This window comes from Entamoeba invadens (genome assembly GCF_000330505.1).
Source record: "Entamoeba invadens IP1 unplaced genomic scaffold scaff_1105074726325, whole genome shotgun sequence".
In the NCBI taxonomy this organism is placed as follows: Eukaryota; Evosea; order Mastigamoebida; family Endamoebidae; genus Entamoeba; species Entamoeba invadens.
The window spans coordinates 22,435-80,736 of NW_004443763.1; the positions used below are offsets into that span (position 1 = coordinate 22,435).

Genomic DNA, 58,302 nt, shown 5'->3' on the forward strand with positions numbered 1-58,302 from the left:
TATTTTTTGGAGTGTGTTTTATTATAATCAAATAATTTATTAAAATAATTATTTTTTGTTTATTTATTCAAAAAATAATAACTGTTATTTGAAAAGTCAAAAAATAAATATAAAAATTGTCAATATAATATCAAAATAAAGTTATAATGTTTTAATTTGTTATATTATAATTAACCTTAACATAAAATAACATTCCTATTACAAACCAATTTTTAAAATAACAAATTATTATAAATACCCTTTTTATAAAAATAGATCGTAAACAAACTAAATATTTTTTATACAGCCAGTATTTTCATTAATTACAGTGAAAATAACACAATAAAATAAGTCTTGAGACTGTATTTTTATTTTTGAATTCAACACCACAAGTTATTAAAATATTGAATCAAGTTTATTATTAGATAACATTGACAAATGAATATTTTTTGATGGTTGAAATTTATTTTTATCAATAAATTGATTTAAAATTGATTACAGTCAAAGGCGTCTATTTGTCGTAATTATAATTGTCGAACTTGTTAATTGTCGCACAACTGGCCAATCATTTTGGTGTACGACAATTAAATATTTTGTTCTCGAATCTGTAACTTTTGTTGAATTAAAAACTAAATTTTTTATAAAAAATAAATTCCAATATTAAATAGATTTTTCTACAAAATTCACTCATTTATGACAAATAGATATTTTTTTTTCTGCTGGATTTACGACAAATAGACGCCTTTGACTGTATTTTTTTTTAAAAAAAATGGTTATAATTTTATTATTTTTTATTATATACTTTTAATATATGTTGGTTGTTACACACTCTACTATTATCTATTAAAAGTTCTCAACAAAAAAATTAATGAATCAAGTTTTTAGTTTTTTAAGTTATTTTTTGAGTTACATCACAAATTCAATACATTTTAAATAATAATAATATATATAATAATCTTGGACGAATTTAGAATTTTTGGCATCAATATCTACTGTGCCTTTTTTATTTGAATCTTTATTTTTCAGTAAAATGTTGTAATTTAAAAACTCGGCCGTTTTCATAAAATTTTAGATGTAATGCTTTGATACGTTTCAAACAGTTTTACACTTTGTACATAGTTGTTGCAAACAAAAAGCCAAAAGAGATTTTAAATTAAATCTCTGATGTCATTTAGATAAGTATTTCAATACCCATTGTGAATGTCATGTTAATCATCAGCATATTATTATTATTTGCACTCACAAAATCAACTGATTATATATTCAAGTTTTTTTCAAAATTAAGTTAAATTATCTAAATATTGTCTGGCTTAATATATTTGTGTAATATCTTATTTTTATGAAGATACAAAATACCTTTTGATAAATTCTTAATTATTTTGATGAGAATTTCCATATTAATTTCATTATTTTTTGTTTTTATGTTATCTTGTAAATATCAAAAGTGTAATAATTAGGTGACCTTACATATGCTTATTTGTATTAACATAATATTATAAGAGTGAACGATATGGTCATTTTAAACTTGTCAAGCATTTCAACTTCTTTTCTAACTTAACAAGTCCACTTATATTGTTATTTAGTTTTATAATTACATAATTTGGTATTTTGATGTTTTTATACAAATTGATTTTGTTAATTGAAAATTGAAGTCATGGTTTCCATTAGTATATATTTCAAAATATATTTTTTTTAAAAAAATAAAGTTATATTGAGTGTCAAATATATACAGGGTGTCATTGCTTAATAAATAAAAATTCAATTGGTTGTTTTGATAAATTGGTTATATAATCAAGATTCATGTTCTTTTTAATTTTTAAATTGAAGAAGTTGGTTGTCAGAAAACCAAATTCTATTCTTCATGTTTTCAAAAAAACACCAAAACAAACAAAAACATAATTATTTTAAAAACGCAAGTCTTTATCACAACATCGACCAGAATTTTCCAGTCTTCTTCGCCTAGTCCAAGGTTCGTAAAATTTGGCGAAAAAAAGTCTGGACTCATCAACTACCATTTGTTATTTTGACAAAAGCTTCTATCAAACTAATCTATAATTATTAAAACCATTAACCAATGTGCTTAAACACATTGTTGTCAATTACTTTCAAACAAAAAAAATGATTATTAATTCATTCATTTGTGTTAATTAAATTATTTTACTTTATCATCAAATCAATGATTTAACTCAAAATTGATTCTTTGAGTGTGTTTTTTGATGCTCAAGTATAAAGTTGAACAAAAAACATTGAATTAATTTTTATTTAAACAATAAGTATTTTTTGTTTTTGTTTAATATTTAAACAATTCTTCATTTTATGAAAAAAAGTCTGACACCCAATAATTACGCTATTTGTATATTGCAAAATAAAGTTTATTAAAAACAAAAGTAAAAAGCTTTCATAACCCGTTTAACAAATTAGTTATTATAACTATTTTAGTTTTCACATAGTAAATGAGTTTATGTATTATTGGTATAAACATTAATTCAAATTTATTTTTTATTGTCGTTATTAACCCATTATTATCTCATAATTGTTTTAGATAATGTTGTAATTGATTTTATTTATATAATGAAAAATAAAAGCTATTTGATAAAGTTTTGACATTCATGTTGTAAGTTATATATTGATTTCCTTTGCAAATTTTAAAAACAAATTATGTTTTACTGTTTTATATTTTAACTGGAATTCATCTGTCACAATGTGAAAGAATTTATCCAATATTATTATTAATGTCTGTCCATTAACCTTTTTTATTTCTTTAGTCGTTTTAAGAATAAAAATGTTCCCAACTTAAAGGGAAAAGCATGCCTCGGAAAAATTTGCTTTTCAAGAAAAAAAGACTGAAGAGGCTGTTTTTTGCGGCAAAAAAATCGTCTTTGGTAAAGCCATTTTTAAAAATACGAAAATAAACGGGACATTAGGTTATATTGAATTGTGATTCCAGAAGATTCAATAATTTTTATCAAATTGTTTTTGATAAATTAACAATTTATAAATACTTATCGATTTTTTATGTTTTATTAGCACAATAAAAAAACATAATATAAATTAACGAAAAGATAAATTTAACATATGAATTTTATTAACATATTTTCTTGTATAATTAACACACCGAAATAATTAAATTAATTAACGAAAAAAATAATTAACAATTTAAAAATATTTATCGATTTTTATTGTCAAATTAACACAGCGAAAATTTACAAATAATTTAACTCAATCAAAATTAACATCTTACTATTATTAACGTTTTTACATGTTAAATTAACAAACTAAAATGTAAATAATTAACGATAATTCAATAAAAAATGTGTATTTCAAATAAATTACATTGTACAATATCTGTTTGTAATTACAAACATTTATTTGTAATTATTAATCAAATATTTTATTTGTTACAGAATCGACGGAGTAAAATATTTAAAACCACAATTAAACAAACATTATTTGATAATTAAACAATACTGTTTCATTGAAATTATATTTCAAAGAATGACTTGTTATAAATATTTATTTTATTATAAATTATAAACATAAAAAATGAATAAAATGATATCATGTGCATGATCAACATATAAGACTATGGTCATTTTTCAACATGGAATAAAATTTGCATCAAAATTAACAACATTTTTTATAATGATAAATCATTTGTGTTAGAAAAAAATTATTATTTTAAACTTTTCAATATATCTTTCAACCTGTTTATAATTTTGTTGATACTTATTAATGTACAACATAATTGTTTTAGTATTGTATATTTAATTCTGAATTATATTGTTAAAATAAATGTATTGTAAAATATATAGCATTGGTCATTCAACGTGCCAAACAATGACGATATAAGCAGTTGATTTGTCTGGAAAAAATACATTTTAACAAACAGTTAGTTAATAATGACATCAATAAAAAACATGATTATAACTTCTTTTGTATTTTAATGAACAACAAAAACACCAAATTGAAAAATATAAAACATTGTAACAGTCCATTTGTTTCAAATCATAAACCAATAGAAGTTTACGCTTTACTTTGTTTAAACATCAAAAACACAACAATAAATTTAATTTTCATTATATGGACATTAATATTTAAATAAGGTAAAACAATTTGTGTATAAATATATCATTTAAAACAGCTTATATTTTACATATATATACGTTGAAATCAATAAACACGAAATTGTGACTTTTATGTATTTTAACTTGATTTTTTTGTAAAAAAACATTTTGACATTTAAACAAAAGTGGGTAAATTCATTACTGATTCAACTTCAATACATATTTGTTGTTTAAAAACATTTCGTTGACAACATACCAACAACAATATTGAAATATGTTAACAAAAAATACACAACTATAGTTTTTAATTCATGTTAATTCTTAGACTACTAAAAAAGATTTTAATGTTTTATGTACACGTTTAAGTGAGTCGCAAGTAAAATCCTAAAATTTGTGTAAACTGTGATACTTTTTTAATTTTACTGTTATCTTTTAAACTTTTAGTTTTATGTTACATTTTTACACATCGTAAAGTTACCACTTTTAAAATTTTAGGCTGTTTTTAAATCACCAGTGTAGCAATAAACGGTAAAACCCAATACACCAACTGTTGTTATCAAATTAATGAAAATTACTAATTAATAAATGCTTCCATTTTAATTAATTATAATAGTTGTAGTATTATCAAAATATACATGTTCACTTTTTGTGTTGTAATATAAAAAATGATAAAAAGATTGTTAAAAAAATATTTGGATTAATATCTCGCTTGCACATGATTTTCAACAAAAAACTGTTGATATGAAAATTGAGGATATGGAAGTGATTGCACAATGAAATTATTAACAATTGTTTATGTTTGATTTTTCTTTGTATTAACAAATCGTCAAAGCAAACACATATAATTACAATTAATAATTGAAAATAACAATGTCATTAACAGTCATTATTCATTCAATAATTCAATTTTACAATTCAATTTGAATTAACAAATATGTATATCTATTATTAATATATTTAAACTTTTAATTGTGTTGATAACTTTGTTATGTGAATAATTGGAAAACACCTTTTACTAAAAGTTAATAAATGTATAATTATTCAAAATAAATTTTAATGATATCAAAATATAAATCAAAAAATAACAGAAATGGTCAATTGAAATATTTAATTTCGATTTGATTATAACTGTATATATTGTTAATCGTATGTGTATTAACGTAAAACAGACTATTTTAAAATTATATAAATATAAAACTTGCAAACTTTTTTGTTGTTAAAAGTTTGGCATCAAACATAAACTGTTAGATTCGAATATAATTAATATGATTTATTTTTACAACAAATTTTTATTATTGAAAATGTGTATATCTGTATTAATAAGTATATCATGTAAACTGAATACCTCGACTACTAATAGGTTATAAACCATTATTGATTAAATATTAATTATTGGATTTTAAAAAACAATAAAGAAAATATAAATGATGTGATTGTTTTGAAATTGATAATTGATATCTGATGTGCCTGTTTAATTTATTAATAAATCATTTTTTTGTTTATCAACTACAATAACTTTTAGATGTATGAAATTTTATAAAACTTGTAACAACTCGAATGTTTTAAAAAGAAAGAAAAAATGCAACCAACAGTCAAGAAATTACTTTTATTTTGTTATTTAATTTTATATATTACAACAACACTTGGAATTCAATTATGTTACGTCAAACTATTTAATCGGGCTTACATGATACCGAGAATTTACATTTCTGAACTGTCTCATCTTTTCTTTTTTGGTTTCATGTTATTGGTAATTCAGTTAGTGTTTATTTTCAGATTATGCCTTTTTGTAACTATATATTTAATACAATGTTTTTAATATATTTTTGACAGATATTCCAGAATATTACTTGTAAAAGAAGAGTAACATAATTGTTTGAATCAACAATAGTCATTAAGATTATAAGTTGTAAAAAATCACATATCAATTACAAGTGTATATTATTAAAAAAATACATCGACAGTTTTTAGTCTACAATATTATAAAGCAAATATTACTCTAAAATACCACATACAAATAATACAGCTACGACTATTGTGTTAATAACGGGTTATTAATAACAAATTTTTGTTGCATGTTTGATGAAATTTCAATTATTAAATTGATAACAAAATAATAATTTAATAAGTTATTATATATATTTTATTAAATAAAACTATAATAATTTTATAATAAATTATTATTCAATTAAACTATAAAAATATAAAATAGTTAATTATAACAATTATTGTTACAAACTTATAGTTAAGTTATTATTAATTTTAATAATAAATAAAAATATAATCCCATAATGTTATTTTAAAATAGTAATTCATTTAATAACACAATGAAAACACAGTAATAAAATAATTGAAGTGTTCTTAAGGTGTGTTTGGTTAAAAACGTTTTTCTTCATGTCAATAATTAATAATAAAAATTGTTAATAAAAAATATTATAATTTGTTATAAAATAAATATAATTACAGGTTAAATAAATAATATAATACATGTCAAGAATGTTCACATAAACTAAAGAATAAACAAAATTTAATTGTAATAATGGTAACTATAATAATTAAATAAATGGTTATAATTACTGTTTTATTAAACTATTTCGAATTTATTTAACACTATTTTATTTGAATTAAATATTATTTAATTATATCAAAATGATTCAATTTATTATACTTTTAGTTTTTTGTTAATTTTATTTAAAAATTTATGTTCAGAATGAATTTAAATTATTAAATTATAGATTAATAATAATTTATTATTAGTTTAATTTTTTTTAGGTTTATTTGTGACTTTATTTTACTATTAATATTTAGTTGTTATTAATTTCTTATATAGTTTTTATAAATGTATAAATTTGTTTTTAGAAAATGTTATTTAATTGTTTTTGACAAAATGTATTATTTCATAATATATTATTTATTACATAATATGATACATAAATTCATTGTCGTAAATTAAACATTAGTTAAGATATCGTTAATTATATTATATTGTTATAATAAATTTGTATAATTTATTATAACATGTATATACTATAACAATTAACCAGTTGTTAATAGTTTCAAAACTAATCGTATTTACTATCAAACTATTTTAATATTCTAAGGATGAGGTGAGTTTTATTTTAATTTGCCAAAAAATATTTTAGTGCAAAAAAACAAATTTTTCCGAGGCATGCATTGTGTGTTGAATATTAAAAACTGCTTTTATTCATTGAAATTTGTTCTGGTCACGTGAAAGAAAAATTTCTTCACGTTTTTCATTTCTGGTCTTTTGGAAACAATTCATTTTACAACAAAAAAATATATTTTACTATTTGAATCAGCGTTCCAAAGTTAAAATAATACATTTAAGTTTTTAGAAACAAAATAATAAAACATTTTTTCACAACGATATTCTTCACATTCTAATTATATTAAAATTTTTAATTTTTTATTTATATATACAGGGGTGAAACTGAAGGTATAAATTTGAAACAGGGCTCCCCAAATTTGGTTAAAAGGCGAGTTAAAAAATGATGATTTTTTATTGTTTCAAAAAGTAAATAACAAAATTAATTAAAAAACATTTATTTGATTTTGTTATTGGTTATAAAAAAAACACGAATCAAGACTAAAATTACATAAGAGAAAGCCTACTTTGCGTCATTTTAATAAATTTTGCAGACAAACGAATATCTGCAGTTTTTACTTTCATGTTTATTTTGTTAGCATAGCGATAAAAAGAAAACAAAGATTCCACACACGAAGATGTAGGAATAAGGCTAACTACAAGAAAAATAAGTTCTGAACATCTAAGAAAGTTTTCATGACCAAATAATTGTAGTGCATCCAGAAGGCTGAATTTACATATTTTGTTTTTTGAGTTAGTATCAATAAACTTTTTCACGTCTTCTATGTTTGAATCAATAAGTGTTTTTAAATTGTGAGTTCTATTTCTAAATAGTCTAAAGTGTTATTTACAAACATGGTGTCTTCGCGAATATATTTTTCAGGGAAATTGAAACAGTCCAAATATATATCCAAATTTTGATAAACCCCAAGTTCTGTTTTAACAGAGGAAAGTTTCTTTGAATCTGCTTTAAATTTTACACACGTAGAATTACAAAACCTGATGTTCAAAGCATTAATAAACTCTGAAATAATATTTTTACACGACGATGAAAAAACAATTGGAGCTTTAAACGGCAAAAAACGATTTACTGAATAGAAAGAGTCAAAACATCCATTCGAAGCATCAGACATTTTTACATTCAAATTGTTGATTAACTCAGTGACACGCAAATACTCTTCGTTTATTAATCCAAACTTTTCTTGCATTTTATCACAACAAACTTTTGTAATATTCAAAATATCATAATAAAATCCGGCGAAAGCAAGGAACATTGTATCTTTTACGTCAAAATAATTAATACGTCTCCCCAAAAACACGAAATAATTAATATCACTTTTTGCCTTTTCCAATTCTACGTTGTTGCACTTTGGAAGTCCTGCCTTGTATTGGTCAATAAGAATGGTATTAATTTTCTTATAAATGTCAAGTTCTCTAAAAAACAAATCGAAGTCTTTAAAGTTGTTGATCAATTTATCAACTATTAACTCGTGATAACACCATCTTGTGTTACTCATGGTGGGTACATGTACATGTTCAATGTAATCGTCTTTGCTTCACCAAAACGCGTTCCATTGAGTTATTGTAACATCGCTACATATCACTTTGAGAATTGCCAAAAGAACTCTTCCATCTGCTGTATTCCAAAGAAATTCCTCAGTCACGTTTAATCGATGGCAAAAACAGTAATGTGACATATAAGTATTAAGCGTTAATTCACTCGCCATTTCTTTGATACCATTTTCAATGTGTTCTTTTATAAGATTCCGTTTCGCAATACCAATAAGTGTAGAAACCCCTCCTTTCCAACCCACCATTTGAGTACATCCATCACTTGTACAAAACACACACTTTACAAGTGGAGCATCAAAAAGTTTTAGTGCGTCCAGTACCCATTTAGTGATATTTGCTGCTGTAGTTCTTTCGAATAGTTCACCCAAAACAAGCTTCTTTTGAGCAACAACAAAATTGTCAAAACTAAATCTACAGATAAGACCAATAATTTCAGAACCATTTTTGTGTGTTGTATCTATAGCAATCCCATAGCAAACACAATTTTTGAACATTTGAACAATTTCTTCCTTGTCTTCTTTTCCTAACAAAGTTACAACCTTAAGATTTGTTGTATGGCTAATATGGATTCTTGGAAAAAGTATGTTTTGATTTTTTTCATCTAGAAAAAGTGAAATAAATATATCAACAATTTAAGCAACAGCAACAGTCTGTTTTTGAGACATCCCAACTGCATTTTCTATTGTACCAACCATTAAAGTAAATATTTTGCTTCGAACAGAAAGAGCAGCAGAAGTTTCTTTACTTGTAATTGGGTTTGGAGGTACAAATTTATCAACCAAACTTTTGACTATTTCCAAAGTACACACATTTTCTGTTAAAAGTCTGTGAGTTTCTTTGGATATTTTTTCGTACAATTCCAACGACTTGGATTTAACCGACTTTATAGTTTCATTGTTATTTTGATTAGTTATAATTGAAGTGCACGTTGTAATAGAACTTTCTTTTAATTCACATTCTTGAGTCTGGTTTGCATTCTCTTTAAATGCATCTTCAATTTTTATTGGAGTTGTGTTTACACTTTCTGTTTCTCTATGTTCAAATAAAACAACATCACAACTGTTTTTATTAATAAAACAGTTTGAAATTTCACAATCCATTAAACAATTATGTGTTTGTTCATTATCTTTTTCAAACGTAGTGGGGTGTTCTTTATTTTCACAATTCATTGCTTCATTATCGTATTTTATATTTTCTATATCAATGTCACAATTCTTATCATCTTCAATCATTTTATCCAAATAATTAACATTGTTAGTATTACAACTTTTTAATTTCATACTTATTGTGTTACCCAAAGTGTTCATATAATTACAACCATCCAATTCAATAGAACACATTGAATGTGTCTTTTTAGGACGTTTGTGTACATTTTCAACCAAATAAATTTCCACTGCCTTTTGAGCCTCTTTCAAATAAAGTTCTCGTCTTATTTTAAAATCTTCTTCAAACACCTTTAATTTTGGTATACTAAATTCGGAACATGATTCAAAGTGTTTTAAATTGCAGTTTTTTCCAAAACAACGGGAACAAAAGGGACAATAATAAGTTGTTTTGAACCCGTTATAAATCGTAATCGTTTTGTATTTATGCAAATTATTTTTTGCGTTTTGAATGCGCCGATTTTTTGAATCTCGTTTTTGTCTGGGTGTTTTGTCCATTTATTTATTCAGTTTAGTTTGGTTTGTTTTTTTTAATTTTAATGTATTTTTTACATTTAAGAAATCAGGAAAAATATTTTTTTTGTTTGACATAATTTATATTTAATGATAAAAATGTTATAATTGTATCAATACAAATATTTTTTTTATGAATGAAGAAATGTATGTATTCACTCATATTTTTAAATACAACCAATAAAAAGTTTGAAAAAGAAAAAACATAATACAAGTAAAACAACCAAAATAGCGGGAAATTTTATACATGCAAAAAACATCTTTTTTTCTGATCAAATTGATAAAAAATTGGTTTTTATTACTTTTTTTCGACTAAAAACCTAAACTCGCCCTTTAGCGGATAAATTTGGGGAGCCCTGTTTGAAAGCGGATGTATTAATTTAGGGTTTTTGATGCCAAATTTGGCATTTTTCTAGGTTTTATGATTCGTAAATTAAGCCAACCCCTTTGATTTGAATTTGGCAATGAAAAACAATGCAAAAAAAATGAAAAGAATCAATAATTATGTTTTGTAACGATTCCAACTAATTAATATTTTAATAGTATTTTAATTATATCAATGGTTATATAATAATTCATCATGGATTTGTGTGTTTTTAATAATCAGCTAAAGTTAAAAAATGAATCAATGGTAATAATTGTTATAATTAAACCATTATAAACAGTTAACGATGTTTTATAGTTTTGTTATTATTCAAATGTATTTTCAGGGTTTAAGACAAAAGACAACCTGTTCACAACTTGATAAATATTTTAAGTGTGTTTAAACATGTGGGTGAGTATTGGCTTTATGGTTTGTTTGTTTATTTATTTATTATCAACGCAGTTATTACAAATTTGTTTTATTAACATATAGATTAATTAATGTGGCTCTATGAAGCACTTTGGTTTGTGTTTTTCATACTCAGGCCGGTCTTGAAGGACGTGAAACACAACCCAAAGTATCGTAAATCATTTTTATGTCGAGTGTTGTTTGAATAATAACAAAATAATGAAAAATTTATTATAAACATGAATAAAAAAATGTTTAGTAAATATTTGATATTGTTATAATTTCTTGAGTTGAAATTTATAATAAATTTTATAATTTTGTAACTATAATATTAACTATATTTTCCTTTTCCAAAAATCGTGACTGTGTTGGAAATAGTGGTTTTTGTCCAATTTTACTTGTTTTTTGTTGTAGTTATATTGATTTAAATGGCTCAAATTTAATGTTTTACATGTTAGTTAATTTTTAGTTAATAAATTGAAAGAAAATGAACCCTAAATTAATATATTCGCTTTCAAATTAATACCTTCATTTTCACCCCTGTACAAATCAATAAATATAATCCGAAATTTGAAGAAAAACAAAAAGGAAAATACAATAATCTTAAAAATATGTTTATATATGTCTATTAGAATATATTCAGCCTGTTAAATGTTAAAAAGAAGTTAGAAGCAATTGGCAAGTTGAAATCTTTAATTAAGTTCACAAGTGGTGACTCAGAGTTTACCACTAATAATGTTATAAAAGTGTGTGACGGGTTAATAGTGACGATTCAAACCTTAATTTGCAATATGAAAATAATGATAAAAAGATTAGCATTTATATCTCAAATTTGTCGTTTTGTAGAGCAAAAAGGCAATTGTTCAGACAATCAAAAAGGCTGTTTTTGAATATTTGATGTTCTACGCTGGTACTGAAAAAATGGAAATCAATGAGAAACGAACGAAGACAAACAATTCAAAAATTCTGGAATTAATTGTTACAATTGACTTGTGCAAAAACATTACAAGCAAATTAAAGTATATGTGCAAACTAACGTGTTCAAATCTACATTAACACACAAACAGTACCAAAATTTTCTAAGTTTCATTTATAGACTTTCTGATTACGCACAAGCAATTAATTATCTTATATTAAGACCACAAGTCTCGGTTGTTGGTAATGAAAGTGTTGGTAGATGTATGATGTTGATTCTTCAACAGCATACAAGAAGAAGAAAAGAAAAGATGAAGACAATAAAAAGGTGCCGGAGGATGTCCTCGGAAATTATGAAAACAGTAATACTGCATTGTACTCCAAATTAAAAGACGGTAATAAAGATGACACGCCTAAGAAATATTTTCAAACTAAAAAGAGCTTAGCACTGATGAATATATCGAAATTAAGAAAGAGGATGCAACGATTAAGTAGCATTTGTCATGAAGATGGAGTGGTATCATAGAAAGAAAATGAGATCACCAAAGACAAGGTGGAAACTCTTAGTCGAATGGTTGAAGCAAATGATGTTAAAATTGATTATAAAGAAAAGATGTTTCGACTTGAAGTTCGTTTAGAGTAAAAAGAAGTGTTTTTAAAAAACAATGATAGAAGTCGTACGTTAGCTGGACTCATAACAAATAACATTGATTCGAAGTGTGTGTTCTATAAGACATGTTTTCAGGTTCAATCTGTGTGTTATAATGCTGAAGTTATGGAGTTTTTATTAGTTGCCATGAAAAGGCGTTGAAAAGAAATATAAAGGGAGTAGCTTTAGTCCATGTCATCATTGAACACCCAATCAAAGGACTAGATGCTATCATCACTTATATAATAAATGGGACTGAAGTATCATTTAATAAAGCACTTCCAATGTGAATGTACAAGTTTTAGGTTGTTCCAGACAAAATTAACATCTCATGGATACTTGCATTCGCTGAACAACAACTAAAAAAGTTCTATCAACTTGCAACAAAAAGAATTGGAATAAATTACAAACCATCAATCAACTATTCAACTCAACGTCGAAATTTTTGTTCCAACAATCACTGTCCTACTCTTCTTTAATAACAAAGAGTAGCTGTTATTTTAGAGTGTGTTTTAGAGTTTTACTTGGTAATTTGCGAATTGATTCTGTTGGTGCGGCTGTTGGGCAAAGCTTCAAAGTGAAGTTAAAAGATGTTGATGCCTCTGTTTTTGGGTTTATTAGAAACCCAACACAACTGTTCTATGCAAATTGCATGTAATTTTTAAGTGGAAAATCAAATGTGAATGTTGGTATACCCGATTTGCATTTTGTCGACATCACTGCCATGTTCAAACTATTTGTGTGTAAAGTAGTAAAACAAAGATATATTTAGTTAAAAAGTGCATTGAGGATTTCTCAACTGGATAAGACCAAGTGATAATTGGGAAGAAAACAGAAGGCGAACTTTCACTTGATGACTTGGTGTTTATTAAACGACAGAATGAGTTGATCACTGATTTTATGAAAAAAAAACGGAGGATGAATCTTTCAGAGTGAATGCAGTTCTTGTAAAGTTTGAACTTGGTGTTGCACAAATAAATGACTCTGAGTAGAAACACGTGATACACAATTGATTGTCGAAAATTTTGGATTAATAGTTGGAGTGAAAACGAATTGCTCGTATGTCACTGTGAAGGTGGGAATATAGAGCTTGAAGATCATGTCAATCAAACTCCCAAAATAGTAAAAAATGCTTGTTCGATAAATTTCAACCCCAATTAAATAGATAAATTGATCACTAATTACGTGTTAATTATATTATTTATTCAAAATAAATTTTCAACTTTAAAAAATATACATTTGTCAATTTTATCTAAAAATAAAAAACAATTCAATCTATATATAATTTGTTGAATTTAAAATAAAAATACATTCCTGAGAATTACTTTGTTGTGTTACTTATTTTTAATAATTAATAAATACATGACTGTATAAAAAGAAATTGTTTTATTGTTTGTCTAATGTTTATTTTTGTACAACAAAAATATTAACCTTGTAATTGTTATAATAGGTTTGTGTTTAGGTATAAATTAATTGTTTCAATTAAGGAGAATATTAAAATAAATCGTACACTATTAGTTTGTCGTGTTTTTTAATAGATAATTTTATATTTATTTCTTGACTTTTCAAATATCAGTTACTTTTGAATTAAAGTAAAAAAATAAAATATTATTATAATTAAAATTTATCTAATATACAATTATAAATAAAAAGTAAAAAAAATCAAAAAAATTGCTTTAAAAACACTTTGAAAATCAATAAAATAAACCACCCTATTAAAACTACCATAAGATTAATAACATTTATTATTTTTAATTTAAAAAAAAACAAATACCTTTTGTTGACTTAAAAATATACACATGTATTTTTAATTTAAATGAATATCAATAAAACGACTGAATACTGATGAAAAAAGAGACAACAAAGTGTTGTATCGATTATTTTTAATTGAAAAAAGTCTACACAATTCTAATTCAGTATTAGTGCATTCTATTTTCATGAAAAAAACATTAATAAAACAAGTTGTTTGCGTTGAATACGATATTAAACCCTATAAGAAGTCAAAACATAGCATATAAAGATCCATGGTGCTGGTTATACAACACTATAAAAATAGTTTTCGGGTCATTTTTGATAAAAAATACGATAATTAAAAACAGAAAAATTAAACAATATTTAAAGCAAGAATTTGACAATCTAAAACATCAATTAGAATATGACAATCCAAGGCAATCACATGCCTTTAATCGTAAAAATGTGTATGACCAAATGGAGTAATCAGTATTTATCAAGCCCACATAAAAATAGCTTGAAAGAATTTATATATGCAAATATATATATAAATATGACATTGAATTAAATTTAATAGTGTTTACAAATGACAAAATTAACAACTCAAATTGAATACGATCAACAAATATGACAGGTAATAATTCTTGCAATATGGTAAGAATTAAACGACGTGTGTATTATGCATCATATTATTGAAACAATGACAAAATATAATAATATTATATTGTTTTATTATATAATACAACACGCAATTTCGAAGGCGCCTCAAAAAGAAACAAAAATTATACCAAAACCTTTTATATTCATCATCATTATAAAAAAGTGACGCGCCTTCCTCCTGGTGGCCGGATATTTGATTCCGGACAATTGATTCCTTTGTGTTTTATTTGGACAATTGATTCCTTGTGATTATTTGGTTATTAACAATGCTACAAATCGGGTTTTTATTTTTATATTAGTGTTTTTGATGGACATTTGATTCCAGAATAATAATATCAAAATGAAATAACGAATTGTTATTAAGTTAATTTTCATATAAATAATCGGGTTTGATTAACAATTTTGTTTTCTATGGACAATTAATTCCACGTGGATAATAATCATGTTATTAATTTAAAAAAATACAACTGATTTATAAAAATAAAATGATTACTTTTTTGATTTGATTAAGCTTTTTCTGTTTTTTCTCATAATTTCACGAACAACAACTGCTTGCTTGTATTGTTTTGATCGTTTTCTTGGTTTTTTATTTTCCTTTTCTTTTATGGCGGTTTGAGTTTTATTTTTAATTTATCAATTCTTTCTTTTGTTTTTAAAACCAATGGTATCATTGATTCATTGCAACAATCCATGACTTCACAATTTTTAATGCCTATATTTGTAACATCTTCGATCACATGTTTTATTTTTTCATTATCAATACAAACACGATTGTCTTTTTCAACGTCCAATTCTGTTGGTTGTGTAATTGGTGTTTTTATTAATTCATTAATCTTGTTTTCGTTTTGGGGAACCATTTCAAAATAAGAAGATCTCAACAAGTAATTAATGTTGCAAAGTTTCGATATTAATTGTTGAGTTGTAATTAATTTGTTGGCAAAGTTATATGTTAAATTTTCTATAAGTGTATTTCTTGATACATTTTGTGATCTCTTTCTTTTAAACACTCCATCAAGCATGTTTTTAAATTGTTCATTTTCTTTTGTTTCTATTTTAATAATTTTATCAAGCCATTCAACTTCACTTGGATGTTTGTGTTCTAATCGTTTTGCAAATACAGAGTGAAAACTTTCACATATATTGTTTGTTCTTGTTTTACAACAATATTGATTCCACATTTCTTTTGGAAAAAAATTCCCAAGCCAAGTTTGTTCGTAATAGTTGTAAACTTTGAGTAACTCCAACTCTGTGCAATCTTTTTTCATGTTCTCGAAAACGCCACTAACATCTTCAACTGGCAAAAAAGCCAAACACATAAGAGATTTAACAATATTATAAAATTGTTGATCTTCTTTAAAACGGCTCGAAAGTCCCAAAGTGTTGACTTTTCTCCAAAGAGATTGACACAAGTGAAAATAGCACCCCTTTGTAATACAGCCAAAGTATTCAAGTGCATTTTGAACTGCCTTTTCAAAATCAATCATCACAACAACACCATTTTTGAATAAAACATACCCATTGTTATTTTTCCAGTAATCATTAATACAATTAAACATTTTTTGTATAATAATTCTGTTTTTCCAACGAGTAAAGCATGAACCAAAGTAAAATGTTCTTCATTTTTCAACATACAGTGTATAGTGTACATTTGATAAAAATTTTTGGGTGCAGTGCTAAATGTACCATCCATGAACAACAATTCAAAATCATTAATTTTGTTAACTTTATTTTTATTTACAAATACGGCAAAAACTGGATCTTCCTTAATTAAATAATCATTGTATAATGGGTGTGATTTAAAGTCACAATTGGTAAACATTTTTTGTCTTAATCTTCTAAATTCCCTTATAATTGTACTTTCTCTTTTACTGTACATAGAAAAATCTTTATCTTCAAGTGCTTTTGAACTTGAAACATACCGCTTTTCAATTAGTGAAGCAGTTTCAATTAATCTTTCTTTTGCTTCTTTTTTTTTGCTTCTGCATCGTGAGATGGGTGTGAATGTATTTGATTGTATGAAGTGAAAATGTAAGATTTGAAATTTGTGATATTATTAATTGGACCATCAAATTCAACTATTTTAATTGATACATCACAATGAATATCTTTACACTTGTAATTTAAAAAAGAACGTCCAGTTCTATGAAACACAAAGTCATCAATTATTGGTAATTTTCTACCTGAAATTTTTGAATTCAACGATTTAATGTTTGTAAACAACTTTAGATTATTATTTGTATTTATATCATTTGTGACATTTTGTGTAAATGATGTAAGTGGAATATTAGTTAACTGAAGATGTTGCTCCGTTGATCCAATGTGTTGGTTTGGTAAATTGTAAAAATGTGGTTGATATGGATAAAGTTGCATAAATGGTAATTGTTGTTGATATTGTTGACAGATGGAATAATTGCATGGATATATTGGCATGAATGGTTGTTGAAATCTATAGCAAGGTAACATCAATAAATATATCAAATCAGTTGTATTTTTTTAAATTAATAACATGATTATTATCCACGTGGAATTAATTGTCCATAGAAAACAAAATTGTTAATCAAACCCGATTATTTATATGAAAATTAACTTAATAACAATTCGTTATTTCATTTTGATATTATTATTCTGGAATCAAATGTCCATCAAAAACACTAATATAAAAATAAAAACCCGATTTGTAGCATTGTTAAAAACCAAATAAAACACAAAGGAATCAATTGTCCGGAATCAAATATCCGGCCACCCTTCCTCCTTTGGTCAGTAAATTATTGTTAAAATAAAAACACGGGTTGTTTTTTTTGTCAAACATTAAACGTATTAACCATGTAGAATAATTGCATCCAATAATGGGCCGGCTCGTAATAAGTCGGCAAATCATGTATATGAAAATATGCATGATTTAATTTACCATCAAAACGTTAATCTTTACAACAAATCAAATCAAAGTGATGCAAAAATCCTTTGTTTATTTCAAATAACTGCGAACAAAATGGGAAAAGTTCAATAACTTTTCTATATCATGTTTATATTGTAACATTATCATTTAGATTTCCAAGTGTTGGCGTGGATTTGATTAACCATCAAATTGATTAATTGTGTTACACTTACTTATTGAGTGTCAATGTAAATGCTCGAATAAAATCGGAGTATCCAGAAACAGCTTGTGATTTTGGAAGTACACAAGTTGACTGTGACACAATCGATGCAAATTATGAGGTACAAGTTTATATATCAAAGACTACTTAACCCACTTTCTACATCTCCGCACAATTTATTTAAAATGTAACATCGAACACGTTTTTCTTCCCGTTCATATATGTGTTAGTCCAATTAATAACAGTAACTAACGATATTAGTTCAATTGCATGTTTATATGACTTTTTAAGTCACTTCCATTCAATTTTTATGCACGATGACACCAACAACACTATAAATAATTCCTTCACTGAACTCAAAATTCTCCACATTCATCAAATCATTCGTTTTACAACCGACTGTTCTTTCTGTTTCACTCGATTTTCAACCAAATCAATTGGTCTTCATCTCATATGATGCAGCAACAGCATTTATACACACAGGCAGTTCTTCATTAAAAACACAAAAATTGTTTCAATTAAGTTGAACGCAAAGAATATCAACGGTGACATAGCTTCAAAAGAGGTTATCATCGAACATCACTACAAACAAATCACGAATCAAGCCATCACCCTCTTTGCAAATTCTTCGTTTTGAAGAAATTATCGAGAACTAATTAAGGACATCTCAACTGGATGCCACGACTTCAACTATGAGCCAACACAGTATCTCACTATTTCTGTAAGTTTATTTGGGCATGTGATGGCAAGGGTGTCATATCTAGCTCAGAACACTACACACTGTGCCATGTTTTCCGTTTCTGGAATGTCGAAATCTTTTTCGTCCTTTGTTGCTTCAATAAGTTTTAATCATGCCTACATTTACAGGAGAAATGCAAACCGCTGTGAGAAAACGACAGGAGAAGGAATGAAAAGGGTGTTTGAGTCGTTTTCAAGTGAAAGGTTCAAAGGTCTTGCTGGGTTGGTGTTTCAGCCTGGTGTTGGTTCCTAGAAAGATGGCATTGGTGGATTCTTTGCTGGTGTAATAAAAGGAGTAGTTGGTGTATTTGATTTAGTTGGTAAGACTTCCGAAGGCATAGGCTCGAGTGCCAACACGAATAAGATTCTGAGGATCCAAGAACCAAGGAATGTCAATTACAAAGTCGTGATGAAGTCGTACGACAAAAACGAGTCTCTTTTACTCAATCTGGTGAGAAACACTAAATTGGAAGTGTACATCGGTTCTTACTTGTCACATGGGACATGTGCTTGGGTTTTTGGAGAAAAGCACTTTTACTATAATGTAAACAACGACATCAAAGTCTTTAAATACCCATCACTTGAAATTAACAGAACAGTTGATGGGCTTTAAGTCGGTTGTAAAGTAGTAAAGTGTACCCACTCTATCAGAGTTAAAGTTGACATTCTATAGCTTTTATGTAAAGAGCTCAAAACGTGATAAAATTTAATTAAATTCGTGTTTACTTCGTTTATAACTTTATAACTATTTTAACTTTATAAATAGTCAAACAATAATTTGTTGTGATTTATAACAAGAGTTTTTAATTAAGTTTCGCGTCGAAAGAACACATGACTTCAATTGGACCACGAAAGACCGCTGGAATGTTTAATTATGTCAGACTCATTTTCAATATTGACATTGAAGATAAGTGTGTAAACAGTTATATGTCATTAAAAACAAAAAAATAAAGGAAAAATACATTATTATTTATTTCTCACCTTTAATACTAAAAATACTTATTTTAAACTTTGTGGTATTTTTAATACAATTAGTATTTTTAAATCGATCAAATGAAAGAAGTAAAAAACAAAACACTTCACAATAAGGCGACAAAGATTATTAAATTTGCGTGAGCAAAATAATTATTTATTACATCATTGTTGTTGTTTGGTATTTGTTTTGGTACTTGGCTTATAATTTTTTTCTTTTTCGTTTTCTTCTGATAATCATTATCGTCACCAACATTACCAAAATTAAAAACATTTAAAAATTTCACTCAAGAAAACCAAAAAATGAAAATTTATTGATGTTATAAAAACATTCTGAGATGAGAAATATTTAACTCTGTTTTACTATTTGTTTATTTTAATATATGAGATCAACCTTACACATAGGAGACACCACTAAGTGTGAGTCGTCAAAGATAGCTATCGATGCCTCCGATAAGCGAGATCTCCCACTGGAAGTTATACCGGTGGCTGGATAGGGTCTTTTAAACCCTTAAGGTAATATACTAGGAAGAGTAATTCGAGATTTGTCACCTCAAATCTTCGCCGTTCTAGCAAGTGTTAACTCTGTGTTTCCATAGGCTTTGAAGGAAACGCTCTGAACTTAGAAAACCAGATTGTCTCTCCATTCTATTTTCAAAACGGATTCGTGCCATTTTGAATTGCACAGGACCGCTATTAAATATTGGTTTAAATAAAACCTGGTAATACCAGGGGTAAAGATGTGGGTTATAAATAATGACTCCTCGGCGCTATTTAGACTCTTTAAATGTTATAAGAATAAAACCTAATTAATTTCTTAATTTTTGTTTATTCTAATACAGTCATGCGAAAAAGCTGTCGCGTTTGGAAAAACCTGTCTTGAAAAAATATTTTATAGTAAATTTATAATTACTTACTATACAGTATAGCTTCTATTCGATTTATTTGCAGGGTCATTTCACAAAAATCGAATAAAAATATTCGGCATTTCCAAATAACATTTTCTATTTCAGATCATTTGTTTATAGTACTAGAATAGTTCATTACCACCCGAGACAGCTTTTTCGCATGACTGTATTTTCAGATAATCAAAAATATTTTTAAATAATTTCATTAAGTCTGTGAAATGATGTATAATTTCTTGAAGTTTGTCGAAGTATTTATATACATTTTCGATGCTTTGTGTAATCTCAAGCGATTTGTTATATTTTTAGTTATTATTAGCCTCTAAATATGAACATCTAAAACCACTTTATGTATTTGTTCAGGAATAAAAAATGTTCTTAATTCATATATTATTAATTATATTTAAGTTATTTGAAGTAACAATTCAAATACTACTTTTTATACATTCATATTTTATTCGAGTATTAAATAAAACTAATGTTTTAACTCTGTTTTCATTTTCTTTTTGTTTTTAATAAACAGTTATTGTATCTTTACAAGTAAATATCATCACATTTTAATATTGACGATAAATAATAAAGTGAAGCTGATAAATTATTGTGACATGCCAATAATCTCTTTAAGTGCATCTGGGCTTCCAGGCGCCTTCTTGACAACTTTCTGGTCTTGGAAGAAGACGAATGTAGGGAGTGATGTGACTTGGTACTCAGCAGCATACTCATTTGTTGTTGTTGCATCAACCTTGAAGAACTTGAGATTCTTGTGTTCTTCTGAGAGTTTCTCAAACATTGGAGCACTCGCCTTGCACTGTGCACATTCGGGAGAGTAAAAAACCACAAGAACATTCTTGTTATTTGCAATAGTCTATTTACTATAGAAACGTCGGTTGTGTAAGTCACTGGCATTGTCACTTTTGTGTATCGAATATTTTAAATTCGTTTTTATGCATTGAGAATTGTTCTGGTCACTTCTTTCACTTCTTTCATTTTTGGTCTTTTGGAAACAATTCACTTTACAACAAAAAAGTATAATTCACTATTTGTTTTACCTATATTAAAATAAGATATTTTTAGTTTTTTTGAAACAAAATAACAATATATATATAACTATATTCTACATATCGTAATTATATCATTATAATTCTTCGTTTATATATATAGACTGTTAAAGACACTGTTTCAATATTGTGTTAATTGTATTTTCAACAATCAAAAATAATTTTTATAATATTATCTTTTTAAACAATATATATATATATATATCTTTTTTACTTATTATGAAAGTCGTTATCTTAATATAATTTACATTAAATCAAATTGAGTATCATTAAAAATGTAATAATTATTGTTTATGTTTTGTAATTACATCAAATTTCAATTGTTCCTTAATTTAATTTTTATACAAATTTTGACTCTTATTTCAAACAGAAAAACATGAATTAATTGAATAATTACACACTTAAAACATATTTTTAAACCATGAACAACTTTCTTAATTTGTTTCTGAAAATTCAAAAATGTAAAAACACAAACACTTTCTTTTAATAACGAAACATATTATTTTAGATTGTTTCTAAATCTTTTAATTTTAAAGTCGATTAATTGTTCAATAAAAATAAATGTGTTTATTATAACAATTTATATTAATTACTAATAACAACTAAATAATTATAAATAAAATATGATTAAGTAGGTGATTGAATTGATTACAATACTACATAGCACAACATTATTACATTAACACAAAATATTCAATGTGGTCAATTAAGGGAATGAAACTGCATTAAAAGCACATGCCTCTTCACATGCATGACACTCAATGCAATCGTCTGGTCTTGCAACAAACGATTTGTTGTTTTGGAGCTCGAGGACGTTAGCAGGACATGCTGACACACAAGCGCCGCATCCAGTACAGTTGTCTACGTTGATTGTTGGTGGCATTTGGTGAATATCAGTTATTAATTTTTGTTTAAATATTCCAATTAATATTAAACAATATTCTCAAATAAAGTGATAAAAAACACTTCTGGTCATTTTATTTGTGAATAATTATATTTGCCATTATCATAATTGTTATTTGCGTGTGTCTAATTGAATCTGTAAATAAACATATAAACTTTACTTGTATTTCTATTATCATTATTGCATGGTCTAAAAATACAAAATGTAATTATAGTTGGTGGTTGATGCAAAATGTATATGAATAAATTTTAATTTTTGATCTTCTAATTATTATTATCATTAATTCGTCCAAAATTTGATCACTTTTTAATTATCAAAAAATATATATTCTGGAAATTTACAGAAAAAAATAACAACACGTGTGATATATGAAACAATTGTAAAAAACAAAGAATAAATCCATTTGTTTGTATGAGCAATTCAATGATAAATATTATATTATTTTTGATATTTAATCATATAGAATTAAATTATTCTTTTAATGATAATTGTTATGTTTATAAATACAATTTGTAACAACTATTAAATTACATCGTTAAATCCTGTTGTTTGAGTCAAACGCATGATCAAATATTTCAATCTTTTCACGATTATATGCTTGTATAGTAAACTGTAATCATTTTTCCGTTTATTCAAAACCCAATTATGTTTTGTTAAAACTTCAATTAACAAATTCAACAAAATGTCAAAATCACATTGGCCCACACCTAATGTATTCAATTTACTGAAAACGTCCGTTATTATTTAAATAAGCCAAATAGATTAAATTTAAAAATATAAAATGACCGAAAATATCATTTTGCAAGCTCTTCATTGTATCACGTCTGCAATCAACTTTCACAGACACGAATACTCACTTTCTCACATAAATTAAAAATGAACGATGGATGGTTAAAATAAAATCATGCTTCTCCTTTTTTGGCTATTTTAAGTGGAGATGATTATAGAATCACTCACACACGCCTTTAAGTATTACTCAAAATAACTTGTCATATTTTGTGTGACCGATTCAAGAAAACTCGAGGAATAACAATTAAATGATCACGAACCTACTTTTGGACTCCAACTTCAGACATCTTGTGTTTACTTTTAATTTTTTATGTGTGTTCCTTTACGTTAATTATTAACGATTTTAATTAACCTAACGATACTGTTACTATTTTAAATAAAACACAAATTTTATTTTTGTTAACTTGATATGATATACAAAAAATGAACTTGTGGCGACTCTTTTGAAATGCGAACAGTAAACAAACCAATCACTCAAACAATAATTTATAGGTTTTCCTTTTTTTCTTAAATTTTTAGATTTAAACACAAACGGTATTGGCGTTTTCATCAACAAAACATTTTTTCCAAAAAATGTTTAATAAAAGAAAAAAAATCTAAAAGTTAAGTAATGTACTATTATTGTTTACCTAGAAAATTATATATTTGTTGTTCTGAAATATAACGACTCCGATGCAAACATTATAAAGAAATGAGAATACAACTTAATGGGTAAACAAATACTTTAACAAACACAAAAAAGATGATTAGAAGTATAATAATTAATACATTTGTTTTGAAAACACACCTATCATTATTTTGTTTAACCTTGTCGTTTCAATTGCATTCACTGCACTTTTGATGTTTTGAATTGTACTACTTATAATTTGTTTTTCAATTTCATTTGACACTCGAAACATTTGATATATTAAACGTATTGATTATATATGAAGAACTAGTTTTATTTTATAACTACGCAATTAGCTCACAATTTATCACATTTTGTGCATTTATTATATTAGTATTTTTTGTTGGTACACATTGTAACACTCAGCACATTCGTACTCTGAAAACATCTCGCAAATGTCAAGGAAGTGTTAATTAAACATCTTTTGTTATAAATACCAAGTCTTTATTTTGGCTACATTTGACATTATATTTTAGACAATTTGAAAAAAATTAAACACAACTAAAAAAATTTCCCTTCGTATTTTAAGCAATCGATATTGATTGCTTCAAATGAAACACAGTCGGCACCACTGCAAACTTAGGTTTAAACAATTTGCATTTCAGCAGGTTTATTAACATTAATAAAATCATCATTCCTTGTATCAAAATTATACCCAAATCATATGTAACACAACTCCCTCCATTTCCATCTCAACTTAAGCACTTTTTGTCTTAATGAAAACAATCAATATAACTCAGATAATACCATCATAAAACCTGACACACCCAATGTTGCTGTTTTCTTTGTAGTTAACAGTCTTCACAAGATGGTTACAGGTAAAATCACATTCAAGATACTTTTTACAATTGGATTTGTGAATTGAAAACAATCGTTTGCTGATCAATTGCAAATGCATAGTTTCCATTAATACTCGTTTTAGTTTTCATTATTTTAAACTTTTCCTCACAAATTAAACATTTGGAGATAATGAGTAAATATTTTGTCAAAACACAGCAAACTTTTGAACACAATTTGTGTCAATGTTATGAATTCTTCTCATTGAGTGCATTGTACATCGTTGTTTGTTGTGATAATAGAATAATTGCAATGGTTGTTTTCTTGACATTATTCACCACTTTAAAAGATAATACTTATTTGAACACGGAGTGCATCAACTCTATATTGAAACCAAACAAATTGATAGTGAAACATGATTTTCACTAACAACAATCAACTTTTGATGTGTTTTGGCAATTAATAAAATTGAACAACTATAATGTAAATCAGTTTAAAAAATTAAGCATCTGACTTTTGTTATTAAAATTTTATTATTTTTTTATTTTAACACAAAATTTATTTTCTTTCAAAAGGCAATTTCAATCAAAAAAATGACTTGATAAGTTTAATTAATGATATCTGTAAAAACAAGAAAACACATTATATTTATTTTTAAAAATATCAATAAATTTCAAGTATTATGACGTCAATATCAATTGTTGTTTCCTTAAATATTACAATATTTTATTCATTTTATCCTTATGTTTTATAAGATTAGAAATCCAATAAAAATATAACAGTTAAACCGTTTTACTAAATAATAATTGTATTTTTCAAATTAATAATAATTATAAAAATCATACTAAAATAATACAAACAGGATAACAATAAACTGGTATTTAAAAGTCGATAGATAAAAATCTAAATTGGTCTATTTTAATGAAAAACATTGGGAAATACTCTATTATATTTATATTTCGTTATCGACCTTTGAATTCCAGTGAATAAGGAACTAAACAAAGGAAAAAACATTTACTTATTTAAGTAAATTTAAAACACTAATTAAATCAGTTAATGCCAGAGTTATTGAACTAAAGGTGGAAAAAATCAATAACGACTACATAACACCAAAAGCGTGAACTAAAATGAATGTGCAGTAGACCAACTGATGTTCAACAATTATTATTGTGAATATGAAATGGCTTTTGTTGGCTGTTTATTCCAATTTTATAGTTTGTTACTTTAATAAATTCTAACAATTGAAGGGAAATTATTTTCAAACGAAGTCCTAAATGGGTGTTCTGACAAGTGTTAAGATGGTCATTTCCACTATGATTCAAACACCACTTTACGAAAATTCAAGTAGTCTTAAGTAGAATGTCATGATTACATTGATGGGACTAAATGAATCTTTTAGACAACTAACAAATATCGTTTGAAAACATTGGAAATGTGTAGCAGCCACTGGACGTCATTTTGGCTAACACAAAGAACAAACAACAAGATGTGAGAAGAGCAAAATTCGGAAGCAATTGTTTGAAGTGTGGCACAGACTCAAAATGTTTCTCTTGATAAATTCAATTTGGTTAAGAAAGAACAACTTTTGCATGAAATACAATTGTTGTCTGTGGGAAATACAAATCAGTTATTGAATGTATCATGTGAACAACTGATAATCTCCACTCAGACAAAACTCACAAAAAAAGATTGTTCAGAAGCGTATTTTGCAAAGTAAAGGGGTTTAATACTTGTCTTGAGAATAACAAAACATGTGCAATGAAGAAATCAAGTGAACTGTTCGCAAAGACGATGCTTTGATTATTGAAGATACCAAAAGTTTTACAAATTTGACTGATTGTCAAGAGTATGTTGCACCAAAAATGATAGAAGAAGGAACCAAATGAAGCGTGTTAAAGTGTGAAATAGATTCTCCAATGTTAACAACACAAAATGCGATAAGTGTAAAGAGAATTTTTATTTCAAAAAACACTTACAATACGCCTTGAAAACAAGGTGACATTGGGTGTGAAGTTTGTATGAACAAAAGTGGGTTAATTGGAATTTTGGTTGTAGCTTTGGTATTTGTCTTGATGATCACATTTTAAGTAACTTTTTGGTTGATTTTGTGTTTAAATCCGTATTTAAAACAACAGATATATTGGTTACATATTTTTATTGTTCAAATGAGTTGTACTAATATAATTTGTTATTATTAAATTGATTTAGTTTAATTTATTAACATCTAATCAATACTTATCAAACAAATATTTATTATTTATTATGATAATTTTGTTAAATAATTATTAACTATTTGATTGATATTATATTTTATAGTAAATTAATTATTTAATATATATTTTTAAAATAAAACCCATAGATATATAGATATGGAAACTTTTATATAGATAAGGCAATGGATAAATGGGAATTAGACCGTACGACTAGGATCATTCTTAGAGTATGTCACTTTCTATTCAAAAAATAGAATTCACAAAATAGTATGAAGACTTTCATCACTTCAGTGTCAAAGGGAGATACACAGCAATGCACGATGAACTGCTTGTTGAGGGGTCGAGTGCGTGCACAACACTCTGAGATGAGAGGCACTGAAGTTTGTCTGATTATTTTTTGTTTATTTTAATTATATATTATTATAATTAAAAGTATATTTTTAAAAAAATTAAATATGATAAAATAACAATAACAATAAGAAACAATCAAATCAAATCGAATGACAATCAGATAAAAGCAAATTGTGAACGTATTTCAAAATGTGTTGGATTCTTTCCTTTTGGTTTCTTGTTCTTGAGATTTTGATATGACCATCGTTTCTGTCTCTTATCATCTTGCTTGTTCAGTGTGATGTATGTGACTGTTTTGACTGCCTTCTTATGTAAAGGCGTGTTGTGCTTTGTTGCAACGTATTCAAACATTTCCAAGTGGAACACCATGCTTGCTGATGACTGTTTTGACATCAGTTTCCTTTTATACAACGTGACACGTCAACACCTTCCATTTGTCAAGACTCAATTCAAATTTTGAGTCTTGACAACTGATATTAATACAACAATACTTCCATTTGAAAACATAATATATATTTATAATAATGTCAACATAAAAAAGAGGAAAAATCAGTGAATTAGTTTCTGCACCATTTTAAGAATCTCCTTAAGAAATTCAGAACTGCCAGGCGCCTTTTTCACGACGTTCTGGTTTTGGAAGGAGACTAATGTGGGAAATGATGCATTTGAGTATTCGGCAGCATAATCCATTGCTGTAGTCGCATCAACTTCAAAAAACTTGAGATTTGTGTGTTCATAAACAAGTTTGTCCATTATTGGCGCACTTGCACACTCTGGAATATAACAATAACTTTTTTGTTGTATTAATTGTTTCTTTAACTTCTGCAACATTGGTTGTGTAGGTCATTGGCATGTTTTGATTCTATGTAATGTATTTTAGTTTTTAAATATACATCAAAATTTTCAATACACAATTTTCAGTGACCAGATGTTGCAATAACTTTGTAGCTATTCAAATACGTTATTTATTAATTATAAAAACAAATTGTTTCTTTCTTTAATCATGCAGTTTCATTTGAAAAATATAATTTGTATGATTTTCAATAATATATCAACTAAAAATGTATTGAGAATAAGTTGTTTTCTTTGTATTCTATTCAAAACATTCACTTTATCAACAGCAAATTTAATTGAGTTTAATAAAAAATTAAGTATATCAAAATTGACACTAATATACCACAACTGAGTTTAACTCTTTTGAAAAAAAATAATTATAAAATATAATAAAAATGTCAAAAAGGTGCAAATAATCCATTTTAGATTTTGGAAAAAGAATCAAAAAAGTTTCAATCGTTTGTATGTTTATAAATTCATTATTTAAAGCCGTTGTCAGTCAATTCTACGAACTTTTGACTAATTTTGCTTTTTGGCCAAATAAATTTATTGATTCTATCCATCCAAAGACAATTTGTCTTGTTGTGCTTTTTTAAGTAAAAAAATATTTTTATTGTTAAAACACAACATTTACTAATTTCGAAATCCTTTTTTGAACCCCTTAAATACACAAACATTTATTTTTCATAAAGGTGAAATACAACACGAAAGGCATAAAACCACAACCATTAGGTATAAGGAATTAAAAAAATAAACATTTTTATGAACAAAATTGTCCAAAATTTTAATTTCATTTTCTACCCATTTTTTCATTATCTCAAAATCATTATAATCATTATAATCAATTGTTTTTATTATGTTTAAAAATTTGGGAACACTTTTCAGTTTAAGAAATACAACCAAAATAATGTACTTTCCACTTTTGGTAATTGTCATATTGATAAATATTCAACTTTTCTTCTTTGTACTTTGCAACAGATACATATTGATCCCTTTTATTATATTTAATGTAACAAAGGACGTATTAAAATTATATCCAATGTTGTCAATATACTCGATTTCAACAACTTCGATTTTATTGGAAATATTTTTAATTTACATCAAATTTTCTAAACGTTTTTTATATATTTTGATTTATGGTGATTTTTGATAAAAATGTGAGTTTATATTCAAAACGACATTCCAAATCTCTTGATTCCATAGACTTGTTTCTGCTATTCAAGTTCTTCAATAATAGATGTTTTTAACCAATCAAAATAAAAGGTATATTAAAAAACATATTTTTATCATTTTTATTGAAGGATTTTATATTTTATTTTCGATTGAATATACAAGTGAGAGGTTTTACTGTATATATGATGAATCTTAACAAGCTTTATTTAATTTCTTAATAATAAAGGTGTAAAATCTACTTTTAAAATTTAAGTCTTTACATGGAAAACGGTTATTAATATAAAAAATAACATTATCAAATATAAATTATTAATTTATGAAATTAAAAAAGTGCAACAAATAATTATAACAAGAAAAATAAAAAACATTAACTTGAAAACTAATCTCTGTATAATTCGTTGATTTGTTTTTGCATTTTTTCGGTTCTTTTTGTTGCAAAATCGTCAATTTTTTCTTGGCACACACCATCGTCTATTCCACTGTGTAAAGCAACTTCATCGTCTATTTTCACAACCAATTTTGTGACTTGATCGAAAGTTGGTCTTTCACTTCCTTCCTGTTTCCAACATGACTGGATGAGTCCTGCATAGTCAGTTGGTATGTTTTTGTCAAGAATTAATCTTTTCCCTTTCTCTACATGGTCTTTGATTTCAAATATTGATTTGAGTTCTTTGTAGGGCTCTTCTTGATAATAAATTTCCCACGCAGTAATTCCATATGAATAGACATCTCCAGAGTACGTGTATTCATCTCTGAATGTTTCTGGCGCAGCATAGACGGGAGTCCCAAGTCCTTTGTCTTCTCTCTTTTTCATTGTCTTTTTGACAAATCTTGAGGTACCAAAGTCCGTGATTTTGACTGAACACACTGAATGTGGGTCCAATGAATTGACCAACAAATTGTCTGGTTTTAAGTCCAAGTGCATAATTCTGTTTTCATGTAAAAATTGCATTCCCTTTGATGTATCAAACAACATGCGGACTTTTAACTTGTAAGGCAGTTTTAAATAGTCTTGTCTCTCCTTTCTGAGATATTCACCCAATGATCCCAGTACAAAGAATTGGATGACCATCGAGACTTGTGGTACGTAAGTCACTGCTCCCATGTAATTTGCAATAAACGGATTGCGTAGTTTACTCATGATATCACATTCAGACTCAACTTCCTTTTTCAGTTCTTTCATCTCTTCGTCAGACAGACTCTCCCATCTAAACTGTTTAATAGCGACGGGAACACTACGATAATTGCCGATATACACTTTACCCATCGCACCTTCTGCAATTGGAGTTTCAGACATATTCAATTCATCCATATCTAAATGGACTGTGTTCATTGCGTCTGTGGTTATCACAAAATTTTCGTAATGCCGTCTTTTCACGTTTTTACACAAAATAGCCATCTTCTTCTTGTCATCTTCAGTCCAATTATCAAAGCTTTTGTTCTTTAAAAGATCGGCGATGGAACTTAATGTACTTTTGGAATGTGCAAACCAGACTGAATATGGTATTCTTAAATCTCTGATTCTCGTTGTGCAATGGATTGTCATATAACAAGTCATGGTATATGTTGATGCCATTCGTGGGCGGATATACAGAACTTGTGGCTCAAAATAAAACGTGTATTTTGGAGAGTTAGTAGTGTGGAATATTACCATCATCCACTTGTTTTTCGATAAATTTTTAACATCAATTTTTTCGAATCTCGTGTCATTAATAGAAGTAAGTTTAGTCTCATTTCCAAAATCAAGTCGAGTTGGGTTGATATAATATCTCGAAAATTTACTTCCGGTTGATTTTGTTGCTCCGTTAATATAGAAGTGATAAATTGGTTGTTGTGTTTTGTATATATTGATATCGATTTTCTTGTACTTTAATAAGAAGATAACAACAAACAAAAGTACACCCAAAATAACAACAAATGCGACCGTGGAACCTAAGACAATCCCAATTATAGCCCCACTGCCCAAAACTTTCTTTCTACAACTCAATTCATCATCTGGATTTGTCTCATAACCTTCAGGACATTGACACGTGATATTGCAATTTACACCACCATCACACTCTTCTTTTCTGATAAATTTACCATTTGTATTATAGTAATCATCAATATTATTATTACCACAAAGATTACTTACACAGATTCCAGAATTAGATGTGTAATTCAGAGACTTTTGACAGGTACAACCACTATCGCAACCTTCACTGTTTCTTATACATTCATCCCCATTTCCGAGTTTACCTTTTGCACATTCAGAAGTCACACACAGATGATTAGAAGATGTTTTGCCATTATTACAGTTGCAATATTGGTCACAGTCTCTTGAGCCAAAGTAACATAAATTGGCATTATCTGTGATTTGCCACTTGTTTTGATAATAACACAACAAATGACAGTCATCACCTCCATAACCTTCCTTACAAACACATTTTCCCTCAGTTAGATCACACCTCCCAAAACCACTCTCCTCATTGCAATCATTTGGACATATTATCGATAACGTCATTGTTATTTCTGCTCTGTAATCTTCAGAAAGGAATGAAAAATATCTCTTTTTACCATCACCCTGAACTTTAATATATACTCCATTTGGTTGACCTACTTCCCCCTCCTTTTCTCTTTGTTCAATTGAAGTCAATTTCTTGCCAGAAATAAGTCTAACACAAGACCGCTTTGAGAATTCGCCATTTTCGTCATATTCAAGTTCTAATTCGTTCATGTAAACAATACGATTGTCATCCCTTGTATCAATAAAAACTGAACCCCTTCCTTCGTATTGTAAGGTGAACAAAACTGCTTTCATAAAAACATTTTGCATACAAGCTGAATTGGTGAAAAACCCAATTTGTTCAAAAGGAATTTCAATCTTTTTCTTCTTGGTCAAATCAATAGATAGTTCATTGAAATGTTCTTGAGTAATTGCAAAATTGGGTTCCATTTGAAGTCCGTCTATCTCTTCAATCAAAAGAGAAAATGTAAATTTCTTTGTAAACCCGGTGATATGTGCAAAGAAATAATAAATCTGTTTATCCTTTGCATCCAGTCCGTTATTCTTTCTAACTGGAAACATTCCCATGTTCTCCGTGACTGATTTATTCAAAAAGAAGTGAACGTAACAATAAGGAGTAAAAGAGTAATATGGAGAATTGGAACCATCAACATAGAGATCAACTGGAACTTCTGTATTGTCTGTCTTTTTTATTCTAATTCGAAAATGGTCTTTAGTCATCTCATTTGAGTCAAATTTAAACCATTTACCCATTCGATATTTTTGTCTGTAATAACAAAATGAATAATCAACAAGTCCTGTATCTTTTATAGTGTATGTAGTTGTCTCATTCAAATGAAGTATATCAAAAAATTCATCTGTCGGAAGCCATGTGGATAACGGATTCATAGCTACTTTTCTACCAAATTTGTGGCAATTCATGTCCTCGTCTATTATATAAACAGGACTAGAATCATCGTTCAAGTCAGTTGCACTACAATGAGCACATGTGTTATCATTATCATATGATTCTTCACAAGAAGTTTTACATGTGTAATTAGCAAGACATGAAGAAGAACATCCTGGAGAACACGACAATTGAGTAGAATTGGTTGTTCTAGCTATTAATACGATAATCAAGGTCAATAAGTGGTTGTTTAACATGTTTTGAATAATAAATAAGTTGGTGGGTTTAAATGAAGATAAAACATAGACTTCAATTGATTTTAATAATTCCAAAACAAAGAAAAAAACGTTAAGATAAGTGCCTACTGGGTTTAGGTTCTATTTTTCATAGACTTCGAGACTATATTAGGTATTTTTATAGATAAAAAACGTTTTTAGAGTATTTAACTTTTTTAAAAAAAATTGTTTTACTTGTTAAAACTTCGACGATTTAAGTTTAGTTCGTGAAAATTTTATTTATGGTGGTATAAAAACTGTGATTGTTTATTTATTAAACTTATTTTCATTATTTAAGCGTTAATTTTTTGAAAACATCTTATTTAAATGGTGTAAATACAACAATAAACGGTTAATCTATGTTTGACAACGAAAGTGTTGGATTAAACTGTATCGTATTTTTTTTAATAAAAACACATTTCAAAAAATAGATTTCCTTAATTTTAAAAACACAAAATTTTAGTGACTTTTGTATCAAATTTGAAATGTTTTTTGAACTAATAATTATATAATAATTACTTGATAATCCAATTCATTTTTCGGTATCCAAAATACAGAAATAGTATAACTTCCTCCAATTTTTTATTTAAAAATTATTTAAATGTAACTTGAAAAAGTTTCTGAATTTTTTTATAATAAATTAAATAATATATTATTTTATATTATTAACTTTTGTTTAAAGTAAATTGAGATAAATTTAAGAACTTGTATTTAGAACGGAAAGTATTTAAAAAATACTTTCCATTAAAAAATGGAAGTTATTAACCCCCAATAGTTTTACGCGTTGTCATTTTTTAATCAAATTGGAAACAAAATACTTATCAATATTTAATGGGTTTTTAATAATAATTCAAAATTCAAAATAAAATAATAAAATTGAAATTGTTTTATTATTAAAAATAAAAATAAAAATATTTTAAAAATGTTGTACGCTTTTATTTTTTTGATAATTCCCCACAAAAAATACAAAAGACATTTGCCGTTTTTTCATATGTTATAAATTTTTAAATTGAAATCATCCCCTACAAATTGTAATTGTAAGAAAATTATTAAAAGATTATTTTTAATTCAAATGTTAATTGTCAGTGTTTTTTATAGTTTTCATCAAACAAGTAATTTTTAATTATATGTTTTTCCTTTTAAATATTACAATTAAATAGTAAATAAAAATATTATTATACTATAAAACTGTAAACTTGCTACATACATACAAAACATATATTTGTTAGTTTCATCAAAACAATAATTATTGTTTTATGAAAAGTTTTATTGTTTTTTTTATAATTAAGTTTTTGTTATTTTAACTGAAATGTAATTTTCAAAGTAAACCAAAAAAATAATAGCAAAACGCTTTTGCAATTTCATTTTTTTTTAATTTGCCAACTTCATACTGATACTTTAAAAAGATTTATTCAAAAGAAATCGTAATAAAATTGATTTGAGTTATTTAAATGAACCCAGGTAATTAAAAAAATATCAAATACATTGTTATTGATTAAATTATTTAAATTGACAAAGTTTTACGTTTAAATAGCTTTTATATTTTTAAACCTTGACAATAAATCTATATTTCGAGTAAGCTCATTTGTTTGGTATTAAACGTTTTTAACAAAAAAATACCAAACCACTTCAACATAAGCAGTTTTTAATTTAACATTTAATAACTTTTAATATATACCTTTTTCCAATTTATTACAGTAGAAATTCTATCGGTGTGTGATTCCAACCGTGTGTGACTCTATCGGTGTGTGGTTTTGACCAATCAAAAGTGACCTACACACCGATGAAATATAACGATTTCCCACATATTTGGCACAAAAACCCGCAAAAATAATGTCAATTGCAAATTTGTTTTTATTTTAAAAGAGTAAAGACTTGGTAATAAAAACTTAAAAAGAGAAAAATTATCAAACAAAAATAAATTCAAAAAAGATAAGAAAAGAAAAGCAGAAAATGCTCCTCTCAAAATATTAAACTTTAAATGATAATAAAAAATGCACCGACTTTCACACCAATCACAAGAGCACGCTTGTGATTGGTGTGATGACAGAATTGATACCACAAAAACTTAACAATTTCAGCAAGGAAGTCACAGATATTTTCGACACATGCAGACAACCAGCATGGCGTGCTCATCCAAGTCTTTGAGGGCGAGGCATCTATGACATCACATTGCAACCTGCTTGGAAAGTTTGGGTTGTTTGGTATCTTATTAGCACCATGTGGAGTCTCACAGTTGAAATCGCATTCGACACAAATGCAAATGGGATTCTGAATGTGTCGGCTGAAAACGAGACAACAGGAAAGAAGACTCTCAAAGGAACAGGTGGACAAGATGGTTGCAGACGCAAAAGAGTTCAAGGCAAAGGACGACAAGATGATGACTTTTGAGGCTAAAAATCGACACTAACTTGCTACCGTGTAATAACACAGTGAACAAGCAAATTTTTTCAAGGTTATAACAAAAGACAATGCAGCAATCGAGGCTGATGTCAAAGACGTACTTGAGTTGTAAATTGACAAAAACCAATCCGCACCAAAAGTCCATGTGTTTATACAAAAACATGATGCGTTGTTCTTTTTCTAAACAATTAAACGATTTAAAAATTCACAATATTATTTTATGTTTACACGTGTCGCGTTTTTTATCAAAAAAACGAAAAATATATTTTGTCATTTTTCTTGATTGTGAATTGTTTTGCAAATTTCATTATTTTTTAGTTTTTTTGCCAGAAATTAAAAAAGAAAAGAAAAAAAAATTACACACCTTGGGAAAACCATTTTCATGACTCCACACACCGACAGAATTTTTACTGTATTCAACAATTGATAATTCATGATATACCATTATTTAAAATAATTAAATATCAACAATATAATTATGATAAATGATAAATTCAGTAATCAACGTGTGCAATATAATTAATTGTATGTATATTCATTAAATTAAAAGATATTAATTAAATACATTCATTTTTTTAAAACTAATTGTTAAATTATAAAAATTTTATATATACAGTCAAAGGCGTTTATTTGTCGTGAATCCAGCAGAAAAACGTATTTATTTGTTGTAAATGAGTGAATTTTGTAGAAAATTCTTTTTAATATTGAAATTTATTTTTTATAAAAAATTTTATTTTCAATTCATTTAAAGTTACAGGTTTGGGAATAAAATATTGAATTGTCGTACACCAAAATGATTGGCCAGTTGTGCGACAATTAAGCAAGTTCGACAATTACAATTACGACAAATAGACGCCTTTGACTGTATATTAATTAAAACCTTAACGATTAAAGTAAAAAATACAATAAAAGTTTTTGTCTGTATCATATCATAAAAAACTCTCAAATGCACACAAATTATGTTCTAAAAATTTTTTTTATTCTTATATTAAATTACTTTATTAAAAATATAATATTCGAAATTACTAATAATACAAGAACAAAAACATTAGTTCTATAAATACACCTTCTTATTTACTAATGAATAAGTCAAGCAATTCATCACATTTATGTGTTTTATTGTATTTAAAGATAGCCTCAATCTCTATAATCGATGGACGTTGAACTTGACTCATTAATTACACAACTTACAGCTTTTAAAGCCTCGCTATCTACACAATGGAAACCCTCTTATGAATATTATGTAGACAACACAACCCTTCCACGAAATCAAAGAATAGCTGCCGCAGAAAACTACATAAAATCGTCTTCATATATGGGGTTGTTTGCAGCACAAATTCAACAAGTTAAAAACAGTCTCAATCGATTTAATAGACTTCTTGACGCCTCAACATTTAATGACAAAGACCCCAAATATACTACTGTGGTCTATTTACTCAACAAATTGTACGACGAGGAATACAACGAAAGTGTTAGAAACCTTCAGCAAATGTTAATGTCACAACGGATCAATGGAATTCAGTACGACCAAAAGATGAAGGAAATCAGTGCTTATTTGTCTTCACGAAAAACATCCCTTTCAGATTTGTTTGTTACTAATAAGCCAAACACAATGTTTCCAATAAATGATGAGGAAATTGCTGTACTCGAAGAGTTTACAACACGCAAAATAAGTTCAGTTTTATTTGATAGTGATAAGGAAGACTGGAGTAAAAACTCGTCCATTTTCCACGACAAAATTTACAGAAACAACATGCTCTGTTTCCTCGTAGAAGATGACAGAAACAATAAATTTGGAGGAGTTATGTACGACACAGTGATCGACGGAAATGGGTGGACGAGAAGTTCCTCTGCTTTTATTTTTAGTCTTATTCGAAAAGGTATTTTAAAACCAAAAAAGTTTGTTATAAGACAAAGTAGAGGATTCGATTTTGAAGATAGAGATATACCTGAAGAAGGGGCTTTTGTTTTGCATCGACAACAACACGAATTCTTGTTTGGATTTGGTGGAGGGTGTGACTTTGAAGTCTCTAAAAAAGGAGAAAAGAGTAGTAGATGTATCCCTGGAACGTACATAGCACAACTTGGCGATTTAATGGATGACAAATATTTTAATACCAAAAGAGTGCTTGTCTTTAAATTGAATTAATTTTTTTAATTCAAAATTATTTGCATTTAAGTTTTTGGTGTTTTAATTTGTTTATTTGTATTAAAAATATTTTTATAAAATTTTTAATTAAAAAACAAAATTTTTAAATAATTTTAAACTTTTTTATAATACTATATATTATAGTTAATTTATTATTGTAATTATATATTAATTGTATTAATTATTGTTTTTACTATTTTAATAGTTTCAAATTAATTCAATAGAAATAATAATTATTAATAAATAAATAGTTATATAAATATATTATTGTAATTAATTAAAATCAAACCATAATTAAACTAATAATTATTAATAAAAATTGAACTCCTATTTGTATAATAAATATATATATAAATATATTAAAAGAATAGAACCTACTTGTTTTTATCTTTTCAATACTTTGAAGGTGATTTGAATGCTATTTTTCTTGTTCCAGATTTCTTAAATTAACAAATAGATAATGAGTATCGATCCATATGTTCTTCTCAAATCGGATGTTGCCGATTTCACAAATATATTCGAGTCTTTAGTCTCTGCTTTAGACGTCCACACCAAAACACCGAAACTTGTATTCCCAACTCAACAACAACACATCGAAACTACAAAAACCACTGATGAACTTATTTCACAGTTTTACGAACTAATAAAAACCGAAGAAATTTCAGAAACAAATTGTGTGAAATTTTCTCGAGCGATTAATCAAGCCATAGCGGCTTTAGATGACTTCAAAAGTCTATTAATTCTTTTAAAAAGGAAATGTGAAGATGACGGCAAAGAGATTTTGAATTTCAGAAACACGACTTTAGATCTGATCATCGAAAAAGAACGCCAGCGCTGTGAAGAAGAATCCAAAAAGAACACAACGCGAAAAGCTCGCCTACGCGACAAATTCGAAGACAAAGAATTTCAAATCAAAGCTTTAAAAAAGTCCTCGATCTTCCCAATCGTCTCGAATTCATCGAAAATTGAAAAAGTCGATAATTGCGACGACGAAGAAACTCTCGAGATCCCAAACGACGACACACAAATTGAAAAACTCGAAAATTCGACAATCTCAACTCAACCAACAAAGTCAAATTTAGTCAACCGACTGACGCGTTCAAATTCGACAAAATCGAAAATTGAAAAAGTCGAAATTCCAATCGTCTCACCTCAACCAACAAAGTCGGATGTCATCAACAAACTCACCCGTTCTAAATTGCCAAAATCGACAAAGTCTAAAATCGACAAAGTCGCAATTTTGAAACCCAAAGAATCACAACGAAAGTCAAATAGTTCAAAAGCTCCCGTTGTCGTCGAAGAGGTATCTGACAGCTCCGATATTGAAGTCACAGGCGATGAGTTGTCGTCCCAATTCAAAGAAAAAGACAAAATGAGACGAAAAAGAAGAATTGAACGCGATGAAAAGACTTCAAATAACACACAAACGGTTTCGTCAAATGTTTCAACGTCGTCGACTGATGACAATCCAAACGCCCAATCCGACGACTCCGAGACGGTTTCGGCGTCTTCGAAATTGAAAAAGTCGAAATTGAAAAAGTCGAGTCGAAATTTTGGAAAGTCGAAAAAGTCGAAATTGAAGAAAAAAGTTGAACAAGTCGAATTATTGGAAGACCGATTTGTCGAGTTACTCGCCGAAGAAGACAAAACTCAATTCACTGCTCTGACCGGTCTGAAGGTGTACGAGTGTCTGTACGACTACCCGAAATACGCGTCGTCTATTGTCTCACATAAATTCATCGACTCCATTCAACTGACGAACGGATTTGTCATCTTCGTGAAGGCGGAAAGTTCACTCTTTGGAGTCGCAGTCTTCGCAGACATCAACAAAACAAATGAGTACTGCGAAGACAAAGAAGCGTTCCTCTTCATGTTAAATAAACACGGGAAACACGAGCCAAGAATGTTCGAGGTCGACTTGAAGGAAAATGCGTTTTTGTTGGGGAGATTCCACGGGTTCAAGTTCTTCGAGGCTGGTGAAGGAGATTTGAAGGTCTGGAGAAAACGCCCGGGAAATGAAATGGTCGTCCAATGCATCAAAAACGCGTATCAGTATAACGAGGAAGATCTGTCGATCTTTGGGAATGAAGCGAAGGAAAGAATCCCTGTCGACCGATTTGCAGTGTATTCATTAATGTGATTGGGTTTTACATGTTTTTTTCAATGGTTCTAAATTTTAAATTACATTAAATCTTGAAGTAATCGTAATTAAAATGAGGATGGTATTGTTAATTTTTTCATAACAAAGTTATATAAATTAAAACATATTGTTGAATATTAATTATATTTTAAAATATAATCAAAATGATGCTTATTTAAATATATTTGAGATTTTTTTATTTAGTTGAATATTGACAATTCACTTTGTATGTTTGGATAATTGGTTGTATAACTATTAAATATTGATAATAAAAAAATATTACAAGAACATCTTCTTTTATTATATATATATATATAAATTAATAAAATTAAATTGTGTTTAAATTTATTAAATATAAAACTTAATTCAAGTGTCTGATAATTTTGTTTTTATCAAATTTATATTTTTTTATTTCGAGTTTATCAAAAAACGTTATTCTCTGTTTTTGGTAAAAATAAGTCAGATAAAATACCTGATGTTATTCATAATATAATCATTGTTTTATTATAATGCCCCAATTTTTATGGTTTCTATACACAATCTTGTTTTTTATATCATCATTTGGGTATATATCAATAAAAATAACAACATTAGCTTTTGGTTCGACCTTTTATGACAAACACTACATAAGTGTGATATTTTATAAACCATTGAATTTATCATTTATTACATTTTATAATATGTGAATATATCTTATTGTTCGAACATATTAATTAAAACAAAATATTGGATAACTCCGACCCCACCTCTCTGAGAGATGGGGAGATACAGTATTCACTTTCTAGGTGCACAAAATATAGAAATATTAAAGAAGACATTTCTCAAACATTTTATGTACATCTATTAGGTTTTTAATTTTAACTAATATAACGAATAAGTTTGAAATATAAAAATTATGGGTTTTAATATTTTATTTTTTATTATAAATAAATTAATATGTAATAGTATTGTATTTAATACATAATATATAAATTGACGCAACTACTTTTAATTGAATTTTATTGTTGATATAATTATTATTTTCAAATTGTTTGTAAATAACAAATAAAATAAAACAACACAAATTATTCAATTCGTATTTTACCAACTTCTATTGCTGGATTTCCTTCAACGATTGTATTTTCTGGTACATTTTTTGTCACAACACTACCTGCCTTTATTACTGAGTTTTTTCCGATAACAATACCTGGCAAAATGACCGAATTAGATTCTATAAGAACATTGTCATTAACAACAATTGGTAACGAATAAAGATAATAAGCTTTTCTAATCATTGGATCTGTTGGGTGGGAAGTCGCCATAATTGTGACATTTGATTCGATTATCACATGTTTACCAATTGTGACTATATTTCCATCGAGAATTGTGAAATTTGGACCTGCAGTTGTGTAATCTCCAATTTCAATGTATTTACCATAGTCGCAATAAAATGGTGGAATAAATGTGACATTCTCTCCACATTGTTTCAAAATTGTTTTCAATATTTCAACACGACGTTCTGAGTCGATAGTGGAATTGAAGGTCATTGTCTTTTTGTTACACGAATACATATCCTCAAGTAAATAAGGAGCTGAAGTGTCATAAAGTTTACACTGTCTCATATAATCACATTCATTTGGATGTGTCTCAGTCATTTTAACCAATTGAACACAGTTTATTGTTCAATTTATTCAAACACGTTTTTTGTTATGAAACCAAATAACAACTTCTAACACACAAAATCACTATTAAAATCTATAATAATTACATTTATTAATAATATAAATTTAAAAATAGTTATTGACATAAGGTAATAAATTTATTATCAAAAATAAGTCAAACTTCAATTGTCAAACTATTTTTTTAAGTACAAAGTTGTTTGATGTCATCAATTATTAAAATTCACAAAATTATAAGTTATTGTCAGACTCAAAATCAAATCAACATGTATGGATTTCTATAAAATGATTTGTCAAAGCATTGCAATTAATTAAAAAACATGTAAATAATTATTGAAAATATCCTCTGATTGGTATTTTCCTCTAATTAATACAATTGAAATCCAAATTGGAAAGAATTTATATATTATTGATATATAAAATAAAATTATTTTGACATCTCGGCGCAGGTCAAATCTAATCCGCCTCATTCCGTTTTCCTATCCATAAATGTCAACTTTACTCTACTCATCCAAACATTTAATTTGGCCGATTTATATCTAATACATCTCGGTGGCAATCTGAGTAACCTTTCAATTTGATATCTTCAAATAAACTTATTTGTTCAATATGACAAATTATGGGGTTTTATGTTCTATTTATTAATATTAAATAATTTATAATATAACTTTAATTATTTGTTATTATTCCGAAATATTAGTAAATTATCATAATTAAACAAGTTTGTAATTACAAAATTTTATATTATTTTAGTTATTTCAAAACTAATTACTTATTTTAAAAATGAATAAAAACAAAACAATTGTTACAAATTTATAGTATAACAATTATAATTATAATTTTAAATATCAAAATAACAACATTTAATATAATATATTAAAAAATTTGATTTGTCAGTATAATTTTTATTAACTAAATAATTATATAAAAATTATTAAATTACAAATCTAGCATTGTATTTAATAATAAATAGTTATTTATAAACATATAATATTATCAATTATAAATATAAAAATTTTTTCAATAATATAATTATATAATAAATATGATTAATATATATAATACTATCATAATATATTATTGAATTGTAAAATATTATAACTATTTATAATATATATAATATTATAAATATTCTTTATCACTTTTAACACATTTAATAAAACAATAACTATATAGTTATCATCATTTTTTTATTTTGCGAAATGACTTCATTGAAATGATCAAATTCTTCCTTGGTCATCTTTTTGTCATCAAGCATTTTCTTTGTCATTTGCTCGATTTCAACAAAATTGTTCAAAAGCCATTCTTTGTGTTTTCTGTCCCAAATTTGTTGAGCTTCGGGTTGTAAAATATCTTCAAGAACTCCCACCGACTTTTTAGAATTTTCATTTTTGTAATCTTTTGTTATTTTTAAGTTCTCTCGAAAAGTTTTAAGTTGGGTTTTGTAATTTCTTGGTGTGTTTTTGATCATTTCAATAAGTTTTTCAATCCAATCTGTATAATTTTCGACTCGCTTAATTTGTGGGTAGTTTGGTTTAATAAGACCATTTTGCTCGATGAATATAGAATCTTCATATTGTATTGAACTAATACGTTTATATTCAATATTGAGCAAATCAAAATTATATTTAATTTCCAGTAAACAAACATTTGATATGAGTATTCTAGCGTTAACACTTGTTCGAGTCACATAAGCATTGACTGTAAAGTTTTTTTCTAATGTATAGAACTCCGTTGGAAACATTTTAATTTTTTTACAACATGCATATTCTAGGTCAGATAAATTCATGCAAAATATAGTTCAAATTCAATTATTAGTCACATTAAACATCATTCAATCATTTTAATTTAAAATATCATTTTTGAACTATTAATTGTAGTTAACAAAACAACATAAACCAATTAGTTTTAGTTAACTGTAAATATTATTTAAACATAATATATAAATAAAATAAAAAAGAGAGTTATTTATTTTTAAATTTGTATTAATATCTTTTAATTAATCAAGTTTAAACTTTTTTAATTCAAAAAAATATATTATTTGATTGTTGTTGATAAAATTAAATCGGTTTAACAATATTATTTGTATAAAATAGTTATTTTATTGGAATGAAATGGTTTAATATTTATTTATTAATATAACTCTGGTTATAAATTAAATATTATTGATGTAATTAAATTTAAATGATTACCTTTATAATAGTGTTTTTGAATATATCAACTTAATTGAATTTTAAGAGTAGCATTAATGTTTATGAATTCTAAAATTATTAATTTGTCATTATAATATTTTTGATTTAAAAACAACAATAACTGCACAATTGATTAGGTTTGAAAATTATATTTAGTAATTTCTAAAAGTAAAAAACAATAAAAATATCATATTTCATATTTAATGATAATAATCGGTATATTATTAGATAAATTATTATTATTTTCAAAAAAACCACACTTTTTTTAAAACCCTCAAGACTGAACAGTAAAAACTTGGATGGGTACTTTTAAAGAAGATTTTTTGTATTATAAAATGTGATTACGAGAATTATGTCTCAAAGTATTAAATAAATCAATGCGGTGATTATTTTTAAATCGACAGTACTTATGTTTATTTTTTGAAAATAATATTGTTACTATGTTGATTATTAATAAAGATATCAATACCAAATTAAAACTTCTTATTTTTTTAAAATATTAAATTATAAAAATAATTCAACAACAAATCTTTTATTTATTTTATTTAAAATTATATAAACAATTTGACTTTTTCATACTTTAATAATTGTAAATAAATTGTTTTCCATTTATTCAAACCAAAACATAAAAAATCAAAACTATCTTTTAATGCCACAAAATTATAGTTGTTAGGTAAGTACTCGTAGTTTTATTGTGTATCACTTTGTGAAATTTGATATATTAATTAAAATACTATATTATTTATATTTCAACAACTACGAGCCATATATTCTAAAAATCAATAAATTTGAATTTAATAATTCACAAATATACACACTTCAATTTCAAACAAAAATAAGAACAAAATTACACTTTGTGTGTTTATTTATAATTTTAATTAAAATGAATAATAAAATAGATTAATCACAAAAATGTAATGAAAAAACACATAAATGACCGAACACAAAATACATATAATTCTATATTATTGCTTCAGAGAAAAATGTTATGTTATACACAAAATTACGAACGATACATGTGTATTAACAAATTAATAATTACAAACTATATATTCGATAGAATTAAATAAACAATAACAACTTTTTCAATACACCTATTTTATATTTATTTGGACATTGATGGGCAAATAAATATCATAAAAAAATCATAAAAACAAAACTCGGGTTGAGTCTTTTTCCATTTTATTTTTTGTCATTAAAATTGATTTAAACAACTCATTACCACACTTGAACAATCAAATGCAATCGATGAGTTATATTCTGATTATTAACATCATTCAACTTACGTTTGCTGCATCTCCTTCTGATCAATTCAATTTGTTTACACAGAAGTATTCTAAAGTCTATCAAACTCCATCAGAACGATTATATCGGTACAACATTTTCCTTTCGAATTTGAGAGAAATTGACTTCTTGAATTTTAAAGACAAATTAGCCCAATATTCCATAAATAGATATTCCGATATGCTTGCGTCTGAATTGCCGTTACCAGAAAATATCGAACCAGAAATTGGCGATGCTAACAACAAAGGAGATATCAATACAAACACCAAAAGAGTCACAAGAAAGCCATCAGACACCCCAGTCGATTATTCTCATTATCACGACATCGAAGTCCCAGAAGGTGACAGACTTCCTCGGAATCACTCATACTGTGGGTCGTATGTTAACTACAACACAGAAAGACCAAAAATCGACTTGTGTGGGGAGACCTTTGACCAGCGTGGTTGTGGGTGTTGTTATGCTTCTGCGGGTGTGAATTTGGCTCAGATATTGCTTGCCAATTTGACGTACTATAGCAGCAACAAGACACTCTCTCGTATTCAAAGGTATAACCTCTCCGTCCAAAGATTTCTGGATTTGACAGACTCCACAAGAGTCTGGGACAGCGCAATGGTGACGTACAAGTGCTGTGGAGGGTTTCTTGGTAATGCAGTCGAAGCCACACGATATTTTGTCGAAGTTAAAGAGTACCCATACACTGACTACTCCTATCAAAGTGACAACAGTACTTGTCAAGCCAGTGGCGTTGAAAGTCATCAAGCAGAGTACATCTTTCGAACAGAAAAATTCAGAAGTTTCGACTTTAATACAACGAACTTTGAGAGAGTCAAATTACTTAAGAAGGTTTTACACCATTATGGGCCGTTCGTGGTGTCGTTGTACACAGATAATCGATTCAAAAAGTACAAGAAAGGAATATTTAGAATGACATACGACGACAATTGCGTGTCAAATAAAGTCAATCACGTTATCGTGTTAGTTGGATATGGCGTGGAAAATGGAGAGGAGTACTTTATAGCACGAAACAGTTGGGGAAGTGATTGGGGCGAGAATGGGTATATCAGAATATCAACTAGAAATATTTGCGCGATCGGCAAATTCAAAACTATGAAGAAAATCACTGCAAATTCACTTCTATTTGGATCAAATTGTAAATTTGACAATCAATGCGAAAAGTGTAACGAAAATACTTTGAAATGTGAGAAGTGTAAAGATGGAATAAAAATGGATACAAACTCGGGAATGTGCATGAAAGTGTACGACCAAAGTGATAATCGAATATATAATGATGCGGAAGCAGATGCTATGATATTAAATTTAACAGAAGTGTCTTATGATTTGCTTGATTATGGTGAGGAAGATAAGAGCGTCGAAAGGATCATTGTGATTTTGTCTATTTTAGCATTATTATTGTTGTAAATGATTGTTTTGTATTATTGTTTTTTATAAATATATCATTTGTGTAATATTTTTTAACAATGAATTAAATTTAAAATGTCACAACAAATGAAAGTAAGTGTAATGTTAAATTTTAAAAAAACAATTAAATTCATTTTAAAACATATTTTTGGTTTTGACATTATATATAACAATGGGACCAAATAATATTTATTGTTTATTTAATTCTTTGATAGTATGATTAATTGTATATGTAATAACACAAAAAATAAACAGTTTTTATTTATTAGAACACTTAAAATAATATAATCTACTGTTATATTGTTTTTTAAATAGAGGTTTTGTATTTATAATTTGAAAATATGTGAACAGATAAAATATTTTTATGATTATTGTTGTGGTTTAATAGAATTTATACCTTATGCTAGTTACAAATCAATAATTTTTAAGTTTATTTATTCGCCATTTTTATTTTCTTCTTAAATAAATTTATTCAGTCAGTTTTTAAATATATATGGTATCTTTTCTATTTAATTAATCGGATATTTTGGAAAGCCATCCTTAAGTTTATCACGTTGTTTGAAGTTTTTCTTATATTTTATTTGATGCTTGTTGTTTACATAATATAAAGTTTTAATTCACCACCACACAATTTTAAAAGACTAACTCTATTTTTAACTGTAACACGTGGCAGTTTCATCATTAAATCAACAAAATTGTTTTGAATTTGTTATTTTAAATTTATTGTATTTTTATTAAACCGAATAATAACATCATTTAATTCAAAGAGTCGTGTATCTTTTGGAGCTCTTGGACTATTTCTTTAATATCAAGTCGATCGACTGGGTTTTGTTTCCACGATTGTTCAATTAAATTCTTTATCTCTTCGTTATCGATGAATATTTCTGGACGTTTTCCTTCTGTCACACACTGAGAAATGCTCCACGGAAATTTGTATTTTTCAATTGGATATGGGTCTTTCCAACTGATTCCCTCCAACATTCCAATGGCAAATGAATACACATCGGCTGGAAATGTGTACTTTTCTTGGTTCATTACTTCAGGCGCCATATACACTGGTGTTCCAATACCTTTAGTGAATGTCATGTTACTCAATAGACTGTTGATGTTCCTCGACGCTCCAAAGTCAGTCAATTTACCATTTACGGCGTCTTCTTTATTTAAGGACACAACGAGAGTGTTATCTGGTTTGACATCTCTATGTAATATACCGTTGTTGTGCAAATATTCCAACCCTTTTGCAGAATCCAATGTGATCTTCACTCGCATTTTAAAGTCAATTGGGTCGTTCCTTCTCTTTTTGATCAAGTCAAGGAAGCTTCCAAATTTAGCAAATTCAGTGACCATACACACCTTGTTGGGGATGAAGACAGCACCATAGAAGTGGACGACATACTCACTTCTAAATTTGTCCAACATTGCGACTTCCTTCTCAAACTCTTCCATGCTATCTTCACTCATCTGTTTCATTTCTTTGATGGCAACAACATTCGTTCGAAAGGTGCCTTTGTAAACTATACCAAATCCACCCTCACCCAATTTATTTTCTTTGTGTAATTCGTCTGGGTCAAGTGCAGTTGACGCTTCAGACTCAAAGGAACATGGTATCTTGATTTCAGTCGATTCCCCCTTTCGCATATCTAAAACAGTCAATATCACATCGAAATCTGCCACACATGTACATCGTGGAGTGACAGAAACAGTAAATTCAACAGCTCGTCCTTTTTTGATTGTCACTAATAGTGGTTTGACGTCGACTTCGTACTTTCCTTCATAATCTCTTGTTGTAAACTGGAACTTCAATTTTCTCTTCTTTTCGTTCCCAATCAAAAAGACCAAAGATGTCGGCTTTTTGACTGGGATCTCAGACTCATAATACAGTTTACTTGTAGACGAAATCACCGAAGAGTCTTCATCACCAAGTCTGAAGAATGTGATGTTGTGGCTCTTTGCGTCTGAGATCAAAGTTTCATTTACCAACTCTTTTCTCTTATTCTCAAGCTTCTTGTTACGGATATAAAACCCAATGAGTGCCAAAGTAACAACGACGAGAACAATGAATATCACAACAAAAACTATTGGAAGAACAACTGCAACAATGTTTGTAACTGGAATACATTCATCTCCATTTTCGCTCACTGTATGACTCCCAGAACACTTTGAACACTTTCTTGTTGAAGAGTTATATGACGCACAATTCTCTATGTTAGACCACAAGATGCACTGTTCTGTGTTAACTTGTAATACATAATTATCAACACATTTTTGACAAACGTTTGCTCTTCCACACAGTTCACACATGTCTCCACATTTTGTGCACTTGTTGTATTCATTCGTGTAATATCCATTTTGACAAAGCAAACATCCCACTTCGCTTTGAGTAATACAATTAGTGAGAGTAGTGCTCGCAGAACACACCTTTTCATCAGCCGTTGAGAACTCAACGTCTTCATAATACCCACCATTGGTGTTGCATTGAACGCATTGCGAAGAACTATTTGCACATGTCATACATTTGTCTGCACATTTGATACAGTCGGCATTTTTAACAACAAAGCCATCTTTACAGACTGCACACTTTTCACCACTTGGAAGGAACGTCTTGCACTTTTTGGCAAGTTCTCCAACCGGGACACAATAACCATTTGAGTCGTTGTAATACCCAAACTTACATGAGATACAACTTGTCGCGCTTGTAGAACACTGTTTGCATTTTTGATCACATAGAGAACACTTTTTGCCATCAACAAAGTACCCTTCATAACACTTGGTACAACCCGTTTCTCCATTTTCAAGACAATACCTACTCGACTCGGAAATTGAACATTGTTCATCTCCGTTCTCGTCTTTGACCAACGAAATGGAATTCTTACATTGCAAGCAATTATACCGAGATGAGTGAATACACTCGTTTTTATCAATTGCAACACACCTTTTATATTCGTTCAGTGTGTATTCGGTATTACAGACAATACACTGCGACGTATACGAATCAACCTCGCTACAAAATTCTTCTGATTTTTCAACACATTTTGTGTCCAATAAAACATACTCTTCTTTGCATCTTGTACATATCAATTCGGTGGTATTTGTGATTGTATAAGAAGTACAGTTGCTCTCTGAGAGTGGGTGGCATTTCCCATCTTTCAGGTAATATCCACTTAAACATAACGAACACCCACCAACCGTCTTTTTAGCACAATGTTCTATTTCAATACACTCTTCGTTTTCCATAGAGTACCCATTGTAACAGGTAAGACACTTGCCAGTAGAATCGCATTTTTCACAATTTGGTGAACATGGTTGGCATTTTGGAGGAGAGTCTTGTGTTAAGTAATAGCTTGGTTTACACGATACACACCTGCCCATTGTATATACATCACAATCAGTTTCTTCACTTTTTGGCATTGGAGAAATGATATCATTCAAAAACATTGTGTTATAGGTATTAAACAATAATTTTTGCGGTTTAAGAATTTCATTGTAATCAAAACATTCAAATGTGTCATTTTTCTCTAAAGTGAATGAACAATATTTGCTTCTTTCATTTACATCACAAATCCCTTTTTGATTAATCGAATTCAGGCACTCGACACACCCAAACCCAACCGAATACTTCTGGCAAAATTCATGATTGTTGTAGAGATACTCATTGTTAAACCTTGTTGTAAATGCAAACGTGTTTGAGTACAAACAATTCGTAGAGTTGGCACATGTTGAACATCCTTCTTTACAATGAATAATATATCCATTCGAGTCAACTAAATTGGTTGTTTTGACACATTTCTTGTGTTCCAAAGATTCAAAACCATAGCCAGTTTTACACAACAAACACTCTAATCGTTTATTATCTCCAAGTGCCGTGAAATTGCATTGGTAACAACTATAAATAGCAGAGGAACAATTCGCAGCTTCGGTTGGACTTTTCTTGTATTCGTAAATCTTGATTTTTACACAAGAAGTACCTTCGACATTTTCAATTTCATCTTCTAAACAATTGAGTGCACTTTTTGTCAAAATCGCATTTTTGATTTCATTCTCAACACACTTCCCATCCACTAAATTATATTGTCCAAGTTCACATAATGTGCACTGTCCACTCTGTGAATCACATTCTGCACAATGTGGATGCTTATCCCAACAGTACACACATCTCCCACCATCAGGCACATAAGGCACATCACACTTGTTACACAATGATGAAGAAGAACATTTAGTGCAATGTGAAATGCCACAGTTTAATGAACACTCATTTATCCCACTATTATTAAACAAATTGAGTCCATCTTGACATTTGGTGCAACTTATACCATTATCACATTCAACACAACCAAATATGGAATTGCATCCAACACAGCGATTCTTTTTAATAAAATACCCCTTTTCACATGTCAACAATTGCAATTGGTCACACAACACCGAATTTGCAAATGAGTCTTTGCACTTCACACATTTTCCATTTTCTAAGAAAAACGTCTCATTACATTTTGTGCAAGATTTCTTTGTTGCTGTACATTCGAGACATCCATCAATTTCGTTGCATTTATGACACTCATCATTGTCCAAATAGTGTCCATAAATGCACTGTCTGCACTCCCCATACAACGTACACAACACACACTTTGGTATTGAAGTGCACTTTTCACAAGTTTTTGGTGTTTTAAAATATGCATTTTGGGAACACAAAATGCATTTCATTGGAATTTTGTTGTCACAGTTCTGGCAATTTGGAATATCATCACATGGAATACACGCAGAATAGTCTGCGCTTTGTGTGTAATTTGTCAAACACTCAACACATCCTATGGCATCACATTTCTTACAATTTGAGATATCACATTTTGCACACATAAAGTCGGAGTTCAAATAATGCAAATCGTCACATTTAGTGCACTGATTTGAAAGACTTTCCACGCAACCTTCCACAACATCCCCACATGGCGCACATTCCCCAGATGATACCAAGAAATTTCTTTCGCATTTGACACAGCTCTCACCAATACCACTTACGCAATGCGATATTTCTTTGCATGTGTAATTGGACAACTTATACCCATCAAGGCACTTTGTGCACTTTCGTGAAGATATATCATTTTCAAGATAGTTGACACATTGATCACACCCACTAATTTCAGAACAAATCTTACAAACAGCTTCCGGGAAATACCCAATTGAACAAACATCACAGTAAACTTCTTTGTAATTTGAGTAATTCAAAAGTCCGCATTTTATGCAATTTGTAAGTATTTCATCACATTTGAGACACTGTAGGTCTTTTAAGTAATATTCGTCCAAACACAAAACACAATTCGAATCAGATACTTCTTTGCAATGAAACTCCTCTTTTGTGAAATAATTTCCTTTGAAGTTGATAAGTTCTTCTGTTGTATTTTGTTGTGTTTTGACACACCTTTTACCTATCAAAACATAATCCGATTCACATGCTACACAGGCACTTGTCTTGGGTTCAATGGAAATACAATTTTCATCAATTTGGCAAATACCCTCAATCAAAACTTCGTTGGGAGATAAACAGTTGAAACAAAGTCCGTTCGTTTTGTTCGAGCACCCATTGCTTCCACACGTTTCACAAGTCACACATTCGAAATCTTCTATCCAAAATCCCGGTTTGCACTTCTCACACTTTTTGTTTCGGTTTTCATCAATAAAGCATGAAATACATTTGTCATTATCGGGTTTACACACAGAACACAACCCACTTTCGTCAATGTATTTATTGCTTTCACACGTTATACACAATGTTGAATTGCATGTTGTGCAACCACGCGTTGAACAGTCTGTACATCTTCCAAAGGCTTCTGTCATTTTTTCTGACGTGGTATTAACGAGATAATACCCCTCCACGCACGACACACATTTTGTTTGAGATAAACAATCAGTGCAAGTTGCACTGCACTTTTTACAACTTTTACCATCTTTGTAATATCCTTTCATGTTACACAACGAACACGTCTTGTCATCTTCCTTATAATAATATCCATCAAAACATTTGGAACATGTTGATTCGGAGTGGCAAACATCACAATTTGATTCACAACCATTACATTTGTAATTCGACAAATAAAAGTGGTCCATACATTCCAAACACCTTGTCTCATCACACTTTGAACAATTGTCATAAATATCACCACAGCTAAGGCATTTCCCATCACGTAAAAAGAGTCCAGTTTTGCATTTATAACAATCCGTTTCATCACACACTTCACAATTTGGATGTTTTGTTTCACATGTTGAACAGAGACCATTGTCCAAATAAAAACCATTTTGACAAGAATAGCATGTTGTTGCGTTGCATCTTTCACATGAAGCAAATTTAGAAGAGCATAATTTACAAATTCCATTTTCTATAAACGAGTTTTTATCACAGACAGAACACTTTGATACGTCACAAGATATGCAACTATCAAATTTGGAATTACATGGTTTACAAACATTACTTTCGAGATAAAACCCATTCTCACATTCAAGACAGCTTGATCCATCGCAAAGAATGCAGTTTGTGTACTTCGATTTGCATTCTTTGCAAACAGTCTGGTCGACAAAAAACCCGTTTAAGCATGCATTACACTGTAATGAAGTACATGTTATACAGTTGTGAAACGTTTCATTGCATTTAACACACCCATTTCCGTTTAAGTAATACATATTTTTACAAAGTGAACATTTGGTTTCGTCACATTTTTCACAACCTTGATATTTATTTAAGCATTTGTTACATTGACCATTATCAACAAAATATCCAAGAGCACATTCTTGACATTGAGTTTTATTACACGAGTTGCAATTGGAATAAACTTCTGAACACAATTGGCACTTCGAATTTATATCAAAAGCATTTGGTGAACATTTGGTACATTTTTCAGTTGTACATTCCATGCAATTTGGAAACGACTCTTCACAATTTACACACATTCCATCTTTTAAATAATAATTTCCATTGCATCCCAAACAAGATGTTGGGTTACACGAACCACAGTTTGAATCATATTTAGTACATGAATTACAAGTGCTCATACCCTCAAGATAAAACCCAACTTCACAATTTCCACAATGATCTTCTACACACACCGAGCAATGGGAAAATACGTTCTTACAAAGTTCACAAGTACCACCAATAAGAGAATAGTCACTTGTACAATGAGAGCATCCGTTTTCATCACAATCTGTACATCCTTCTGAACAAGATACACACTGTCCACCAGAGAAATAAAAACCTCTTTTGCATCTGTTACAAACAAATTGGTCACACAACTCACATCCATTCTGACATTCCATGCAATTTCCGTTATCAACAAAAAAGCCATCTGAACAAGTCAGACATTGTGTAAAGTTACAATTCACGCAGTTTGTATGTTTTGTATCACAACTGTTACATTGCCCTTCATTTACAAAATATCCTCCAACACAATCACTACAATGAGTGTTGTTACACAATGCACAATTGGTGTATTTTGTTGAACATTCTGTACAAACGGTATTCTCAAGGAAATAACCGTTATTGCATAAGGTACAATGAGTTGGGTCACAAGTTGAACATAATGGAAAATCTTCAAAACAATTGACACATTTCCCATTTTTAAAAAATGAATACTCGTTACATTCAATACACTCAATTTCATTACACAAATTACAATTTGGATAAATATTGGAACACCTTTTACAAGTGCCATCTTGATCCAAATGATAACCTTCTTGACACGTCTTACATTGTCCGTTATCACACAAATTACAATTTGGGGAATAAATTTTGCAATCAAGACAAGTTCCATCATTCAAATAAAAATTCTTTTCACATTCCTTGCATGAATTTTTTATACAATTCTTACACCCTACAGAACATTCAATACATTTTCCTTTCTCATAGTAAAAACCTTGATCACATTCGATACACATATTTTCTGAACATTTTTTACAATTTTCTTGACATGTTGTGCATTTTCCAGCTTCAAGACGAAAACCATCATTACATTCAAAACATTTTGTTTTATCACAGAACCCACAATTGGAATCATGTGTTGTGCAACTGGTACATTCAACAAAATCCATAAACATACCATTTGGACACGACCTAACATAGTCACAACCGAGATTTAAAACGAAGTAACATCCATTGACTTCAACACAGTTGTCACCGGAACATGGGACAGTTTTGCATGGGTTTTGAATGTAAAAGACTTGATTTCCTTGTTTTACAAATGAGTTGTTTTTTGTGTGAAATTCCTTTTTAACACAAAAAAGTTCGTTTTCTATTAATGCTTCAGTTGTATATTCAATGGAATCTATTGACGCACCCATTTCAAAATACACATTCCCTTTTATAAATATTAATTTGTCGATTTTAACATAAACATTAAATACCAAATCAACTGGTGTGATAGTCAAAATCTTAAAATGCAGTGAATCTAAAGTTGAGTGAAGTACAAGCTCTTGGCGTTCGCTATAATTGATTGTTGCCCAACCCACTTGTTTAAACAGATAAAAATCGAAGTCAACAAGATTTAAGTCGAAGAATGTGCTATTGTGTTTACAATCTGGATAATCAAATTCATCAAAAGGTTTTAAAGAATCGGGTTCGCAATGACAATTATACGACGGACCATATGATGTTCCTGTTTTAGAAACAAGTTTCATTCTTGAAAAGTTTCCACTTGTGCAGACTGACTTAATTTCATGTGTAGAGTCAGATGTATATAAATTAACATGTTCATTCATAAGGATTCCAGAAAGAATATACATTGAAGGAGAAGTATCAACTGCTCGATTAAAAGATGATAAATTTATTGATACTGTTTGTTGCACTTCTCCATCGATATAAACGAGTGGAATGTTATTTTGGTCTTGATCTCTTGAAATTGTTATAATCCACTGTTCATCTATTTTTGAATGTAATACAACTCCTTTGTTTTTAACAATAACTTCAGTTCTTAATGTTTGTGTTTGTCTGCACCCAGTGCTTCCATCAAAACACCCAAAAGTGATGACAAGTCCATCTGGTCGATCGTCTTCATAAATAGTCATTTTCTCTTGTTGGGGTCGAGTCATAAAGAACAAGTGTTTCATGTTAATGATTCCTGAAAATTTCCAGTCTCGACTTACTGATGAACCGTATAGAAGGCCAGTATCATTGTAGCCCTTTTCTTGGTTTGTACAACAATTAGAATTGAAAGTAAAAGTGTCCCTAGGATAATATACCATAGTCCATTCGTCTGATGTTTCGGATAAAACTGGATCAATTACATTGTTTAATTCTCCCCAACCAAAGATTTTGGTTGCAAATAAACATAAGAGTATTAATTGCATTGTGTAAATATTGAGTTTTGAAAATGATTAAATACATGTTTATATTTTCAATTGTCATTTTTAAACATTTCAATTACCTTTGGTTGAATACATTTCTGTCTACTTTATTACGAAACAATTTGATAGAAAGGAAAATGCAAATATTAATCCAAAAAAACCCAAAACACCACTCTATCATACCAGTGGTTTTGTAAATTTAAATAAAAATGTTTTATGTTTGATATAAATATTGTTCGACTTAATTCTTTAATTAATCTATTGCAACATTTAGAAAATATTTGTTTCAATAACCCCTAAAATTCTTTGTTTTTATATGTGGTTGAGTGTGTTAAAATGCCACTTAACTGTCACCACGTTTCACTCAACCTCAAAGTAATTTTTGATTATTATTTTTTTTTATAAATAATAATTTGTTTCTTAAGGCGTTCAAGGTAATTTTGATAATCATCATCGAGTGTGAAAATCACTATGAAAATAAAAAACACAGTGAATTTTAAACTCTATTTATATGGTGATGATTTTAAAAAATAACATAGAAAAAAATTAATTTTACTATACATTATGATGATTTTTAATAATAACCATATTTTTTACTAATTAAAAAAACAAACATATTTTTATTTATAAAATTAATTATATATAGTATATATAATCTAAATATATTAATTATTTTGGAAATCGAAAGATTATTTCTTATTTTAAAAAAATAAAAATAATTATTTTTACAAATATATGTTAAACCGCAATTGAGTTATGTGGACGGGGAATTTGTATTGATTAATAACAAAGCGTTTATATTGCGGAGACTTTGGATACATCTCCGTAGCTAGTTAGTTACAACTAACACAACAATGAAAGTCCTGCGCTATTTTTTATTAATTTTTTTTGTTAAGAAAAAAAAAACGTGAAAAAATTTGAAATGGTATATTCAAGCGTAAATAATCTATAATACAAAATCATCATCTATAGTCAGCGAAAAAACCACTTGTGGAATAAAACCACTTGTATTTCTTTAGTGTTTTTAATGGTAAAATGTTATTCTTATACATTTTTTTGTTTTTTGGAAAAAAATAAAAAAGAAAAAAGCACACCAAAATTCAGAATTGCCATTGCTATTGCAAAATGAAACAACCAATAAAACGAAAATTATTTTCTAAATTAAAAAATATTGAAAAGTAATTAAAGTGTTTTATTAATTAAATTATAAAACAATGACAAAAAGAATATCAACAATTAAAATAAATTATAATAATTACCTTGGTTTACACAAAAGTGTTGTGGATTGTAATAATAAAAAATATACCGACGGCTGAGGAGACACCTCACAAATACTTGATATAATTAAACAGAATTCTAATTGTTTATACAATTTTATTGTTGTCTAACTTGTTGTTCTGTTGGTTATTTAAAACTGAATTATAAACAAATGAAACCAAACTTACATGTTAAAACATACTATGATACGAACATCGATCAATCTACAAACACTTAACAACAACACCAATTGTCCCACAATAATTTATAGATTAATAGTTCTTTAATGATTATTTTACTATGTATTATTGGTTTTATATGTAAGAATTACTAAAAACTATATTATTATTATTGTTGTTTGTCTCTCAACCCTAACTATATTCACATGAAAAAATGCTATTTATTACTATTTATTAACTATTATAAACATTTTATTATAGTAATTTATAGAATAAATTTAACTATAATATCAGATCTTTTATTATTGTTTATTGGTTGTGTTTTATCATCATTTTTAAATGTTTTTTGCTTCTTTTTTATCCTAATTACCCGATATTTAACTATTAATTTATCTGTTAATATCAATATAATTATTAACTGTTTTTTGATTTATAAAATTATTAATTCAAGGCAAATTAAAACTATTGCTACAATTTACATAATAATATTATTAATTATTTTAACCAATTAGAGTATAAAAGAATATCATTTTTAAAATACATTTTTGGCAGAACTATCAACCCGGCAATAAAAACCACTTGTGAACATTTTACGTGGTATTCTAATGATAAATCTTTACCAGTTTTTAATGTTTGCATTTATTATTCAATTTAACCACACGCTCGGCAAATAAAACCACTAGGAAACATCTTCCATATTGTGTATTAGATGTTTCTTTCCACTAATATTCAAAATGTCGAGTTTTAAAACTTTGTTTTTGTGTCTCTTTTTTGGCATACACGTATAATTGCAACCATTAATTTGATATTTTGTTTTGATTTTTTACCAAAAAGTTTTGTAAGGAGTCAAACAAACAATATTTTTGTATAAAGAATAGCGACAACTAAAACCATTTGAAAATATTTATTTTAGACACAACATGAAAACTTGACACTATTTATGATGTTTGACTAAAAATAGCAAATTATAGAAAAAAATGTCAAAAACAATGGGGGCAAACCGAAATTCACAAAACCACTTTGTGATTATTAATTT

At 27.9% G+C, this 58,302-nt stretch overlaps 8 protein-coding genes across 8 annotated transcripts; 4 read left to right on the forward strand and 4 right to left on the reverse strand.

Moving 5' to 3' along the window:
* Positions 1–18,961: 18,961 nt before the first annotated feature.
* Positions 18,962–19,570, forward strand: EIN_340270 (hypothetical protein; the record flags this gene model as incomplete). The annotated part of the gene is made up of 2 exons (XM_004261432.1): positions 18,962–19,198; positions 19,283–19,570. The coding sequence occupies 2 exons, from the start codon at positions 18,962–18,964 to the stop codon at positions 19,568–19,570; spliced, it is 525 nt and encodes a 174-aa protein (XP_004261480.1).
* A 1,798-nt stretch (positions 19,571–21,368) lies between these two features.
* EIN_340280 (hypothetical protein) lies at positions 21,369–21,740 on the reverse strand (the record flags this gene model as incomplete). The annotated part of the gene is made up of 1 exon (XM_004261433.1): positions 21,369–21,740. One exon carries the CDS (start codon positions 21,738–21,740, stop codon positions 21,369–21,371), a length of 372 nt encoding a protein of 123 aa, XP_004261481.1.
* Positions 21,741–29,979: 8,239 nt separating this feature from the next.
* Positions 29,980–33,249, reverse strand: EIN_340290 (serine-threonine protein kinase, putative; the record flags this gene model as incomplete). Its single annotated transcript, XM_004261434.1, has 1 exon — positions 29,980–33,249. The coding sequence occupies one exon, from the start codon at positions 33,247–33,249 to the stop codon at positions 29,980–29,982; it is 3,270 nt and encodes a 1,089-aa protein (XP_004261482.1).
* Positions 33,250–36,823: 3,574 nt separating this feature from the next.
* Positions 36,824–37,819, forward strand: EIN_340300 (hypothetical protein; the record flags this gene model as incomplete). Its single annotated transcript, XM_004261435.1, has 1 exon — positions 36,824–37,819. One exon carries the CDS (start codon positions 36,824–36,826, stop codon positions 37,817–37,819), a length of 996 nt encoding a protein of 331 aa, XP_004261483.1.
* Positions 37,820–38,279: 460 nt separating this feature from the next.
* Positions 38,280–39,959, forward strand: EIN_340310 (hypothetical protein; the record flags this gene model as incomplete). The annotated part of the gene is made up of 1 exon (XM_004261436.1): positions 38,280–39,959. The coding sequence occupies one exon, from the start codon at positions 38,280–38,282 to the stop codon at positions 39,957–39,959; it is 1,680 nt and encodes a 559-aa protein (XP_004261484.1).
* Positions 39,960–41,023: 1,064 nt separating this feature from the next.
* Positions 41,024–41,593, reverse strand: EIN_340320 (hypothetical protein; the record flags this gene model as incomplete). Its single annotated transcript, XM_004261437.1, has 1 exon — positions 41,024–41,593. The coding sequence occupies one exon, from the start codon at positions 41,591–41,593 to the stop codon at positions 41,024–41,026; it is 570 nt and encodes a 189-aa protein (XP_004261485.1).
* A 3,455-nt stretch (positions 41,594–45,048) lies between these two features.
* EIN_340330 (cysteine protease, putative) lies at positions 45,049–46,512 on the forward strand (the record flags this gene model as incomplete). Its single annotated transcript, XM_004261438.1, has 1 exon — positions 45,049–46,512. The coding sequence occupies one exon, from the start codon at positions 45,049–45,051 to the stop codon at positions 46,510–46,512; it is 1,464 nt and encodes a 487-aa protein (XP_004261486.1).
* Positions 46,513–47,268: 756 nt separating this feature from the next.
* On the reverse strand, positions 47,269–52,338 carry EIN_340340 (protein serine/threonine kinase, putative; the record flags this gene model as incomplete). Its single annotated transcript, XM_004261439.1, has 1 exon — positions 47,269–52,338. The coding sequence occupies one exon, from the start codon at positions 52,336–52,338 to the stop codon at positions 47,269–47,271; it is 5,070 nt and encodes a 1,689-aa protein (XP_004261487.1).
* Positions 52,339–58,302: the final 5,964 nt, after the last annotated feature.